General features: G+C 42.7%; 2 protein-coding genes and 1 pseudogene across 2 annotated transcripts; 1 reads left to right on the top strand and 2 right to left on the bottom strand.

Annotated features, from left to right (window-relative positions):
* Positions 1-12,068: 12,068 nt before the first annotated feature.
* LOC120043483 lies at positions 12,069-34,839 on the bottom strand (annotated as a pseudogene).
* A 14,589-nt stretch (positions 34,840-49,428) lies between these two features.
* Positions 49,429-56,793, bottom strand: LOC120043490. Its single transcript, XM_038988084.1, has 4 exons — positions 56,592-56,793; positions 55,252-55,978; positions 54,021-54,170; positions 49,429-50,551 (listed from the first exon to the last, which is right to left on the bottom strand). Exons 2-4 carry the CDS (start codon positions 55,906-55,908, stop codon positions 49,520-49,522), a joined length of 1,839 nt encoding a protein of 612 aa, XP_038844012.1. The 5' UTR covers positions 55,909-55,978; positions 56,592-56,793; the 3' UTR covers positions 49,429-49,519.
* On the top strand, positions 56,771-63,669 carry LOC120043491 (RNA-binding protein with serine-rich domain 1-like). Its single transcript, XM_038988085.1, has 7 exons — positions 56,771-56,881; positions 57,467-57,613; positions 57,871-58,038; positions 58,355-58,460; positions 61,907-62,060; positions 62,651-62,792; positions 63,119-63,669. Coding segments are annotated over exons 1-7 (819 nt in total). The 5' UTR covers positions 56,771-56,879; the 3' UTR covers positions 63,219-63,669.
* The last annotated feature ends 6,488 nt before the right edge of the window (positions 63,670-70,157 follow it).

The following is a 70,157-nucleotide window of genomic DNA, read 5'->3' as shown; positions in this document are numbered from 1 at the left end:
GTAGAGAGTATAGAGATATTGTTATCCATGTCGGCACCAACGATGTTAGGATGAAACAGTCAGAGGTCACCAAGCGCAACATAGCTTCAGAGTGTAAATCAGCTAGAAAGATGTGTCGGCATCGAGTAATTGTCTCTGGCCCCCTCCCAGTTAGGGGGAGTGATGAGCTCTACAGCAGAGTCTCACAAATCAATCGCTGGTTGAAAACTGTTTTCTGCTCCTCCCAAAAGATAGAATTTGTAGATAATTGGCACTCTTTCTGGGACTCACCCACAAACAGGACCAAGCCTGGCCTGCTGAGGAGTGACAGTCTCCATCCTAGCTGGAGGGGTGCTCTCATCTTATCTACGAACATAGACAGGGCTCTAACTCCCCTAGCTCCACAATGAGATAGCCAGCCTGCAAACTTAGTGGAGTCTGCCATTAGCACAGTCAGTGTAGTCAGCTCAGCTATCCCAATGGTGACAGTGTCTGTGCCTCGATCTAGTTTGGGCAAAACTAAACATGTCGGTGTTCTCCTTAGCAATCTCACTGGAATGAAGACCTCCTCCATTCCTGTCATCATTGAAAGAGATTGTGATATCTCACATCTCAAAATAGAGATACTTAATGTTAGATACCTCACTTCCAAGGCAGTTATAGTCAATGAACTAATCACTGATCATAATCTTGATGTGATTGGCCTGACTGAAACATGGCTAAAGCCTGATGAATTTCCTGTGTTAATTGAGGCCTCACCTCCTGGTTACACTAGTGACCATATCCCCCACGCATCCCGCAAAGGCGGAGGTGTTGCTAACATTTACGATAGCTAGTTTCAATTTACAAAAAAAAGACTGCGTTTTCGTCTTTTGAGCTTCTAGTCATGAAATCTATGCAGCCTACTCAATCACTTTTTATAGCTACTGTTTACAGGCCTCCTGGGCCATATACAGAGTTCCCTGAATTCCTATCGGACCTTGTAGTCATGGCAGATAATATTCACATTTTTGGTGACTTTAATATTCACATGGAAAAGTCCACAGACCCACTCCAAAAGGCTTTCGGAGCCATCATCGACTCAGTGGGTTTTGTCCAACATGTCTCCCGACCTACTCACTGCCACAGTCATAATCTGGACTTAGATTTGTCCCGTAAGAAAAAAATGTTGTGGATCTTAATGTTTTTCCTCATAATCCTGGACTATCTGACCACCATTTTATTACGTTTGCAATCGCAACAATTAATCTGCTCAGAACCCAACCAAAGATCATCAAAAGCCGTGCTATAAATTCTCGGACAACCCAAAGATTCCTAGATGCCCTTCCAGACTCCCTCCACCTTCCCAATGACGTCAGAGTACAAAAATCAGTTAACCACCTAACTGACCAACTCAATTTAACCTTGCGTAATACCCTAGATGCAGTCAAACCCCTAAAAACATTTGTCATAAGAAACTAGCTCCCTGGTATACAGAAAATACCTGAGCTCTGAAGCAAGCTTCCAGAAAATTGGAACGGAAATGGCGGTTCCCCAAACTGGAAGTCTTCCGACTAGCTTGGAAAGACAGCACCGTGCAGTATCGAAGAGCCCTCACTGCTGCTCGATCATCCTATTTTTCCAACTTAATTGAGGAAAATAAGAACAATCCCAAATTTATTTTTGACACTGTCGCAAAGCTAACTTAAAAGCAGCATTCCCCAAGAGAGGATGGCTTTCACTTCAGCAGTGATAAATTCATGAACTTCTTGACGAAAAGATCATGATCATTAGAAAGCAAATTACGGACTAATCTTTAAATCTGTGTATTCCTCCAAAGCTCAGTTGTCCTGAGTCTGCACAACTCTGCCAGGACCAAGGATCAAGAGAGACACTCAACTTTTTAAATACTATATCTCTTGACACAATGAAAATAATGTTGGCCTCTAAACCTTCAAGCTGCATACTGGACCCTATTCCAACTAAACTACTGAAAGAGCTGCTTTCTGTACTTGGCCCTGCTATGTTGAACATAATAAACGTCTCTCTATCCACCGGATGTGTACCAAACTCACGAAATGTGGCAGTAATAAAGCCTCTCTTGAAAAAGCCAAAACGAATCAAATCAAAGGTTGTCACGTGCACCGAATACAACAGGTGTAGACTGTACAGTGAAATGCTTACTTACAGGCTCAAACCAAAAGTGAAAAAAAGGTGTTAGGTGAACAATAGGTAAGTAAGAAATAAAACAGTAAAAAGACAGGCTATATACAGTAGCGGGGCTATAAAAGTAGCGAGGCTACATACAGACACCGGTTAGTCAGGCTGATTGAGGTAGTATGTACATGTAGATATGGTTAAAGTGACTATGCATATATTATAAACAGAGAGTAGCAGTAGCGTAAAAGAGGGGTTGGCGGGTGGTGGGACACAATGCAGATAGCCCGGTTAGCCAATGTGCGGGAGCACTGGTTGGTCGGGCCAATTAAGGTAGTATGTACATGAATGTATAGATAAAGTGACTATGCATATATGATAAACAGAGAGTAGCAACAGTGTAAAAGAGGGGTGGGGGGGGGCACACAATGCAAATAGTCCTGGTAGCCATTTGATTACCTGTTCAGGAGTCTTATGGCTTGGGGGTAAAAACTGTTGAGAAGCCTTTTTGTCCTAGACTTGGCACTCCGGTACCGCTTGCCATGCGGTAGTAGAGAGAACAGTCTATGACTGGGGTGGCTTGGGTCTTTGACAATTTTTAGGGCCTTCCTCTGACACCACCTGGTGTAGAGGTCCTGGATGGCAGGCAGCTTAGCCCCAGTGATGTACTGGGCTGTACGCACTACCCTCTGTAGTGCCTTGCGGTCAAAGGCCGAGCAATTGCCGTACCAGGCAGTGATGCAGCCAGTCAGGATGCTCTCGATGTTGCAGCTGTAGAACCTTTTGAGGATCTCAGGACCCATGCCAAATCTTTTTAGTTTCCTGAGGGGGAATAGGCTTTGTTGTGCCCTCTTCACGACTGTCTTGGTGTGTGTGGACCATTCTAGTTTGTTGGTGATGTGGACACCGAGGAACTTGAAGCTCTCAACCTGCTCCACTACAGCCCCGTCGATGAGAATGGGGGCGTGCTCGGTCCTCCTTTTCCTGTAGTCCACAATCATCTCCTTAGTCTTGGTTACGTTGAGGGATAGGTTGTTATTCTGGCACCACATGGCCAGGTCTCTGACCTCCTCCCTATAGGCTGTCTCGTCGTTGTCGGTGATCAGGCCTACCACTGTTGCGTCATCTGCAAACTTAATGGTGTTGGAGTCGTGCCTGGCCATGCAGTCGTGGGTGAACAGGGAGTCTGTAAACCTTCCCAGGGTCAGACTTTATCCCCTTCTTATACAAAGGTATAAATTTAGCTTGCTTCATGTCCCTGGGAAAAGTGCCTGGTTCAAGAGTGAGATTAATGATATGCGTAATACAAGGGCCAATTTGCTCAGCAGAATCTATTAGAAACCTTGCAGGAATATTATCCAGGCCTGTGACTTTGGAGCATTAAAACTCTGCCAGCATACTGACTATTTTGGCTGTTGCTACCTTTGCAAAAGAAAAAGAGTTTGGCTGAACCCCTACTCTACATAATACTTATTGAGTTGGTTGCTTCCATACAAACCAGAACTGGTGGGCAGCTTGCTAACCAGCTTGCTGGCAACAGAAGTAAAAAAAAAAAGAGAGTTGAATTCATTGGCAACCTCTGCTTTTTCATATACCATCTCCCCTTTGATGTTCAGTCCAATACTGTTTAGTTTGTTTTTGGTAGTACTACTACAGCCTAGTTCCTTAAATGATTTCCAAAGCTTTTTAGGGTCATTTTTGTTTTCAAATATTTTCTCAGCAAAGTAGCCCCTCTTAGCTTCATCCATCCTCCTCTGTGCTTAATTTCTGTGACGTTTATATTGGACAAAATCATTGTCACGGCCGTTTAAAGGAGTGGACCAAGGTGCAGCGCGATTGGAATACATCCCATAATTCAATGAAGAACACTTAACACACTAACAAAATAACAAACTAAACGTGACGCCAACATAGTGCTCACAGGCAACTAAACATGGACAACTACCCACCAAACCAACATGGAAAATGGCAACCTAAATAGGCTCCCCAATCAGAGACAACAATAAACAGCTCTGAACCCACTCAGGCCACCATAAACCTACAACCTCTAGACAATACAAAATCCCCATAGATAACAAAAACCCCTAGACAATACAAAAACTAAACAAACCACCCCTTGTCACACCCTGCCCTAACCAAATAATAAAGAAAGCAAATATAACTAAAGTCAGGGTGTGACAGTACCCCCCCCCCCAAAGGCGCGGACTCCCGGCCGCAAACCTAAACCTATATGGGAGGGTCTGGGTGGGCATCTCCCCGCGGTGGCGGCTCTGGTGAGGGACGCAGACCCCGCTCCACCTCTGGCTTGGCCCACTTTGGTGGTGCCTCTAGAGCGGGGACCCGTGCCATGGATCATCACTGGAGGCTTCGTGCCATGGATCATCACTGGAGGCTTCGTGCCATGGATCACCACTGGAGGCTTCGTGCCATGGATCACCACTGGAGGCTTCGTGCCATGGATCACCACTGGAGGCTTCGTGCCATGGATCACCACTGGAATAGAGAGACACACAGGAGGCCTGGCTCTGGGAGCAGGCACCGGACTCAACAGGTTGGGGAGACATGCAGGAGGCCTTGTCCTTGGCCGAGGCACCAGATACACTGGTACGTGGAGGCGTACCGGCGGTCTCGAGCGCAGAGCTGGCCCCACCCGTTCTGGCTGGATGCCAGCTTCGACCCGGCAAATGCAGGACGCTGGCACCGAGCACACCGGCCTGTGAATGCCCCGCCTCGACACCATGAGCATCACCCCATAGCACGGGGCCTGACCAGTCCCATGCTCGCCACGGTAAGCACGGGGAGTTGGCTCAGGTCTCCAACCTGACTCTGCCACACTCCCCGTGTGCCCCCCAAAAAATATATTTTGGGGCTGCCTCGAGCTTCCTTGCCAGCCGTGTTCCCTCGTACCGCTGGTTCCCCTTCCCTGCTGTCTCCGCTCTCCTGGCTGCCTCCACCTGTTCCCATGGGAGGCGATCCCTGTATACATTTCTTGTACAGCGCCCTCTGTAATTATTGGGACAATGAAGCATTTTTTCTTCTTATGGCTCTATACTCCAGGACTATCTGTTATCATGGTAGCATCCACAATTAATGTAGAAGTGTTGAGAAACATATTCTATTCTTATTTACAATAAAAGTGACTCCAAAATGACAATACATTTACTAAGCAGTAACTCCCCTTGATGTACTCTGAACATTTCATGACTCTAGGACCAAGAAAATGGTACTTGCACAGGAAACAGGAAGTAGGAAGTTGTACTCTGATTCAGTTGGCTCCATAGACTTTATATCCTGCTCACATGCTACAAAGCCTGTTTTAGCATGGGCATTGCCATTGAGGATTTTCACTATTTTAAAGTAGTCATTTTAATTAAAAAGTGTATTGATAGTCAGTAAGAAACTGTAATGTTGAATACAGCCATCTGGAGTAAGTTGTCTGAACAGGCATAAAGCCTAGGTTGGTGATTTACTGCTACCTGCAGTTATGGAATGTTTGCTCAGTAGTATAATTAGTTGGCTGATCCCTCCTGCTGACCTGGATGGAATTCTGCGATCCCTCCTAACCCATAGCAAGTCCCACCCACTTGATTACTGCAAAATGGTTAATGTCCTCAATGTCATTGCCCATGCTAAAACAGGCTTTGTGACAAGCCATTATGCCAAAGAAGAGCCCTCTTTCCAATGGTTGACTCTCATGTATTTTCCAAATGGAGCTTGATGTTTTGGTTAGAAGCAGCTGTCTAACTAGTGTTTTATTTCCTAGTGGTATTGATTGCACCAAGACTGTCATTCTCTATTGAGAAAGTAGAGTAAAAACAGAGTGGACTGAATTGATGCGCAGCCTGTAAGGAGTGAAGTCTCATTGGCCCTAACCGCCATGCCTGTAAATACAGTCAGTGTATTCAAACCTGCTGCCATAGATAATGGCCAAGATTATGTTGGAGATGGAGTAATTCAGAGGCTGAGTGGTGTCAAATGCTGTACCTGTGATTAAAATAGGAAAAGAAAAATAAGCATGAGGCCTACTGCCTGGATTCCATAAGCCATGTGATTCAAACTAGAAAAGTGGATTCTTGACCAGGCCCGGTTAAAAAATGTGCCATTTTAGCAATTACAGCCCAATGATACCTGGTGATCTCATTGATAATGTTCTTATTCAAGATAGATTGGGTGACAACATACTTACTGTTTGTAGGCCAATGAAATCATAGGTCTACGGCCGAAAGGGTTCAGTCATAGGAGCAGCACACACACCCTGCATCCCACTGCTGGCTTGCTTCTGAAGCTAAGCAGGGTTGGTCTCTGGATGGGAGACCAGATGCTGCTGGAAGTGGTGTTAGAGGGCCAGTAGGGGGCACCCATTCCTCTGGTCTAACAAAATATGTCACAGGCCAGTGATTGGGGACGTTGCCCTGTGTAGAGTGCCGTCTTTCGGATGGGACGTTAAACATGTCCTGACTCTCTGTGGTCGCTAAAGATCCCATGGCACCAGTGCAGGCTGCTGACATGAAAAATACTTTCGTGGCTGTTTAATTACCACCACAAACGAATGCTGGCACTAAGACCGCACTCAGTCAGCTGTGTAAGGAAATAAGCAAACAGGAAACCACTCACCTAGAGGTGGCGCTCCTAGTGGCCGGAGACTTTAATGCAGGGAAACTTACAGTTCTACCAAATCTCTATCAACATGATAAATGTGCAACCAGAGGGAAAAAAAATTCTAGATCACCTGTACTCCACACAGACGCGGACAATGCTATCCCTCGCCCTCCATTTGGTTGATCCGACCACAACTCTATCCTCCTGATTCCTGCTTACAAGCAAAAATTAAATCAGGAAGCACCAGTGACTCGGTCAATAAAAAAGTGGTCAGATGAAGCAGATGCTAAACTACAGGACTGTTTTGCTATCACAGACTGGAACATGTTCCGGGATTCTTCCGATGACATTGAGGAGTACACCACATCAGTCACTGGCTTTATCAATAAGTGCATTGAGGACGTCGTCCCCACAGTGACTACGTACATACCCCAACCAGAAGCCATGGCAGGTGTCTTCACTGACATTTTCAACATGTCCCTGATTGAGTCTGTGATACCAATATGTTTCAAGCAGACCACCATAGTCCCTGTGCCCAAGAACACAAAAGTAACCTGCTTAAATGACTACAGACCCGTAGCACTCACGTCCGTAGCCATGAGGTGCTTTGAAAGGCTGGTAATGGCTCACATCAACACCATTATCCAAGAAGCCCAAGACGCACTCCAATTTGCATACCGCCCAAACAGATCCACAGATGATGCGAACTCTATTGCACTCCACACTGCTCTTTCCCACCTGGACAAAAGGAACCCTTATGTGAGAAAGCTATTCATTGACTACAGCTCAGCATTCAACACCATAGTACCCTCAAAGCTCATCACTAAGCTAAGGAACCTTGGACTCACTCTGCAACTGGATCCTGGACTTCCTGACGGGCCGCCCCCAGGTGGTGACGGTAGGTAGCAACACATATGATCCTCAACACTGGAGCCCCTCAGGGGTGCGTGCTCAGTCCCCTCCTGTACTCTCTGTTCACCCACGACTGCGTGGCCTGGCACGACTCCAACACCATCATTAAGTTTGCAGACGACACAACAGTGGTAGGCCTGATCACCGACAATGACTAGACAGCCTATAGGGAGGAGGTCAGAGACCTGGCCGGGTGGTGCCAGAATAACAACCTATCCCTCAACGTAACCAAGACTAAGGAGATGATTGTGGACTACAGGAAAAGGAGCACCGAGGATGCCCCCATTCTCATCGACGGGGCTGTAATGGAGCATGTTGAGAGCTTCAAGTTCCTTGGTGTCCACATCAACAAACTAGAATGGTCCACACACACCAAGACAGTCGTGAAGAGGGCACGACAAAGCCTATTCCCCCCCAAGAAACGAAAAAGATTTGGCATGGGTCCTGAGATCCTCAAAAGGTTCTACAGCTGCAACATCGAGAGCATCCTGACTGGTTGTATCACTGCCTGGTACGGCAATTGCTCAGCCTCCGACCACAAGGCACTTCAGAGGGTAATGCGTACGGCCCAGTACATCACTGGGGCTAAGCTGCCTGCCATCCAGGACCTCTACACCAGGCGGTGTCAGAAGAAGGCCCTAAAAATTGTCAAAGACCCCAGCCACCCCAGTCATAGGACTGTTCTCTCTACTACCGCATGGCAAGCGTACCGAGTGCCAAGTCTAGGACCAAAAGGCTTCTCAACAGTTTTTACCCCCAAGCCATAAGACTCCTGAACAGGTAATCAAATGGCTACCAGGACTATTTGCATTGTGTGCCCCCCCCCCCCCCCCTCTTTTACGCTGCTACTCTCTGTTTATCTTATATGCATAGTCACTTTAAGTATACGTTCATGTACATACTACCTAAATTGGCCCGACCAACCAGTGCTCCCACACATTGGCTAACCGGGCTATCTGCATTGTGTCCCACCACCCTCCGACCTCTCTTTTTAAGCTACTGCTACTCTCTGTTCATCATATACGCATAGTCACTTTAACCATACCTACATGTACATACTACCTCAATCAGCCTGACTAACTGGTGTGTGTATATAGCCTTGGTACTGCTTTTTTCAAATGTCTTTTTACTGTTGTTTTATTTCTTTACTTACCTACACACACACACACACACACACATCCCATTTTTTTCTCGATCTATTGGTTAGAGCCTGTAAGTAAGCATTTCACTAAGGTCTACACCTGTTGTATACAGCACAAGTGACAAATAAACTTTGATTTGATTTGAAATTGAGGAGGATGGGAGACCCACGGTGTAGGCACGTAAGGCATGGAGACCACAAAGTGTTTAAAAAATCTCAATGACTAATTATTTTTAACCTAAAGCATTTAATAAAGACATTTATAGTACAATATTACGGGGAATGAGAGGGCTACACACAGTGTTGGAAAGGGATCACAGCAGTGATTGAATGAGGGTATGTGTCATGAGTTGAGGTGTTCAGACGCTTGACCAGTACAGGACAGGATTTCACTGGGAAGACAAAAACAATAACACAAGACACTACACAGTTAGACAAAAGAGCTAAGAATGAGGTAGTCCAAGCAAGGAGTAAAACCTTTGATGTGTAATAATGTGATTGTGGTATGTGATTGACTCTACATACAGTAATGAGAGAAAATTGATAGGGGTACTCACTGTGCTTGGAAGGGAAACATTCAATGTGGCAGTGGATGAGCGGGCACATGAGACGTTGTGGCTTCAGTTCATGTCAGGAGAAAGTTGACAATGGTAGTGGAGTGGTCATCATCTCTTAAATCAGGGAACATGAGGGGACTTGGCTGTAAATACAAATAGCAGATGCGTTCCATTACAGCTGCGCCATCGTAGTTTGGACGAGTTTCTCTATGAAGTTAAACTCAGACATCTCAACATTCATAAAGTCAAACACAGACTGCGCATCTCGCCCACTTGACACATCAAAGTAGCCCAACAAACGTTCCTGAATAAAGACGTGATCATCCACATACCTGATTGTGACTGACAACTGCAAGCAGACTGGTGGCCAGTGGCGTAGCTTCGGCTGGTGCGGTCGCACCAGGGCCCACAACCATACATGGGCCCAGTGATGGGCCCGGATCTGAATAAACTCCCCACCACGCCCAAGTATTAATTGTTGACGCAGGTCATCTAATTAATTTGCTAAATAACTCATATTATTCAATAAGCTTCAATACCATGTTAAGATAATGAATGCATTCTGGGATTCATTGTGCAAATACTCTCCCAAGCGTTGTTGTTTCTGTCATCGTTTTAAGCAACAGTTGAGCTAGCTAAAAAGAGACAACAGCCCTCCAAAAAATTGAGAGAAAAGTCGCAAATAGAAAATTACGGATTTAAAAAATCAGCAATGTATCAACAGAAAAGTGGAGCCCAAGAGAGGAAGGTCAAAAATGAGAAAGCAAAGGAGGTATCAAAATGTATTAAATTAGATAGATTTTACAAATGCAGTTCAAGTGCAGCCAGTGTTGGCTTTGGGGATGACCAGTGAAATATACCTACTGGAGCGCGTGCTACGGGTGGGTGTTGCTATGGTGACCAGAAATCAGTGACCAGAGATCTTTACCTAGCAAAGACTTGTAGATGACCTGGAGCCAGTGGGTTTGGCTACGAATATGTAGCGAGGACCAGCCAACGAGAGCATACAGGTTGCAGTGGTGGGTAGTATATGGGGCTTTGGTGACAAAACGGATGGCACTGTGATAGCAAACTGGATGTAGTGTTGGAGGCTACTTTGTAAATGACATCGCCAAAGTCAAGGATCGGTAGGATAGTCAGTTTTACGAGGGTATGTTGAGCAGCATGAGTGAAGGAGACTTTGTTTGCGAAAAAGGAAGCCAATTCCAGATTTTATTTTGGATTGGAGATGCTTAATGTGAGTCTGGAAGGAGAGTTTACAGTCCAGCCAGACACCTAGGTCTTTATAGTTGCCCACATATTCTAAGTCAGAACCGTCCAGAGTAGTTATGCTAGTCGGCGGGCGGCGGGCGGGTGCAGTCAGCGGTCGGTTGAAGAGCATGCATTTTGTTTTACTAGCATTTAAGAGCAGTTGGAGGCCACGGAAGGAGTGTTGTATGGCATTGAAGCTCATTGGAGGTTTGTTAACAGTGTCCAAAGGGCCAGATGTATACAGAATGGTGTTGTCTGTGTAGAGGTGGATCAAAGAATCACCCGCAGCAAATAAATAGTATAATTGATGTTATAAACTAGGTCACTCGAGCCTGAATGCCGATTGTCTGACAGCCGTGGTATATCAGACCGTATACCATGGGTATGACAAAATTTGTATTTTTACTGCTCTAATTACGTTGGTAACCAGTTTATAATAGCAATAAGGCACCTTGGGGATTTGGTGGTATATGGCCAATTTACCACGGTTAAGGTCATGCCTAAGAACAGCCCTTAGCCATGGTATACCACACCCCCTCGTGCCTTATTGCTTAAATATATTACTTTTAAAGTATGGTTACATTTAATTTGCTCTGTTAATGCAGTGTCTATTCATTGTCCAAACGTACGGCCGCAAGCACAAATGCCTTACTATACGTCATTCCCAAACATTTCATGAATTTATGATAACCTGAAAATGACCATATCTAAGTCCTCACTTGTCTGAAGATATAAACGAAAAGGTGTCACTCTTCCTGGGGGTGTATATGAACAGATGTTAATACCATTTCATGTTGCTAAAATACTGTCAGTTCCACTTTAAGCCTTTATTAAAAGTTTTGGTGAAATCTACAAGTTGAACGTTTTACATTGCTGCACAGTGATTGGTTCCCACTGAGCACAGACAGTAATTCTATTCTATTCCAAACCCCGACTCCAAGTTGACAAAATGGACCAAACTTTGACGAACTGGTGCCGATGTCAAGCACACTCATCAACGGGTTTATTGATTAGCAATACATATGGAGCTCTCTGACACGCTACTAATCAAATAGTCAAAGGCTAATCAGAAGCCTACATCTTAGCTTGTTTATCTTGGAGTGTATCCAAGCTTAGCAGTCAATCATCTAGCTGTTATCAATAACTGACACGGTTAGTGTTATGTACCTTTGGTTCGCCCGTTGAATAGGACAAGAAAGCTTAAAGGTGCAATAAGTTAGATTTTCGTGCCCAAATGTTCCAATATATTATATGTAAATAGTCACTAGTAGCTAATGTGGCTCAAGCTAACCACTAGCTAAGGTCAATGGACAAGGAGTAGCTTAAAACTTAGCCACCAGCTAGCGAACAGTTTGTAAACAACTTCACTTTAAGTGAGACCTTTTGGCTGCTTTCACACAGGCAGCCCAATTCTGGTCCTTTGTCCAATTGTAGGCAAAAGAGCTGATCTGGTTGGTCAAAAGACTAAACAGTGGAAAAGATCCGAATTGGGTTTCCTGTGTAAATGCTGTCTTTTGGTTTCAAGTCTCCTTCCATAACTGGAACCGCTCATGGAGTGAAAGTAGGCAGCTGAACATCCTCTCTTGCTGGAGCTAGCTAGTTAGTGGTAGTTATTTGTTCTAGCTAGCAGATATGGCTAAGTATGCTTGCTAGTCATATAAAAACATTCCCACAAGGGTATATATTAGTGTCAACTAATGATAACATTAGCTAGAAAACTGATTGACTTTGCTAAGCTTGGCAACAGCTGTCCAGTCCCAGACAAGGCAGGACAGCAAGCAAAAACAACAAGCATTCTGTACATACATAATAGCAGTGCTTTGTATCAATCAATTACATTGTCGGAATGTAGAGCAATCAAATTCAACCAAAACCATTGAGGGACTGGTTTCATCTCAGACCTGGCTCACAGCACAGCCGGTGAGGTAAGCTGTTTCAGCATGTTTGTCTAAAGTGGAGCATTTGTTCATGTATAATAAGTCATGTATAATATACATTAGGCCCAGACTCATCTCAGACCCGGCTCACAGCACACAGCTGGTGAGGTGAAGGGTTGAGGGTGAACCCCACGGCCGGTGTGAGGTCCAGATCATCCTCTGTTACTCCAGGAGGAGGAGAGAAATGAAAGCGCTGCAGGAGGGAGGTGAAGAAGAGAAAGAGCTCCATCCTGGCCAGACTCTCCCCCAGACACACCCTACGACCTGGAAGAAGATAAAATGAGGGAGACAACATATGACAATTAGGTCTACATAGATTTCCTATAGTTGACATAAATTGTACACACATTTCCATACCATAAACTCTCCCTTGGTCAAAGCAATTCCCCAAACTCTTAATTTTAGAGTACCATAGAAGGATTCACTTACCCAGTCAGTATGGATACAGAAACAGTGGAACTCACCTGCAGAGAAGGGCATGAAGGCATCCCTCTTGGCGAATCGACCTTCCTCATCCAGAAAGTGGGCGGGTTAAAGGTGTGTGGGCTCTCCCATTCGCTTCCGTCTTGTAGGACAGACGTCAGTAGAGGAAACACAAGCGTCCCCTTCTTGATGAAATATCCTGGAAGGTGACATCTCGGCTGGTGGTGTGAGGGATGGCAATGGGTAAAATGCTGGCCAGTCTCTGGGTCTCATGGATCACTGCATCAGTGTAGGGCAGGTTCATCCTGTCCTCTGCTAAGGGCTGCCGACTTCCTATGATGCTGCTGATCTCCTCCTGGACCCGGTCTGAGACAGAAAGGAGGGAGGACCAAAGTTACTGACCTCAGAGAAAATGTCATCTTAATAATCTTTACCCTGGACATTTTATACTTTTTACAAAATTGCTTGATAACTTAAACGCGGCTCCATGTGAACGATACCTTTATTAACCTACGTACCAAAACAGTCACCTTTTCTGCACAGTTCAATGTTTTCACACTTGATGCATAACACCTTTTTGTAAAACAGTAGTCCCACTTGTACACAAGACACTTTTGCAAAACAGTAGACAACAGCTACACAAGACAAAGTAAATTGTATAAATCATGTCCAACAACACTGTTAGTTTCTCAATTGCTTGAACACTTTCCTCAAAACAGGGATAACGCAGCCCACGCAAACAGTATTATTTGTCATAGAATGACAAGGTCATCTCACCATTCATCACATAATGGCTCAACAAATACTAACTATCTGTAACGTTGAGTCAGGAAGCAGATGGTGAGTTTAATAATAACGACAATCGCAAGTACAAAACAAGAGACGCATCAGGACATGAAAACAGAACCAATTCTGCCTGATGACTAAGGTTGGTGAGGGCTATTAGAAGGGAGAGTAATCAGGGTGGTGATGAAGTCCAGGTGAGCTTAACGATGGGAGCAGCTGTGCGCAATGATGGTTGCCAGGTGTGCGCAATGTGGGTGGCCAGGACCGGTGGATAGTAGACCGGCATTGTCAAGTGCTGGAGCGAGAGAGCAGGAGTAGGTGTGATACTATGACCATCAATAAAATATATTTTTCTATTAAATTGAGTAAATGGTAAGAGATTGTAATCAACTATTTCATAGACAGCTGTATTATTGTTCTCTGAATTAGCATCTAATACTAAAGCAGGAAGAATTTCACTAAACCTAAATTGATACTGTTTAGAATTGCAAAAGTGTCCGGTGCTGTATATTGTATCGATGTAAATGTTTACAATGCATTGAAGATAAATCAAAGAGAAGAGATGTTGAAAGTGCAATTGTGACTTTAGTACTGTAAAACAAGTCACAGTACAAAGAGAGTTTACATGTTAAAAAGATATGGGAGTACTTGTTATTGACTGTGATATTAATTTAGTTTTGTTTGACATTATGTACACAATAGGTTTGTTTCCTGTGTAGAGAGTTGTGTCTAGTGTTTTGCCAAACACTGCTTATCATTTGCATTTAATGTGAAAACAATGAGAAATGACATACTGTTGTGCATAAAAGGGGATTGTTTTGGCCACGTGGATCCCAGTTTTTGCAGGTAGTCTTGTTATTTTGATGGATGTATTTGCATTTTTAGTTTATCTTTAATTTTGATGGCGTCGACAGAGATGGCAGCATTGCAACTAGCTGTTAGGAAACTGCAGTATTTTGTTTGTTTATGTACTATTTCTTTACGGAATTAGCTCTATAATTGTTTTGTGCCATTACATACAGCCGGGAAGAACTATTGGATATTAGAGCGGCGGTAACTTACAAGAACTACCAGCATCACGACCAGGATTACGACCTGGAGCAAATCCTTTGTTTGCTCTCCTCAGAGCAGTTCAATTTATTCCAGAGTCTGACCCAAAACAACGCCGGTGGAGGAGAGGTACTCGGGGCGGTCTTCTGGTCCGACTTAGGAAGCGTGCACACCACCCACCGCTACAGAGTATTTTACTCGTTAATGTCCAATCGCTGGATAATAAAGTTGACAAGCTCAAGGCGAGAGTTGCTTTTCAGAGAGGACACCAGGGATTGTAATATACTCTGCTTCACGGAAAGATGGCTCTCAAGATATTCTGTCTGACTCCAGAAAGCCAGTTGGGTTCTCAAAGCATCGTGCCGACAGGAATAAACATCACTCCGGGAAGCAGAAGGGTGGAGGTATATGTTTTATGACTAACGACTTATGGTGTAACTGTGATAACATACAGGAACTCAAGTCCTTCTGTTCACCCAACCTAGAATATCTCACAATTAAATGCCGACCGTACTATCTCCCGAGTGAATTTACATCAATAATAGCCACAGCTGTCTATATCCCCCACTAAAGCCAATACCACGATGGCCCTTAAAGAACTTCAATGGACTTTATGCAAACTGGAAACCACATATCCTGGGGCAGCATTTTTTGTAGCTGTGGATTTTAACAAAGCAAACTTGAAGAAAAGGCTCCCAAAATTCTTTCAACTCTATGTACTCGCACGGCTAAAACTCTCAACCACTGTTACACTACCTTCCGTAATGCATATAAGTCCCTTCCCCGCCCTCCATTCGACAAATCGGACAATGATTCCATCTTGCTCCTCTCTTCCTACAGGCAGAAACTCTAACAGGAAGCACCCGTGGTAAGGAATATTCAACGCTGGTCTGACCAATCGGAATCCACGCTTCAAGATTGTTTTGATCACGCGGACTGGGATATGTTCAGAGTAGTTTTAGAAAATAATAATCTCATTCACCGTATCGGTAAATGTGTCTATCAGGAAGTGCATAGGAGAGGTTGTACCCACTGATTATTAAAACCAACCCCAACCAGAAACCGTGGATAGATGGGAGCATTCGCTCAAAACTGAAAGCACGAACCACCGCATTTAACCAGGGCAAGACTGGGAAAATGGAAGAATACAAACAGTGTAGTTATTCCCTCCGCAAAGCAATCAAGCAGGCTAAACGTCGGTATTGGGACAAAGTTGAGTCTCAGTTCAACAGCTCAGACACGAGACGTATGTGGCAGGGTCTACAGACAATCACGGATTATAAAAGGAAAACCAGCCACATGGACACCGACGTCTTGCATCCGGACAGGCTGAACACCTTCGCTCGCTTTGAGGATAATACAGTGCCACTGATACGGCCCACTACCAGGACTGTGGGCTCTCCTTCTCTGTTGCCGATGTGAGTAAGACATTTAAGTGTGTTAACCCTCACAAAGCTGCCGTCCCAGATGGTATCCCTAGCCGCGTCCTCAGAGCATGCACAGACCAGCTGGCTGGTGTGTACACAGATATATTCAATCAATCCCTATCCCAGTCTGTTGTCCCCACATGCTTCAAGATGGCCACCATCTCTTTCTTAGGTACAGGGACAAAGGTAATTGAACTAAATGACTATTGCAGCATAGCACTCACCTCTGTCATCATGAAGTGCCTTGAGAGACTAGTCAAGGATCATATCACCTCCACCCTACCGGCCACCCTAGACCCACTTCAATTTGCTTACCGCCCCAATAAATCCACAGACGATGCAATCGCCACCACACTGCACACTGCCCTAACCCACCTGGACTAGAGGCATACCTATGTAAAAAATGCTGTTCATTGACTATAGCTCAGCATTCAACACCCTAGTACCCTCCAAGCTCATCATCAAGCTCGAGGCCCTGGGTCTGAACCCTGCCCTGTGCAACTGGGTCCTGGACTTCCTGATGGGTCACCCCCAGGTGGTGAAGGTAGGAAACAACACCTCTTCGCTGATCCTCAACACTGGGGCCCCACAAGGCTGTGTGCTCAGCCCTCTCCTGTACTCCCTGTTCACCCATGACTGCGTGGCCAAGCACGCCTCCAACTCAATCAAGTTTGCAGATGACACAACAGTGGTAGGCTTGATTATCAACAACGATGAGACAGCCTACAGGGAGGAGGTCAGGGCTCTGGGAGTGTGGTGCCAGGAAAATAACCTCTCACTCAACATCAACAAATCTAAGGAGATGATCGTGGACTTCAAGGAACAGCAGAGGGTGCAACCCCCTATCCACATCGATGGGACCTCAGTGGAGAAGGTGGAAAGTTAAGTTCCTCGGCATACACAGACAGTGTGGTGAAGGCGGTTCAACAGCGCCTTTTCAACCTCAGGGATGCTGAAGACATTTGACTTAACACCTAAAGCCCTCAAACTTTTACAGATGTACAATTGAGAGCATCCTGTCGGGCTGTATCACCGCCTAGAACGGCAACTGCACCGGCCACAACTGCTCCAGAGAGGTGGTGCTGTCTGCCCAACGCATTACCGGGGGCAAACTTCCCACCCTCCTGGACACCCACAGCACCTGATGTCACAGGAATGCCAAAAAGATCATCAAGGACATCAACCACCCGAGCCACTGCCTGTTCACCCCGCTATCATCCAAAAGGCGAGGTTAGTACAGGTGCATCAAAGCTGGGACCGAGAGACTGGAAAAACAGCTTCTATTTCAAGGCCATCAGACTGCTAAACAGCCATCACTAGCACATCAGAGACGGCTGCCTATAGACATAGATTTGAAATAACTAGCCACTTTAATTATGTTTCCGTATCTTGCATTACTCATCTCATATGCATAAACTGCACTCTACACTATTCTACTGTATCTTAGCCACTTTGTGTTTACATATTGCATCACCCATCTCATATGTATATACTGTATAGTATTCTATACTACGCCACTGACTGTTAAACAGCCATATCCAGCACATCAGAGGCTGCTGCCTATAGACATATATTAGAAATCACTGGCCACTTGAAGGAAATTAAACACTAGCCACTTTAATGTTTCCGTATCTTGCATTACTCATCTTATATGCATAAGCTGTACTCTACACTGTTCTACGGCATCTTATCCACTTTATTTGTGTTTACATATTGCATCACCCATCTCATATGTATATACTGTATTCTTTACTATGCCAATGTATCTTAGTCCAATGCCGCTCTGACATGTATGTATATATTCTTAATCCATTCCTTACTTAGATGTGTGTGTATTTGGGTACACAGTTGAAGTTGGAAGTTTACATACACCGTAGCCAAATACATTTAAAACATAGTTTTTCACAATTCCTGACATTTAATCCTAGTAAAAATCCTGTTTTAGGTAAGTTAGGATCACCACTTTATTTTAAGAATGTGAAATGTCAGAATAATAGTAGAGAGAATTATTTATTTCAGCATTAATTTCTTTCATCACATTCCCAGTGGGTAATTAGTTTACATACACTCAATTAGCATTTGGTAGCATTGCCTGTAAATTGTTTAATTTGTGTCAAATGTTTCGGGTAGCCTTCCGCAAGCTTCCCAAAATAAGTTGGGTGAATTTTGGCCCATTCCTCCTGACAGAGCTGATGTAACTGAGTCAGGTTTGTAGGACTCCTTGCTTGCAAATACTTTTTCAGTTCTGCCCAAAGATTTTCTATAGGGTTGAGGTCATGGCTTTGTGATGGCCACTCCAATACTTTGACTTTGTTGTCCTTAAGCCATTTTGCCACAACTTTGGAAGTGTGCTTGGGGTCATTGTCCATTTGGAAGACCCATTTGCGACCAAGCTTTAACTTCCTGATTGATGTCTTGAGATGTTTCTTCAATATATCCACGTTTTCCTGCCTCATGATGCCATCTATTTTGTGAAGTACATCAGACCCTCCTGCAACAAAGTACCCCCACAACATGATGCTGCCACCCCCGTGCTTCACGGTTGGGATGGTGTTCTTCTTGCAAGCCTCCCCCCTTTTCCTCCAAACATAATGATGATCATTATGGCCAAACAGTTCTATTTTTGTTTCATCAGACCACAGGACATTTATCCAAAAAGTACGATCTTTGTCCCCATGTACAGTTGCAAACCGTAGTCTGGCTTATTTATGGCGGTTTTGGAGCAGTGGCTTCTTTCTTGCTGAGCGGCCTTTCAGGTTATGTCGATATAGGACTTGTTTTACTGAGGATATAGATACTTTGGTACCTGTTTCCTCCAGCATCTTCACAAGGTCCTTTGCTGTTGTTCTGGGATTGATTTGCACTTTTCACACCAAAAGTACGTTCAACTCTAGGAGACAGAACGCGTCTCCTCCCTGAGCGGTATGACGGCTGAGTGGTCCCATGGTGTTTAAACTTGCATACAGATGAACGTGGTACCTTCGGGCATTTGGAAATTGCTCTCAAGGATGAACCAGACTTGTGGTCTACAAAAACAATTCTGATGTCTTGGCTGATTTCTTTTGATTTTCCCATGATGACAAGCAAAGAGGCACTGCGTTTGAAGGTAGGCCTTGAAATACATCCACAAATGCACATTCTATTTTACTCAAATTATTTCAATTAGTCTACCAGAAGCTTCTAAAGCCATGACATAATTTTCTGGAATTTTCCAAGCTGTTTAAAGGCACGGTCAACTTAGTGTATGTAAACTTCTGACCCACTGGAATTGTGATACAGTGAAATATAAGTGAAATTATCTGTCTGTAAACAATTGTTGGACAAATTACTTGTGTCATGCACAAAGTAGATGTCCTAACCGACTTGCCAAAACTATAGTTTGTTAACAAGACATTTGTGGAGTCGTTGAAAAACGAGTTTTAATGACTCCAACCTAAGTGTATGTAAACTTCTGATTTCAAATGTATGTTGTGAAACTGTTAGATATCACTTGTTAGATATTACTGCACTGTCGGAGCTAGAAGAACAAGCATTTCGCTACACCCGCAATAACATCTGCTAAACACGTGTATGTGACCAATAAAATTTGATTTGATTTGAATTAATATATTGGCTGTTTGGAGAAGGCAACTAAACTGAACAAAAATCCAAATGCTCACCTTCGATAGCCACTTATATCCTGGAGAAGTGTGCTCTTCACGGGTGAATCCCAGTTTCAACTGTACCGGTCAGATGGCAGACAGTGTGGGCGTCGTGTGGGTGAGCAGTTTGCTGATGTCAACATTGTGAACAGAGAACCCCACCGCCACCATGGGGCAATGGTATGGACAGGTATAAGCTACGGACAACGAACACAATTGCATTTTCTTGATGGCAATTTGAATGCACAGAGATACCATGACGAGATCCTGAAAACATTGTCGTGCCATTCATCTGCCGCCATCGCCTCATGTTTAAGCATGACAATGCACGGCCCCATGTCGCAAGGATCTGTACACAATTCCTGGAAGCTGAAAATGTCCCACTTCTTCCATGACCTGCATACTCACCAGACATGTCACACTTTGAGCATGTTTGGGATGCTCTGGATCGATGTGTATGACAGCGTGTTCCAGTTCCCGCCAATATCCAGCAACTTCGCACAGCCATTGAAGAGAAGTGGGACAACATTCCACAGGCCACAATCAACAGCCTGATCAACTCTATGCGAAGGAGAAGTGTCGCACTGCATGAGGGAAATGGTGGTCTTACCAGATACTGACTGGTTTTCTGATCCACACCCCTACCTTTTTTTTAAAGGTCTCTCTGACCAACAGATGCATATCTGTATTCCCAGTCATGTGGAACCCATAGATTAGGCCCTAATGAATTTAATTCAATTGACTTATTTCCTTATATGAACTGTACCTCAGTAAAATCTTTGAAGTTGTTGCGTTTATATTTTTGGTCAGTGTATATTTTAAAAATGCATTTAGTGTAATGAAAAATGGCACTGAGTTCCGTGTCTTGAAAATCTAAAATGATGTTCCAAAAAATGCTTATACGCAAATACGGAAAAGCTGCACACAAAAAATATACACCTGTCCAAGCTGTAGGGTGGGGAAGTCAAGTTGGAGGGTGGGGAAAGTGCATTATCTGTTCGACATTGAAGGATGTCGAACAGATGTAATTCGAGTGTAATTTTCTGAGAATCTTTCTGAAGACTTTTTGCAGACAATTTATGGACTCGTTTTTTTATTTATCTTTCTGTTCTAATAATAAATATTATAATTGTGTATTCTACTCCAATCATGCATCTTTCCAGGTATTTGCGCCACTGCTCTCCATCCCAAGTTAAGAACCTGTTGTCCTCAGTGGCTACAGTATCCTTTATTGCCACATAAATACCACACCATAGTACAATTCCATTATATATATATATATATATATATATATATATATATATATATATATATATATATATATCACTTGGCTGCCTTACACATGTAGGTTATCCCAATGAGAAAATCTGGTTGAAATGTTGTCATTTCTACACATTTAGTTACATTCATGTAGATTACAGCTTCATTCACAGTGTTAAAGCATTTGAAACAAACTATAAACTGGTCTGTGGTTCAAGTGGGCAATTTGGAAATGTTAACAGCAAGTAACACCTTGATTGTCTTGCATTACTACAATCACTTGCAATGTCTGTACAAAGGCGTGTGTCTGTGTGCACATTGATACTTACCCTGTATAAGGGGGTACTTGGCCATTAGCATCAAAGCCCAGCGTAGGGTGTTCCCTGTGGTGTCTGTACCAGCAGAAAACAGGTTGCCCACAGAGGATATCAGGTTTTTGTCATGGTAGTGAGAGTTCTTGTTGCCCGATTCCTTATACAGACAGAAAAAGCATTTTAAAAAAGGGGAGAAAATATTTGTTTTCCCCTCAAAAGTCATGGTCTAGCAGTCTTTGCATTCTTTTTCAAAGGTCAAAAATTTGCTTTCAAAAATGTGTTTTTACATGTAACTTCTACACACATGGTGTAGCAGTCTTGGCTGCAGCCCCCAGAAAACATACACTTAGTGTACAAAACAAATGATGTTTCCATGGATTAGATCAGGGAACATCAACTAGTTTCACCCGCGGGCCAATTTTTTTCTCTCAAACCTTTCTTACATTTGTAGACGATCACACGTGTCTCTCTATGCATGGGAATACTTGGGAACAGATTTCCAAAATTAAAAATCAGTTGGAACAGATTTCCTGGTGGTTTTAGTATTTCGTAAAAAAAAAAAAAAATAAATAAATAAAAAAAGAAACCAAAGAAAACCACCCGTGTGCCAAATTCGGTCTGCGGGCTGCCAGTTGGGGAAGCCTCACAGACTGACCAGATAAATCCAGTTGAAAGCTATGATCCCTTATTGATGTCACTTGTTAGATCCACTTCAAAATCAGTGTAGAAGGGGAGGAGACAGGTTAAATTAAACATTTTAAGCCTTGAGACATGGATTGTGTTTGAGTGCCATTCAGAGGGTGAATGGGCAAAACAAAATACATAATTGCCTTTGAATGGGGTATGGTAGTAGGTGCCAGGCGCACCAGTTTGAGTGTCAAGAACTGCAACGCTGCTGGGTTTTTCCACGCTCAACATTTTCCCATGTGTATCAAGAATGGTCCACAACCCAAAGGACATCCAGGCAACTTGACACAACTGTGGTCTAGTCTAGTCAGTCTAGTCAACATGGGCCAGCGTCCCTGTTGAATACTTGACACGTTGTAGAGTCCATACCCCCAACGAATAGAGGCTGTTCTGATGGCAAAAAGGGGTGCAACTCAGTATTAGGAAGATGTTCCGAGTGTTTTGTACACTCAGTGTATACCGCTGCAGCCTGGGCCCAATGCCATTTCAGCACAATATCTCCTATATTTTCTCCATTCTCTATCACATGGGCCATTTACGCATTTCTCAATACCCACTAAATCCCTAGATGTTTTCATTCAAAGAATTTAATAAATATATTTTTGGGGGGGTAGATCAGCTTTAATATTGCAGATGGAAGCTACAATCTATCAATGTAAATGTCAGCATCATTTCCAATCCCCCATATTGTTTTTGTAAATATGTACAGTGCATTCGGAAAGTATTCAGATCCCTTGACTTTTTCCACATTTTGTTCATTATTTTGTACATTAATTTTTTTCCTCAATCTACACACAATACCCCATAATGACAAAGCAAAAACAGGTTTAGACATTTTTACACATTTATAATGAAATAGAAAACGGAAATATCACATTTACAGGGCTGAGATTCATTCGTACTACACCGGCTCCGATGCGCGTCTTATTTGGCAGGACTTGCAAACTATTACAGACTACAAAGGGAAGCACAGCCGCGAGCTGCCCAGTGACACGAGCCTACCAGACGAGCTAAATAACTTCTATGCTCGCTTCGAGGAAAGCAACACTGAGGCATGCATGAGAGCATCAGCTGTTCAGGACAACTGTGTGATCACGCTCTCCGTAGCTGACGTGAGTAAGACCTTTAAACAGGTCAACATTCACAAGGCTGCGGAGCCAGACGGATTACCAGGACGTGTGCTCCGGGCATGTGCTTACCAACTGGCAGATGTCTTCACTGACATTTTCAACATGTCCCTGATTGAGTCTGTAATACCAACATGTTTCAAGCAGACCACCATAGTCCCTGTGCCCAAGAACACTAAGGCAACCTGCCTAAATGACCATAGACACGTAGCCGTTCAAAAGGAACACCTACGTGAGAATGCTATTCATTGACTACAGCTCAGCGTTCAACACCAATGTATCCTCAAAGATCATCACTAAGCTAAGGATCCTGGGACTGAACACCTCCCTCTGCAACTGGATCCTGGACTTACTGATGGGCCGCCCCCAGGTGGTGAGGGTAGGTAGCAACACATCTGCCACGCTGATCCTCAACACTGGAGCCCCTCAGGGGTGCGTGCTCAGTCCCCTCCTGTACGCTCTGTTCACCCACGACTGCGTGGCCTGGCACGACTCCAATACCATCATTAAGTTTGCAGACGACACAACAGTGGTAGGCCTGATCAAAGACGAGACAGCCCATAGGGAGGAGGTCAGAGACTTGGCCGGGTGGTGTCAGAATAACAACCTATCCTTCAATGTAACCAAGACTAAGGAGATTATTGTGGACTACAGGAAAGGAGGACTGAGCATGCCCCCATTCTCATCAACGGGGCTGTAGTGGAGGAGGTTGAGAGCTTCAAGTCTCTTGGTCTCCACATCACCAACAAACTAGAATGGTCCACACACACCAAGACAGTCGTGAAGAGGGCACGACAAAGCCTATTCCCCCTCAGGAAACGAAAAAGATTTGGCATGGGTCCTCAGATCCTCAAAAGGTTCTACAGCTGCAACATCGAGATCATCCTGACTGGTTGCATCACTGCCTGGTACGGGAATTGCTCGGCCTCGGACCGCAAGGTACTTCAGAGGGTAATGAGTACTGCCCAGTACATCACTGGGGCTAAGCTGCCTGCCATCCAGGACCTCTACACCAGGTGGTGTCAGAGGAAGGCCCTAAAAATTGTCAAAGACCCCAGCCACCCCAGTCATAGACTGTTCTCTCTACTACCGCATGGCAAGCTGTACCGGAGTGCCAAGTCTAGGAACAAAAGGCTTCTCAACAGTTTTTACCCTCAAGCTATAAGACTCCTGAACAGGTAATCAAATGGCTACCCGGACTATTTGCATTGTGTGCCCACCCCTCTTTTACGCTGCTGCTACTCTCTGTATATCATATATGCATAGTCACTTTAACCATACCTACATGTACATGCTACCTCAATCAGCCTGACTAACCGGTGCCCCCTCACATTGGCTACCCGGGCTATCTGCATTGTGTCCCGCCACCCATCACCCGCGAACCCCTCTTTTACGCTACTGCTACTCTCTGTTTATCATATATGCATCGTCACTTTAACCATACCTACATGTACATACTACCTCAATCAGCCCAACTAACCGGTGCCTGTATATAGCCTCGCAACTGTTGTTTTTCACTGTCTTTTTTACTGTTGTTATATTTCTGTTGTTTTTTTATTTCTTTACCTATCTATTGTTCACCTAATACCTTTTTTACTTAGAAATTGCACTGTTGGTTGGAGCCTGTAAGTAAACATTTCACTGTAAGGTCTACACCTGTTGTATTCGGCGCACGTGACAAATAAACTTTGATTTGATTTACAGTGGCTTGCGAAAGTATTGACCCCCTTGGTATTTTCCCTATTTTGTTGCCTTAAAACCTGGGATTAAATTCGATTCGATTCGGATTGTCAAAGCGATGAGGGAATCGAGATCCGTAGGTAACTCCTGAGCAGCAAGCTCGTCCTTGACCTCCTCCGAGACGCCGTGCAGGAACATATCGAACAGCGCTTCCTGGTTCCAAGCACTCTCCGCTGCCAACGTGCGGAAATCCACCGCATAATCTGCCACACTGTGGGAGCCATGCCGAAGCTGAATTAACTTAAGGGCAGCCTCTCTCCCGGGAAACGGGGAATCAAAAACCGTCTTCACTTCTCCCACGAACCCCTCCAGACTAGCGCATATGGCCAGCTGTTGTTCCCATACAGCAGTAGCCCAGGTGAGAGCCCTCCCGGACAACAGCGTGATGAGGTAGGCTAACTTGGAGCGGTCCGAGGGGAAGGAAGAGGACTGAAGCTGGAAAATGAGGGCACACTGCGCTAGAGACCCCCGACAGGTGCTTGGCTCTTCATTAAAAGCGTTCCGGAGGTGGTCCCGAGAAGGTGGAGTGGCAGAATGAGACGGCGCTACTCCCAGCTGAGTTACTGAGGGGCTGTGGGGTTACCGCCGTAGTAGGCTGCCTCCCAGACAACCCGTGGAATTTCCCCAGCAACATGTCCAACGCCCTGTCATGGCGTTCAGACAGCATTTGGACTCCCTCCATAAGGCCACGAAGCAATTCCTCATGCCTATCGATGGTGGCTCCTTGGGAGGAGATGGCGTTGCGCAGCTGGCCCGGGGCTGCTGGGTCAGTCATGGCCAGTTCGTACAATCACGTTTGAAGGTAAGACCCAGGTGCAAACAATGTTGAAGTAACAAAAGTTTATTAATTCGAACACGAGCAGGAAAAGGTACAGGACGACAGGCAGGATCAGAGTCAGGTCAGGCAGAGGTTGGTAGTCCAGAGTAGCGGGGCAAAGGTACAGGATAGCAGACAGGGTCGGGGCCGGCAGAAAGGTCAAAACCGGGAAAACTAGAAAACAGGCACTGTAGACAGGACAGGAGCAAGGGGGAAAATGCTGGTAGGTATGAATGAATAAAACAAACTGGCAATAGACAAACAGAGAACACAGGTATAAATACACAGGGGATACTAGGGAAGATGGGTGACACCTGGAGGGGGGGTAGAAACAAGCACAAAGACAGGTGAAAGATCAGGGTGTGACAGAAGCTGGTTGAGAAAATGCCAAGAGTGTGCAAAGCCGTCATCAAGGCAAAAGGTCGCTATTTGAAGAATCTCAAATATAAAATATATTTTGATTTGTTTAACACTTTTGGTTACATGATTCCATATGTGTTATTTCATAGTGTTGATGTCTTCACTATTATTTTTACAATGTAGAAAATAGTAAAAATGAAGAAAACCCTTGAATGAGTGGGTGTTCTAAAACTTTTTACCAGTAGTGTATATGAGAGAGAGAGCAAGGAACTTTTTGAAATACATTTTCCTTTATTATTTCCCCTAACCCTACCATCCCTCCCCTAATTGAAGTAAACTAATGGACAACAACACTTAGGCTTCTACTTCCAGCTTAGACAGTACATAATATATACATTTTTATGGACACAATGTATTTTAAAATAGTCATATTTTGTTTGTTTTTAATCCTATCCTTCAGCTACCCTCAACCCCACCCATCTATCTCTGAAGACCATTCAGTTTGATTTCTATTTGCCATATATTTCTAACTGCTGTTTCACAAAAGTTCTGAACCTGTATACATTTTACCAACACAGTATATTTTACATGAGTTCTCTTGTTTTTAATTGAGATGATTGTAGTGAGATTTCATACCTCCAGGGTCTGCTTTCGGACAAGGAACGAGTCCACAAAGCCTCTACACATCTGAGGGTTGAGAGTTTCCTTCAGCCCCCTCACCAGCTCCCTCATCTCCTTCTTGTTGTTCTCAATATTCTTCAACAAAAGCTTCCTGCTTTTCAGCCAAGGGCCCAGCCAGGGGAACATGTTGTACAACTATCTCCCAATAAAAAAAGTTAAGCATGAATTACCCTCTATTATTCCAGTAGCATAGAACATATTTGAACAATTATTACATTTTCCTGGTTTAGTCAAGTGTGACCCGTTTGCCATTATTCTCTGAGTGAGAAACAAATTAAACATAATGTACCTGTATTGAAACGGAGCCAGCAATTCGGAGGTTGACACTGGCTCGTTTTACAGTTGCTTTGAACTTGGGGTCAGAGTATTCAAACCTGCTGCCGTACACAATGTTGGAGATTATGTTGGAGACAGCATAACTCAATGGCTGGGTTGTGTCAAATGCTTTACCTGTTACAAAAGGTCATCAGAAATTGAATTAGCAAACGTAAGGGGAAAAAATTATGCAACCTGTTTTTTGGTTTTCAAATCAGAACTACAAATTCTTACCCTTGTGATTTTCAAACACTTCAATCAGGTAGTGAATTTCCTCTAAGATTTTGTCTTCAATCACTTTCTTGCCCATCCCAAAGTCTCTAAGGTTCGCCAAGGCAAAGCGCCTCATCTCTTTCCATGATTCGCCATTGCCAAACAGAATACCTACCAGTATTGAAAAGTAATATTGTGCAGGTGTCAGGAATTAATCATGTAAGGAGAAAATAACAATTTGGTCAAATATTTGGGCTGTTGTTACAGCACCAAATATACTTGCTTGGCAGAATATTGTCGAATGCAACAGTTAACCGGATTACAAGTTTCACATATCCCACATTACCATGTCCATTGGTGAAGTCATAGAACACAGGAAGCATGCCCCTGTCCCCAAACTCCTCTGCATGGTTGACCAGCGCCTGCTTGACCGTCTTGTATCCTGCCAGGATCACCACTTTTGTGGGTCCAAAGTGAACCGTGAAAACAGACCCATATTTCTTGGACAGCTGTAGAACATAAAATAAGACTAAATGCATGGTTTATTAAAGGTCCCGGACAGTGAAAATCATGTTCTTGGTCAAATTAAATGTATTTGGATGTAACTAGTTCATAGTAGGTTGACCTGTAGCTGGTACATTGACAAAGTTGGTCATAAAGTTACTGGTCCCTCCCCCCCATGTCAAACACTTGGATTCATTAGGCAGGCATTACTTCTGGCTTTATGCCATGTCACGTAGCCGGAGATGTTATACACCAATGGTAGAGTCTTATAATCTTAAGTAATTTAAATATGTAACACCTTAAAACCATCATCACATGTACGCATCATACGGCTTTGTTTACAAACAGTAACATAACTTAAGCGGAACTTGGCAGAACTAAACTGGTAACTAACCCCTTTTCACCTGCGTTGTGGCTTTTAGCTAGCAAGCTACTTACCAGAATTCCACATGTCAGTGTTCATTTAACTACACTGATTTCCAAATGATGAAGACATCCAACAGCATTGGCTGCACCGAAAGTTACAATCATGTCACAGGAGTGCAGTGCACGTTTCAAGCGAAGTTGCTTTATCAATTGGGGAGAACATTCAATGGTCTTGTCAGGATGCTACTCCTGAAGACAGATGCTGTACCATCATTGACAGTGGATCTTTCAAGTGCTGTCCATAATGTAGTCTGATGCGGTTGCTGTAACTCTTGACTTGTGAACTGTATATTTTCTGTAACACACCTGATAGGGATGGAAGAACAAAAACCATATAGACTAAGCCCCCTGCATTGAGACTGAGAACTGCCAACATACAGCTGACATGAAGGAATGTTGTCCACAAAAGGAGCATAGTCAGGAGTGCAACTTGGGTTTAAGTAGTGAGGGGGACACAACATTTAAAAACAATGTCATTGAAAAGGGACAATGTGCACATAGGTTAGGCCACTATGGCGACCATAGGTTAGGCCACTATGGTGACCATAGGTTAGGTTACTATGGTGACCATAGGTTAGGTTACTATGGTGACCATAGGTTAGGCCACTATGGTGACCATAGGTTAGGCCACTATGGTGACCATAGGTTAGGCTACTATGGTGACCATAGGTTAGGTTACTATGGTGACCATAGGTTAGGTTACTATGGTGACCATAGGTAGGTTACTATGGTGAGCGAGTGTTGCGCCTTTTCATTTTCAATAAGTATCATTAGCCATTTGTCTCTGCCTGCAAATTGTTCTCCTGAAAGGGTAGGCTGTAACCTATGGGACTATGCAAAACGTAGCAAGTGTAGCTGTCATTGTTGCTGCTTCCAGTTCAGTAGCCAATACTGCGAGATCAGATGCGCATGTAGTATCAATTATATAGAGTAGGCTACAGCCGGTTATTGTCACACAAGTAAATGTAGGTCTCATGGTAATGGACCGTTAATTTACATAAACACATTTAGCATCTCCTGGCTTCCACACAGCCTATAAGCCACTAATACAGACCTTTGGAACATCTACATTTTAAAAAGTCTAATAAATCCATGTAATATAGCCTACACCTTCACAATAAATCCATTATTTATTTTAGACAGGTCTAAAGAAGCATGATATGAAGAAGATGTAGTCTAATTCAGAAGAACAGAATAGCATACTCTGAGTCGTCCTTATGTTAGGCCCTGTTATGGCTATGCCATATGGCTGTGGGCTGCGCTAGTTCATTTAGCAGACAATATTAGCTTAGAATTCAATGGCATTATTTTATAATATGTTATAGTATGAAGAATATAACTGAACAAAGCTGAATATAAATATTTTCTCCAAACAATTTGAGGTAGTGCACACATGGATATTCTGTGTTGAGCGGTTAACAAAGAAATAGGTACTCCTATATGCTTAATTTAGATGTTCTTTAGTTGTTCTACAAAACGTTGGGCTATATGTTTAGATTTTTAATACACTAAGGCTGCATGATGAGACTGATGATTTGAAGAAAGGTGCTTGAAAGGCATGAGCTCTGCTTTGTGCACACTTCATTAGGTTCTCATTCACAATTTGACAAGCACTTGATAATACCTTGAATTTCACAGCAGCATCCCCTTTGTGGCCGTAATGCACCCTAAAAAATCCATGGCTTTGTTGAGCCCTTCTGAGTGCTGCATGCTCTCCATCACATGATCGGGTCTTTCTCACAGGCTAGATGTTGGAAGAACTGTCCACATTTACTTTTCGTCAGCCAACAAGATGAGTAGGCCTAAGGAATGGCAAAAGTACTAGCCTATGTCAATCTACTATCCCCATAGCACAAAAGTCAACCTATTATGTGTGAGAAATAAATATTCTGGACAGTTGTGGGATGGAATAGATCCCAAATTAATACAACCACTAACAAAAACATTTTTTTTACGCAATGTGGCTGACGCAACAGATCAGAACGTTTAGCTTAAAATGTTAAACCATTAGGCTATTTCTTCACATTATAAGCACAGCAATGCTGTTCCTCCTTCACTCACGCTGCCAAACATAAAACTGACTATTCTACTGATCCTCGACTTCGGCGATGTCATTTACAAAATAGCCTCCAACACTCTACTCAGCAAAATGGATGCAGTCTATCACAGTGCCATCCGTTGTCACCAAAGCCCCATATTCCACCCACCACTGCGACCTGCACATGAGAGCCTGTCCTCAACTGGCCTACTTGGTTAAATAAAAAAATATTTAAAAAATGCGCTCATGGCAGCAGGCTATAAGTGGGAATGTTCCATTAGTGGGAAAACACCTTATCAAAAGTGACCGCAAATACAATTACGCATGCAATGCTTTTATACATTTGAATTTATTTGGAGAAAATGATCTTCCCCAAACTTACGCTGCTTATGTATGCCAGTTAGGCTCTACACCCGTTGTAAAGTGGATTAATGTGCTTCAAATTTAAGAAGTTATTTGGCAACTTTAATTGTGATACAAAACTTATCAAAACATATAGGCCTATGGGCTCAGCTACATGAGGTGTGCAACTATGATTCGAAAAAGTCGCACAAAAGGCTGTTTCTTATGCTGGGCATCATTCACAAGTTATAATACATAACGCACAAGTGATAGGCTAATATTGTCGCCTATCAGACTATTCTTGATTTAATATTGTCTTTAGATATACTAAATAATATGTGAGAAATTTGTTTTGATTTAGAATGGACCATTATCATACACCTGTCTCCAAACAAGGGGCAGCAGAATAAATACATTTCATCTATGCACTTAGAGCGGATGGAGAGCGCTTTTCCCATGACTCATTTTCATGCCAGCCAGGTAGTCTGTACTCCTGTTGTAAAGTTAAGCAATGTGCTTAATATTAGGGTGGGGGGTACACGGGCGGGAGGATGTGACTAAAGGGGGGAATGGGTCGTGGCCATCTTTATTTTTATATCTTTACATCTTTATATTTATATATATTTTTTTTAATCTGTAACCCTCTGAAAAATAAATACACTCAATAAAAAAAAAATATCACAAAAAAGAACATTACAGGCTACATAGATTAGCTCCTGGATCTCCTCATCAACGAGGTCACCCTTGATCCAGCGTATGTGGGGAAGTAGTGCGAGCTGTCCATCCCAGGAACCCCTATCTGCCCAGTGTGAGAGGCCTGACAAGTAGGAGGCCATAGCTGGATTTGTCTCCCTGCTCTTATGCATGCGGAGTGCCTGGATACAGCCGTTAGCCGTGGTATATTGGCCATATACCACAAACCCCCAGGGTGCCTTATTGCTATTATAAACTGGTTACCAACTTAATTAGAACAGTAAAAAGTAATTGTCATACCCGTGGTACATGGTCTGATATTCCACAGCTTTCAGCCAAATCAGCAGTCAATGCTCGAACCAGGTTAAGAATTGGAAATAAATCCCCTTTGCGCATGTGCATAACTATGGATAAATCTGACAGGAGAGTTTGAGTGATGAAAATTGGCCAGAGGATCTTGAAATCTCTAAGCAAGAAATACTTGGATTAACATGAAAAAAGAATGTTAGGCTGTTTTCTGGCCATTGTGCTGTTACTATGTGCCAAATGTTAAGACTACAAACCGTTCAACGGCCCATTTGCGAGATTGACTTGTCATTTCAGTAGGCATAGGCTACAGACTAAAATCTGGGTTTATGGTTGTAATTCAATTTTGCCATGGTTTGCTTAGATAAAGGCAGGTAGCCTATGATGGGCCTACATCTCATTTCCGATAGTCTACAGTAGCCTAGACAAGATACAGTGTCAAGTGTGCTCCCTCTCTGGCCTCTAGGTCATCAGGCAGCTCATTATCCCTCACACCTGTCACCATCGTCACACGCCTACGGGCAATTTTTCTATGAATTGGTTTTCCATGACCAGATAGGCGTCACAAGTGGCACACATTGATTTGTAATGACTCCAGTGATATCATCATTTCCACATATTTATTGTATCAAAATGGTAGCCTATAATGGCATATACATGAATAGGCTACTTGATGGCCAACAGAGGCAAATGTATCATTCTCCATATTTAATGTCAGTTTCATTGAGGATTTCCATTAAAAAGAACCACGCGAGGGAGTTCCAAAACTTCCATTTAATTTCCACTTGGGCAGCCGAGACCCAAGAACTGAGCATGCATAAAGCACTTCACTTGATATTGTTTTCTCTAAGCAGTCAACATTAGAATGCAGTTTAAACCCCCTCCGAGTCATTTCCCAGCGCTTCCTCTCCATTATTTATTGATGTATCCAGGCTGTATCACAACCATCTGTGATTGGGAGTCCCATAGGGCAGCGCACAATTGGTCCAATGTCGTCCGGGTTTGTCCAGTGCAGGCCGTCATTGTAAATAAGAATGTGTTCTTAAATACTGGTAGGTATTCAACTGACTTGCCTAGTTAAAAACGTATTAACACGTTTTATGGAAAAAGGGTTGGAAATACAGTGGGGCAAAAAAGTATTTAGTCAGCCACCAATTGTGCAAGTTCTCCCACTTAAAAAGTTGAGAGGCCTGTAATTTTCATCATAGGTACACTTCAACTATGACAGACAAAATGAGAAAAAAAAAATCCAGAAAATCACATTCAGTCAGTCTCCAGATCTCAACCCCATAGAAAATCTTTGGAGGGAGTTGAAAGTCCGTGTTGCCCAGCAACAGCCCCAAAACATCACTGCTCTAGAGGAGATCTGCATGGAGTAATGGGCCAAAATACCAGCAACAGTGTGTGAAAACCTTGTGAAGACTTACAGAAAACGTTTGACCTCTGTCATTGCCAACAAAGGGTATATAACAAAGTATTGAGATAAACTTTTGTTATTGACCAAATACTTATTTTCCACCATAATTTGCAAATAAATTCATAAAAAATCCTACAATGTGATTTTCTGGATTTTTTTTCTCATTTTGTCTGTCATAGTCGAAGTGTACCTATGATGAAAATTACAGGCCTCTCATCTTTTTAAGTGGGAGAACTTGCACAATTGGTGGCTGACTAAATACTTTTTTGCCCCACTGTAGGTGTCTCCATAATGACTATTTAAATAGCCTACCTACAACTGGTAAAAAGTTGTCACAATCTGCACTGCTCTCTTATCTCTCGCTCGGACAATAACTGCAGTGCTCTCAACACCCCTCTGGCCTTCCCTATGGGGGCGGGAGGGGGGGTGATAAGTGACAGAATTAAGTGTGGCTGTGTGGTGACACAGACAAAATATTTGTTTTTACAAGCGGCAGATGGGATTTTCCAGAGTGCCTGCCCCAGATACTTTCATTAGAGACAATGTTTGTTTTTTCGCATTGTTGGTAATTTTGTACATAATGTTCCTGCTACCGTCTCTTTATGACCGAAAGGAGCTTCAGTATATCAGAACAGCAATTACTCACCTCGAACTGGACACAGATTTTAGTGAAGAGAGCATGACAACATCTTTTCCCTCTCAGGATACTGAAAATATTTGACATGGGTACCCAGCTCCACAAAAGGTTCTACAGCTGAACAGCAGATTGTCCCTTTAACTAAGCTCTCAAAGTATCTAGAAGTTATTCAAAATAAATCAACCAAACACAGACTATGGAGATCAGTGTGTTACTTTAGAAAATGCAGGTGTTATGAAAAGCCCTGTGAAGTAAACAATGCATGAAATGTAAATATAAAAACTTGAACTAAAGGTTGTTGGAAGCAGTTCTGTAACAAATAAAGTATAATTCTATGTTGACATCTTCTGGAGTGATATCCTTGCAATATAAGTTGGATTGATGTATGTGTGAGCTATTTTGGTGAGTTGTTTGGTCTGTGACAAGAAAACTATTAAGATTGTGTTTTTACCCCTCACAAAAACTATCCCTTTAAGCATTTATGACCGATACGATTTTCAAGCCAAATGCCTCTATGTGAGTGAATGCACGTTGGTCATTTCACCTGTATTATTTGATAACACTTGGCAATTAAAAAAACTGAAATGGAACATTAACGGAGGAACATTCTCTGAAAACATTCATAAACTCAGAGCGAGTGTGGTAAGTAGGGCCACATCAAAATAAAAAACTTTTAGAGGGCTCCTGTGTTGACAAAAACTATTGCTAACTGGTTGAAACACTATGTGGCTTTGACAATACATGCCTATTGAAACTAACTGGAAGTTTTAAACCTGCTAAAGTAAACATTTTGAAAATATTTACCCAGATAAAACAATGACACAGACAATATCAACAACCATAACATAGTTTAATCTCAGGACTTGCTCTCACCTTACAGAGGGTGCGGTAGGGCCTCTTGAGATCCAGCTGGAGCATGTTACCAAGCAGGGGCAGAGGCCTGGGTCCTGGAGGCGCCTTCCCCTGTTCCTCAGAGTTGGAACCAGAGAAGAGGCGGTAAAGAGCCAGCAGAAACAGCAGAGCCCCCAGCAGTGTCACCGTACTCGATGTCTGGAGAAGAACTTCTATAAGAGACATCTTCAAACAGCTCTTATCCCTACACAGGGCTAAAAATAGTGACTACTTCCAGCTCATTGATCTGCCTGACAATGGAGGCTCACCTTTTATAGAGCATGGAACAGCCTCAGGGGAGGGGCTAAACATTCTGGGAAAAAATGTGCTCTTATCTATGCGAAGGTTACTACCTACCGGTCATCATCCTATGAGGATGTATCATATTAGACCTTGATCACCACTAGATACAATTGAAGGCAAGTGTAAAAATAAACATTTACAGACCGTTGAGGTTTGACTGTGTTAAAGACTATCTTTTGAATGTCATTTAGCAACTATTACATACATATTTCCAATCTTTTTTCTCAAATGCACACATTTTGGGGACTTTCACATTTGACACTTTAGTTGGGTGTAGAAATATAAATGACGTGGAAACAACGTTGATTCAACCAGTGTGTGTGCCCAGCGGATTGATAGATCACTGTGCCGAGGTAGTCTTGGCCAAAAGTTTTGAGAATGACACAAATATTAATTTTCACAAAGTCTGCTGCCTCAGTTTGTATGATGGCAATTTGCATATACTCCAGAACGTTATGAAGAGTGATCAGATTAATTGCAATTAATTGCAAAGTTCCTCTTTGCCATGCACATGAACTGAATCCCCAAATAACATTTCCACTGCATTTCAGCCCTGCCACAAAAGGACCAGCTGACATCATGTCAGTGATTCTCTCGTTAATACAGGTGTGAGTGTTGACAAGGACAAGGCTGGAGATAACTCTGTCATGCTGATTGAGTTCAAATAACAGACTGAAAGCTTCAAAAGGATGGTGATGCTTGGAATCATTGTTCTTCCTCTGTCAACCATGGTTACCTGCAAGGAAACATGTGCCATCATCATTGCTTTGCACAAAAAGGGCTTCACAGGGAAGGATATTGCTGCCATTAAGATTGCACCTAAATCAACCATTTATCGGATCATCAAGAACTTCAAGGAGAGCGGTTCAATTGTTGTGAAGAAGGCTTACGGGCACCCAAGAAAGTCCAGCAAGCGCCAGGACCGTCTCCTAAAGTTGATTCAGCTGCGGGATCGGGGCACCACCAGTACAGAGCTTGCTCAGGAATGGCAGCAGGCAGATGTGAGTGCATCTGCATGCACAGTGAGGCAAAGACTTTTGGAGGATGGCTTGGTGTCAAGAAGGGCAGCAAAGAAGCCACTTCTCTCCAGGAAAAACATCAGGGACAGACTGATATTCTGCAAAAGGTACAGGGATTGGACTGCTGAGGACTGGGGTAAAGTCATTTTCTCTGAGGAATCCCCTTTCCAACTGTTTGGTGCATCCGGAAAAAGCTTGTCCGGAGAAGACAAGGTGAGCGCTACCATCAGTCCTGAGTCATGCCAACAGTAAAGCATCCTGAGACCATTCATGTGTGGGGTTGCTTCTCAGCCAAGGGAGTGGGCTCACTCACAATTTTGCCTAAGAACACAGCCATGAATAAAGAATGGTACCAACACATCCTCCGAGAGCAACTTCTCCCAACCATCCAGGAACAGTTTGGTGACGAACAATGCCTTTTCCAGCATGATGGAGCACCTTGCCATAAGGCAAAAGTTATAACTAAGTGGCTCGGGGAACAAAACATCGATATTTTGGGTCCATGGCCAGGAAACTCCCCAGACCTTAATCCCATTGAGAACTTGTGGTCAATCCTCAAGAGACGTGTGGACAAACAGAAACCCACAAATTCTGACAAACTCCAAGCATTGATTATGCAAGAATTGGCTGCCATCAGTCAGGATGTGGCCCAGGAGTGAATTGACAGCATGCCAGGGCAGATTGCAGAGGTCTTGAAAAAGAAGGGTCAACACTGCAAATATTGTCTCTTTGCATCAACTTCATTTAATTGTCAATAAAAGCCTTTGCCACTTATGAAATGCTTGCAATTATACTTCAGTATTCCATAGTAACATCTGACAAAAATATCTAAAGACACTGAAGCAGCAAACTTTGTGGAAATTAATATTTGTGTCATTCTCAAAACTTTTGGCCACGACTGTATGGCAAGAACTGTGGGGGTTTATATCAATCTTTACCCTGTATATGGGGGTACTTGGCCATTAGCAGCAGACCCCAGCGCAGGGTTGTCCCGGTGGTGTCAGTACCAGCACCAAACAGGTTACCAACACTAAATACCAGGTTGTCGTCATGGTAGAAAGAATCCATATTGCCAGATTCCTAACAGAACCAAACCCTCAGATGACATATGAATTATGTACAACAGTTACTTAAGGAGCTGTTGTAAGTTATTCACAGATAATCAACACATTCTATTAAAGCAGCTAGAGGAAGTGTTTTAGTGTTTGAGTCTGAGTTTACATGAAATTCTGCTGATAAGGAGAACTGTAATTCTATCCTCCCTCAGCTGGCATTCAGTCATATGTATACTGGGCACACACTGGATGAATCTACGTTGTTTCTACTTAATTGCAATGAAATTAGATTGAACCAATGACGAATACACGTTGAATTGACATCTGTGCACATTGGTATGTTAGTGGTGGACAACTGAAATGAATTGTGTTCTGCTGCAGTATCCAAGTGCACCACATGGTGGCATAATAAGAAATATAAACTGGGTTCAAATCAAGTCAAATTTTATTGGTCACATACACATGGTTAGCAGATGTCAATGCGAGTGTAGCAAAATGCTTGTGCTTCTAGTTCCGACAATGCAGTAATAACCAACGAGTAATCTAACCTAACAATTTCACAACAACTACCTTATTATACACACAAGTGTAAAGGAATGAATAAGATTATGTACATAAAAATATATGGATGAGCGATGGCCAAACGGCATAGGCCAGATGCAGTAGATTGTATAGAGTACAGTATATACATATGAGATGAGTAATGTAGGGTATGTAAACATTATAAAGTGCCATTGTTTAATGCTAGTGATACATTTATTACATCCAATTTTAAATTATTAAAGTGGCTAGAGATTTGAGTCAGTATGTTGGCAGCAGCCACTCAATGTTAGTGATGGCTGTTTTACAGTCTGATGGCCTTGAGATAGAAGCTGTTTTTCAGTCTCTCGGTCCCAGCTTTGATGCACCTGTACTGACCTCGCCTTCTGGATGATAGCGGGGTGAACAGGCAGTGGCTCGGGTGGTTGTTGTCCTTGATGATCTTTTTGGCCTTCCTGTGACATCGGGTGGTGTAGGTGTCCTGGAGGGCAGGTAGTTTTCCCCCGGTGATGCGTTGTGCAGACCTCAATGTTCATCTCAATTGTGCATCTGTAAAAGTTTGAGTGTTTTTGGTGACAAGCCGAATTTCTTCAGCCTCCTGAGGTGGAAGAGGCGCTGCTGCGCCTTCTTCACCACGCTGTCTGTGTGGGTGGACCATTTCAGTTTGTCCGTGAAGTGTACGCTGAGGAACTTAGAACTTTCCACCTTCTCCACTACTGTCCTGTCAATGTGGATAGGGGGCTGCTCCCTCTGCTGTTTCCTGAAGTCCACGATCATCTCCTTTGTTTTGTTGGCATTGCATGTGAGGTTATTTTCCTGACACCACACTCCGAGGGCCCTCACCTCCTCCCTGTAGGCTGTCTCGTCGTTGTTGGTAATCAAGCCTACCACTGTCTGCAAACTTGATGATTGAGTTGGAGGCGTGCATGGTCACTCAGTCATGGGTGAACAGGGAGTACAGGAGAGGGCTGAGAACGCAACCTTGTGGGGCCCCAGTGTTGAGGATCAGCGGGGTGGAGATGTTGTTTCCTACCCTCACCACCTAGGGGCGGCCCGTCAGGAAGTCCAGGACCCAGTTGCACAGGGCGGGGTTGAGACCCAGGGTCTCAAGCTTAATGATGAGCTTGGAGGGTACTATGGTGTTAAATGCTGAGCTGTAGTCAATGAACCGCATTCTCACATAGATATTCCTCTTGTCCAGATGAGTTAGGGCAGTGTGCAGTGTGATTGCGATTGCATCGTCTGTGGACCTATTGGTGCGGTAAGCAAATTGGAGTGGGTCTAGGGTGTCAGGTAGGGTGGAGGTGATATGGTCCTTGACTAGTCTCTCAAAGCACTTCACTGGCTGCAGTAAAGGAGAGCCCACAGGTTTTGGTAGCGGGCTGTGTCGGTGGCACTGTATTGTCCTCAAAGCGAGAAAATAAGTTCTTTAGTTTGTCTGGGAGCAAGACATCGTGGTCTGCGACGGGGCTGGTTTTCTTTTCTTTTTTTGGATCCTGGATGCTGATTGGCCGGTATGATGCAAAATTACTAGTTTACCGTTCTAATTATGTTGGTTAACAGTTTATAGTACCAACAAGGCACCTCTGGGTTTGTGGTATATTGCCAATATACCACAGCTAAGGGCTGTATCCAGGCACTGCGCCTAAGAACAGCCCTTAGCTGTGGTAAATTGGACATATACCACACCCCCTCGGACCTTATCGATTAATACGATTCTGTAGTTACACTGAGCAATATTAATGCAACAAGTTATTAAATATGCATGAGATGCAGATTCTGGTCAGTGTATTCAAACCTGCTGTCATAGACAATGGGCGAGATTAAGTTGGAGACAGCATAAATCACAGGCTGTGTGGTGTCAACTGCCTTACCTGTAATAGACAAAACATCTAATCAATTACTAAATAAGCTTTCCAGAACCGAAACGATCACTGAACAAGCCTAACTAATTAATCTATTTACTAATAATATGGTTAAAAATAACCAGGCAATTAGGGATACACATCACTTAAATATATTATGTTAATTCTACTACTACAGTGTAGAAATACTGGTATTGCTCTTACCCTCAGGTTTCTCCTACACTTCAATCAGGTAGTGAATTTCCTCTAAGATTTTCTCCTTGCTAAGTTTCTTGCCCATCCCAAAGTCTCTAAGGTTTGTCAAGGCAAAGAGCCTGTCAGATTCTCCCTAGGAGATGTGGGTTTGGAGTCAGGCGCAGGAGAGTAAGAATTCCAGAAGGGCGTTTTATTACAAGTCCATCAACAGAACAGGCACAGGACCACAACAGCAGCCACTAAGAAATAGGAACGTAGTCCAGTCAAACACGGAGGAACACACTCCTCTGACTAAACTAACGTGCAGGAAAACAGTCCCGTGAAAACACCTGTGACACCCAAACCAACGACAGGTACACAAACAATCCCGCACAAAACCTAGCGGGTAGGGCGAGATTAAATACCCCACTGATTAGCCTAAACTAGACACAGGTGAACACAAGACAGACAAAACCAAACGAAAAAGAAAAGGGATCGGTGGCAGCTAGTAGACCCGGCGACGACGACCGCCGAGCGCCGCCCGAACAGGGAGAGGAGCCACCTTCGGTGGAAGTCGTGACAGAGTCTCTTCTCTTTCTATGAGTCTCCATTGGCAAACATAATCCCTGTAAAGAAGGTTGTTTGTTTCCATGATAATTCAAAGTGAGAAAAAACAAAAAAACATATAATTTGCCATTTCATAATTGACTCATTCATAATAATTATCATATACCAAGAAAATGAATAATCTGCCAAATGATCTATGCATCCTTTCTGGGCATGACCATCTGTAAATGCTAATTAATCATAGACATTTATATTATTTGCAGAGGATTAGTATAAGAACCTTTGATGGATTTGCTTTCAATGAGAATAACATATCTATAACTCACATTTCTATGTGAATTTGGTCAGGTCGCCCAAAAACGTACCTATTGCAGCTTTAAAGTAACTCTCCAGTGAAAATCCCACTTTTAAAAGTTAATATTCTGTTAACTTATACCCACATAATGTTGTTGACTCCTCCTTGTGGCCTAACATAAAAATGCCAAAAAGTAGTTGACTCGCATTAATATTTTGGTATACGCCCACACAATTTTGTTGTGGTACGCCCACAACATTCCAACACAGAAAAGCTTATTTTTAACATGCTTAATTACATTTGTTTTGAAATGGAAAATATGTCACTCATATTGTAACTAATTATCAGTCATATTTCATAGATATCTGGAAACACTGGACAATTACTTTTAGATGATTTGGACATAAAACGCAAAACAAGCTAATATATGGGGACATTGACTTGTATTGGATTAGCTGTCTACAAGTGGCCAGGTAAACAAAACTAAAGCATGGATTTCTGTCTTAGCTTGTCCATAGACTGCATACAGGGTAAGGAAACCCAATAGGTGATTTTGTAATTTTGGTGAACTATCTCTTTAAGAATGTGACAAAGCCAGAATAAGTCAAATATCATTACCATGTCCTTGGTTTAGTTCATTGAGCACAGGAGTGATGTCTTTGTCCCCAAAGTCCTCTGCCTGATTGACCAGCGCCTGCTTAACCATCTTGTATCCTACCAAAACAATCATTTTCTTGGGTCCAAAGTGAATCGTAAAGATGGAGCCATATTTCTTGGAGAGCTGGACAGATAAAGCATACATAAAGTACACAGTTATGCCTCGTAGTCATATACTGTATGAATAAGCACAAAATAGGACAACACATATGGCTTGTTAAACAGGGGTTTACAGTTGAGGTCAGACCTGGGTTCAAATACTATTCACTGTATTTTAAAGACTTTAAAAAACATTTCAAAATATGTATTTAGACAAATCTTCTTACACTATGTATTTGAACCCAGGTCTGTTTTGTTACCAAGATCCCTGAATGAATATTCCTAGGGTGCATCTCAATATTCTAAAGTGGCCTCATCGCTTACGTTGCAACGCTTTGGTCACTGTCACAAAGTATTTTGGCCATAGCCTGGTCCCAGCAAAAAACAGATCCTTGACCAGGCTACTTGGACAGGACATATCTATTGAAATACATTACAGAACAGAACATTAAACAACATTCACCAGCTTAAAGCATGTACAATGTGCGGAAGTCCGTTCTGTCAGTTTGGGAAGTCCGTTCTATCAGTTTGCTTAATGTACTTTTCAAACCTGGTGAAATGGCAAGAAAACTATATAAGTGAGATAAAACAGATAACATCTCACAGATCAAATCAACAACCTCAACTTAGTTTTCTCTGAAAGCAACGGAGGACGTCATCTTACCTCGCAGAGAGAGTGCAGTATGGCATCTTGAGGTCCAGCTGGAGCATGTTACCAAGCAGGGGCAGAGCCCTGGGTCCTGGAGGCTCATTCCCCTGTTCCTCAGAGCTGGAACCAGAGTAGAGGAGGTAGAGGACCAGCAGAAACAGCAGAGTACCCAGCAGTGTCACCGTGCTGGGAGCCTGGAGTAGAAGTCCTACCATAAGAGCCATGGATCTCCACAAGCAGTGCTGTAAGATCAGACAGTGATGTGGTATTGGGAAAAGTGAGTGCCCAACACAACGACTGGCTTATATACAGTTGAAGTCGGAAGTCTACATAATTTTAGGTTATAGTCATTAAAACTTGTTTTTCAACCCCTCCACAACTGTTTTGTTAACAAACTATAGTTTTGGCAAGTTACATCTGAGCTCCTAGAGTGTGCGGCTCTCCTTTATTTTAAAGTTTTCCACTCCGCTAGCCAGCACCTCGCCTAATAGGTGTGCGTTTCTTTTTCTTCTAAGTCGGTTAGGACATCTACTTTGTGTATGACACAAGTAATTTTTCCAACAATTGTTTACAGACAGATTATTTCACTTAAAACTCACTGTATCACAATTCCAGTTTACATACACTAAGGTGTATGTGCCTTTAAACAGCTTGGAACGTTCCAGAAAATTATGTCATGGCTTTAGAAGCTTCTGATAGGCTAATTGACATCATTTGAGTCAATTGGAGGTGTACCTGCGGATGTATTTCAAGGCCTACCTTCAAACTCCAGTGCCTCTTTGCTTGACATCCTGGGAAAATCAAAAGAAATCAGGTAATACATCAGAAAAAAAATTGCAGACCTCCACAAGCCTGGTTCCTCCACAAGTCAGCGATTTCCAAACGCCTGAAGGTACCACGTTCATCTGTACAAACAATAGTACGCAAGTATAAACACCATGGGACCACGCAGCCGTCATACCGCTCAGGAAGAAGACGCGTTCTGTCTCCTAGAGATGAACGTACTTCGGTGTGAAAAGTGCAAATCAATCCCAAAACAACAGCAAAGGACCTTGTGAAGATGGTGGAGGAAACAGGTACAAAAGTATCTATATCCATAGTAAAATGAGTCCTATATAAACATAACCTGAAAGGACGCTCAGCAAGGCAGAAGCCACTGCCCCAAAACCGCCATAAAAAGCCAGACTGTGGTTTGCAACTGCACATGGGGACAAAGATCATACTTTTTAGAGACATGTCCACTGGTCTAATGAAACAAAAATAGAACTGTTTGGCCATAATGACCATCTTTATGTTTGGAGGAAAAAGGGAGAAGAGGCTTGCAAGCCGAAGAACACCATCCCAAACGTGAAACACAGGGGTGGCAGAATCATGTTGTGGGGGTGCGTTGCTGCAGGAGTGACTGTCTGCACTTCACAAAATAGATGGCTTCATGAGGCAGGAAAATCATGTGAATATATTGAAGCAACATCAAGACATCAGTCAGGAAGTTAAAGCTTGGTCGCAATTGGGTCTTCCAAATGGACAATGACCTCAAGCATACTTTCAAAGTTGTGGCAAAATTGCTTAAGGACAACTAAGTCAAGGTATTGGAGTGGCTATCAAAAAGCCATGACCTTAATCCTATAGAACATTTGTGGGCAGAACTGAAAAAGTGTGTGTGAGCAAGGAGGCCTTACAACCCTGACTCCGTTACACCAGCTCTGTCAGGAGGAATGGGCCAAAATTCACCCAACTTATTGTGGGAAGCTACCCGAAACGTTTGATCCATGTTAAACAATTTAATGGCAATGCCTCCAAATACTAATTGAGTGTATGTAAACTTCTGACCCACTGGGAATGTGATGAAAGAAATAAAAGCTGAAAGAAATAATTCTCTACTATTATTCTGACATTTCACGTTCTTAAAATAAAGTGGTGATCCTAACTGAGCTAAGACAGGGAATTTTTACTAGGATTAAATGTCAGGAATTGTGAAACTGAGTTTCAATGCATTTGGCTTATGTATGTAAACTTCCGACTTATATATATATGTATACACACACACACATATATATACATATACATACTGCTCAAAAAAATAAAGGGAACACTTAAACAACACAATGTAACTCCAAGTCAATCACACTTCTGTGAAATCAAACTGTCCACTTAGGAAGCAACACTGATCGACAATAAATTTCACATGCTGTTGTGCAAATGGAATAGACAACAGGTGGAAATTATAGGCAATTAGCAAGACACCCCCAATAAAGGAGTGGTTCTGCAGGTGGTGACCACAGACCACTTCTCAGTTCCTATGCTTCCTGGCTGATGTTTTGGTCACTTTTGAATGCTGGCGGTGCTTTCACTCTAGTGGTAGCATGAGACGGAGTCTACAACCCACACAAGTGGCTCAGGTAGTGCAGCTCATCCAGGATGGCACATCAATGCAAGCTGTGGCAAGAAGGTTTGCTGTGTCTGTCAGCGTAGTGTCCAGAGCATGGAGGCGCTACCAGGAGACAGGCCAGTACATCAGGAGACGTGGAGGAGGCCGTAGGAGGGCAACAACCCAGCAGCAGGACCGCTACCTCCGCCTTTTTGCAAGAAGGAGCAGGAGGAGCACTGCCAGAGCCCTGCAAAATGACCTCCAGCAGGCCACAAATGTGCATGTGTCTGCTCAAACGGTCAGAAACAGACTCCATGAGGGTGGTGAGGGCCCGACGTCCACAGGTGGGGGTTGTGCTTACAGCCCAACACCGTGCAGGACGTTTGGCATTTGCCAGAGAACACCAAGATGAAAGCAGGTTCACACTGAGCACATGTGACAGACGTGACAGTCTGGAGATGCCGTGGAGAACGTTCTGCTGCCTGCAACATCCTCCAGCATGACCGGTTTGGCGGTGGGTCAGTCATGGTGTGGGGTGGCATTTCTTTGGGGGGCCGCACAGCCCTCCATGGGCTCGCCAGAGGTAGCCTGACTGCCATTAGGTACCGAGATGTGATCCACAGACCCCTTGTGAGACCATATGCTGGTGCGGTTGGCCCTGGGTTCCTCCTAATGCAAGACAATGCTAGACCTCATGTGGCTGGAGTGTGTCAGCAGTTCCTGCAAGAGGAAGGCATTGATGCTACTGGCCCTCCCGTTCCCCAGACCTGAATCCAATTGAGCACATCTGGGACATCATGTCTTGCTCCATCCACCAACGCCACGTTGCACCACAGACTGTCCAGGAGTTGGCGGATGCTTTAGTCCAGTTCTGGGAGGAGATCCCTCAGGAGACCATCCGCCACCTCATCAGGAGCATGCCCAGGCGTTGTAGGGAGGTCATACAGGCATGTGGAGGCCACACACACTACTGAGCCTCATTTTGACTTGTTTTAAGGACATTACATCAAAGTTGGATCAGCCTGTAGTGTGGTTTTCCACTTTAATTTTGAGTGTGACTCCAAATCCAGACCTCCATGGGTTGATAAATTTGATTTCCATTGATAATTTGTGTGATTTTGTTGTCAGCACATTCAACTATGTAAAGAAAAAAGTATTTAATAAGAATAGTTCATTCATTCAGATCTAGGATGTGTTATTTTAGTGTTCCCTTTTATTTTTTTGAGCAGTGTATAATACATTTGGGTAAATTTGGGCACAAAAATCCAATATAGCACCTTAAAGCTTTCTTGTCCTATTCAAACGGGCCAACCAAATGTATATAACACTAACCGTGTCAGTTATTGATAACCGCTAACGTTAGATGATTGACTCTGCTAAGCTTGGATACACCTCAAAGATAAATAAGACGTAGGCTTCCGATTAGCCTTTGACTATTTGGTTAGTAATGTCAGACGGCTCCATATGTATTGCTAATCAATAATACACTTCATGATTCTGCTTGACATCGGCAGTAATGCTGCAAATTTTTGTTAAATCTCAAAATCCTGGAGTCACTGTCATTCACCAAAATAAATTATATTGAACCAACGTGCAATAGATGTTGAATTGCTGTCTGTGCTCAGTGGGAAGCCATCACTATGTAGAACGTTCAACTAGAAGATTTCATAAACTGTTAAAGGCTTAAAGTGGAATTGACAGCATTTAGCAACATTAAATATTTGTAACATCTGTTCATATACACCCACAGGAAGAATGAAACTTTTTTAATATTCTGACAAGCGAGTACTTAGATATAAATGTATACAATGTTTGGGAATGACGTATAGTAAGGCATTTGTGAAAATGATATAGCAATAGTGGGAAAGCGGCCATGCATTTGGACAATGAATAGACATTGCATTAAATAAAACCGAATAAAAACGTCTGTCTTGTCTAGGACCGGATTCTACACAGACCCGTGCGCCATAGCCAATCAGAGTAGGCCTATATGCAAATAAGCCAGTTGCCACAAGGCCAGTGTTGCCAACTTAGCGACTTTGTCGCTATATTTAGAACCCTCTAGCGACAAATATTCAAAAAAGCGACTAGCAAGAAATCTAGCAACTTTTTCCGGTGTTATTGGAGACTCTGACGTGAAAGCACGATTCATGCTGACCAGACCGGACACGTCGCATGCGCGAGCGTCACAAAATAAATTTAGAAATCCATGTTATTCAATTATTGCAATTATTGCTAAATAAATTTATGCACGATAGCGCACGCACGCAGCCAGTTTGGGCAAGGTGTTACTCTTCTCAATGAGCAGCGGGTGCTGCCCCCACCCAAGGCACTCACATGCGGCCCAGTTGTCGCGCAGCAGTCCCTCCCAGCTGCAGTCAGAGCAGGAGATACTTATGAATCACGCATGTGGGAAGCCGCCGCTGGCTGATCCCGCCCTGGCTTACATTTGTATTTTATTTTTACAATTAACCTGAATCAGGGCCAGACTAGTTACCATAATTTTCTCACATTGCCATTGACAGTTTATTCTATTGTCTCTTTTTGGTCCATTTAGATTGTATACAAAAAAATGTTATGGTTAAAAATGTTCATGTGGTACTGTGACTTGTTGTAGGCTCCTAAGTGGACCATAAGGTTAAAAACCAAACCAAATTAAATTTAAGAAATAAAAACAAAAAAATTAAATTAAAACTAAGTAACTGCCAGAGTGTCTTTTTTGGGTCACTTTTGCCGGTCCCAAGCCCAGATAAAGGAGGAGGATTGGAATTGTGAAAGTTAATTTGTAGAAGAAAGTTAGAAGAAAGTTAATTTGTAGTTCTAAACATATTTAGGGTGTTTTTTACTCACTTTCTGTCTCTCCCACGACATTATTCCTCTCTCCTACAGCGTCCATCACAATTACGTGCACAAGGCTAATTATGCAAATTAGGCGATGGCGTCATTTAGCGACTTTTTGGACAGCCAATAGCTACTTTCCTTACTGAGGAGTTGGCAACACTGCAAGGGCCTGCAATCATTCCCGTTTAACTTAGCTATGTGTTTACAGGCAGTAGCAACAGCACGACTTCAGATCATTTGAACACATTCGCCAAAAGCCACCTAATGCAACTGAATGGATTTCTGGAAAAATGTAAATACCAAAGGTGTCCTCTTACATTAGGGAACTAAACAATCATTTTGATCAAACAGCCATGAAACTGTATTTTCGCTCTCCCTCAATTACCTATGCACATCAACAAGATCAACAACTAATGCTAGCCACAGCGAGATGAGCTAAAATCTACTGAGGGAACATTAGATAAACCCTCTCAAACTCTTTCAGCTAGTTGGCCGTCAAAATTGCCCTGATAAAAGTTGGGGAATAGTAGCCTGCTCGTCCTTCTGCAGCTTGCCTGTCAATGCAAGCATGTCCCTACCCTCGTTTTGACAACGGCATGGGAACTGGCCTGACCACCCTTTTGATCGATGTCAAATACATTTGATTGACAACTAAGAGATATGCTAACTGTGGATAACAGTCGTTCAAGTTCAGCATAGCTAGCTAACCAAATGACAGCTGCAGCATCTCTAGCTGTAGCCAACGAAAAACAACATGAGGGGGAAAAGTCGGTCACTCACCCACTCCTCCAATGAAATCACGGACAAGACATAGCCTATTTGTTTTTCGTTTTGTACGTGCAACTGCGCCCCAAACTGGCCACTGCTTTCTTAGGAGAAATATGGCCCTTTATAATGTCCACTTATGTACATAGGATGCTGTTGCATTTTAACATATTAAAACCAGAGATAAATAATATTACTCCAGCCGTTGTACTATGATTGCAGAGATGTGCACAATATGCTGCAACCAATATCAAAAAGTATTAACTCCAAATAACAACTTAGCTTTGGATTGTTGTAACATTTAAACTTAAAACATGTTTTAACTTTTTTACACTGCATGGATGACCGGTGCAGTTGATTGCAGCACTCAAAATACTGCATATTGTAGTTGAGTAGCCAACCTAGGTTACTGCTCAAATGTTGCTGTAATAGGCCTGCCTACATGTTAATCTTTCGTGTTGTGTTTTGTTGATGGTTTAGTTTTTTTGTTAATCATTGTCAAGCTTTAAAAACCGAAGTCAGACTGCAACATTTTAGAAGCCTAGCTAGGACTGTGGCATGTCTGTACACCCCCCTGGACTACCAAGAAATGTACTGGTGAATTATATTAATTATGCATTGAACTACATTCATATATTCTGCAAACAATGCCTTAGGTCATGGATTTTTTAGTAAAATATAACCTATTTTAAAAAAGTCTTGTAAAGTTGGTTTTGAAGCATGAACTGGGAATGTTATATTTTTGACTGATATGACCGTTTGTTTCATATCTGCAAAGTAGTTAAAAGGCTGTCAGTTCCACTGTAACACTGCCATAAATATTACAACCAAAATAACTTCCTAATTTGTTGGATATTATGTAGCACTTTATTCAAGTACATTTAGTTCTGTACACAGACAGGACATTCTGCACTTTAAGGCTGATCTAGCAGAAGGCAGCAGAGACCTTGCATTGGTGAAGACTTTAATGCTCTTTAAAGACTGATGGCAACATAATCAAAATCCATTATTAAAATGATAGGACATGCTTCTATATTGCTCTTTGTGATTTGATAAGTGTTTCATGTAAAAATGGTAGATAGTCTCGAGGACAAATGTTCCTTTCAGAATGGACAATGAAGTGGTATTCATTTCTATGGGGATATCATGGTTCTAAAATAATGACACATGCTTCAAAAACATAAGAAATCCCTTAAAAACCCAAGACATAACATGTACTGAAACATTTGGCTAAAGGAGAGGTAGTGGATAATTAAATGTACAAATGTGAACAGAGCAGAAGCAACTTTGGATTTAAACTATGGAACAGAACCCTATGGGGTTGGTTTCCCAGACACCAATTTAAGCATAGTTCTGGACTAAAGCTCCTTTTCCAGAATTTCCATTATACATTGAACATGCTTTTAAGTCTCGGACTAGGCTTAATCTGTGTCCAGAAAACTGTCCCTATAAGTCTGGATATGAGTGAACTAAAGCCTTACATGCTGACCACACCAATCGCGTTTATATCCCAGGACAAATTAGCTAGCAATAGCAAGCTAGCTAACTAAACTGACATAAATGTTTAATGCTTTTCGACCTATCCCCAAATGAATATAGTTGGTTCAGAGTTCGTTTTGATATTTCAACCTGCGTGTCCTGATTGCGTCTGGTGTGGGTGGACAAAATCAACATGCGCACGATGGCGCACGCACACGCACGGTCTGGTCAGCATGTTAGAGTGCCTCTACTTTAATGATGTTGAGCTGGGTTTCCTGTGGGGAGACTGTGATGTCTGAGTCCAGGTCAACAGAGGCCTGGGTGGGGGCCATACAGTCCTGGAGAGCTCCCTCTGTGCTGGTGCTGGGATAGTCTGTACTGTCTGTTCCTCTATAGGACTGTGTGTGTGACTGCGTGTATGTGGTGGCGTAAGACTGTGTGCATGAGGGCATGTGTGTTTGAGTGTGTGGCTGCTGTGTGTAGGCTGACGAGTAAGGCTGTGTGTGCGCCAGCGTGTATGTCGGGGTGTGTGTGAGCGTGAGGCTATCGGTGGTACTACTGATGCTGCCTGTCTGGAAGCCGTTGATGCCATGGGGGCTCTGTCCGGACAGTTTGAAGGTCTCTATGGTCTCTAGACTGGAGCTGTCCATCCCGTTGTAGCTGGGCTGGGCCTGGCTACACTGAGCATACCCTCCTTGGCTGAAGGGGAACGTGTCCTGGCTGTAGGAGGCAGAGCCTGAGGCAGGTAAGACCGGGGGTGGGGGAGTTTTGGGATGCTGTCGCTGCTGGTGGAGGCTGGTACAGGGTGCCTCCAGTCTGGAGGCCAGGGTCTGCAGGGTGCTGAGAATCTGCCTCTGGACCTGGGTCTGCTGGACCTGCTCCCTCTCCAGTCGGTACTGCTGCTCCACCAGCATGCGCACCGCCAGGCTCAGGCTGTGGATCTCAGAGCCCAGGGTCTGGACCTGCTCCTGGAGACCCCCACCACTCCCTCCCCCGCATCTCCCTCCAGCCTCCTGGTGAGCTGCCTGCTGAGGGCTGGGGTTCCTGTCTCTCCTGAGAAGGCCCTGGTTCATGCCCTGGCTCCCAGGGCTTTGGAGGCGGATGACAGGGCTACTACCCTGGGAGGTGGGTGGCGGTGGTGGGGGGTTGGGGAGCCGGATGCCCACACGGGGAGGAGCAGGGTGTGGGGAGCGGACAGCTTGGCCACCGACTCTCTGCTGGAACATGTGTCTGGGAACACTGGCTCCTTGCTGGCCATCCAAATTCCTCTGCAGAGTACAAGTCCATTGTAACATGGGTCAGTTGTAACAGGCTAAATATATCAAATTAAAACCTACTTAGAAAGCTGTTCCATGTGCCAATGATTGGTTAGTCTTTACATGACTATGAAGTTTAATTTAAAAACAAATTTATCCATCAATTATCTTTGGTTTCATTGACAGTTTTGAGGCCATGTTTTAAAATATATTTTTGCTGCCTCTCTATTTTTATTATTGACCTTTGGAACATTCTCTATGTATCGACACATATCTTATCGTGGTCCCGTGTGGCTCAGTTGGTAGAGCATGGCGCTTGCAACGCCAGGGTTGTGGGTTCAATTCCCACAGGGGGACCAGGGTTCAATTCCCACGGGGGGACCAGGATGAATATGTATGAACTTTCCAATTTGTAAGTCGCTCTGGATAAGAGCGTCTGCTAAATGACTTAAATGTAAATGTTATCAGTAAGATAAGGCCTTTTGATTGGTATAGTTGATGACAATAATTGTTGTATTTTTTCACAAGAATCCCAAGATTGGGGTTAGTTGTTGTAACTCATTGTTACAACTTACCCCTTTACCTAAAATGATATAGCATTTAGACACATGAACATATTTATATATATATATCAAATTTCACTTCTTTACATCAACGTTGGCAATGCAACTATGATAAAACCTTTGAAAAAAATGTAAAAGCCACATTTTTTCTTTTTGAACGCTAATACTAAATATAGTTTTTCAGCTATTCAGTTTCTGGTCAATATGACAAGCCTAAAAGATAACTCAATTTTGTGTATTTTCATCCATCTGTTTTAAATCATACCATTGTTGAATTACCCCTAATGTTTTACCATTAAAGACAGTGTTACAATTGTCCCTGCTATTGGGGTAACTTTCATACCTTGGGTCTAAGCCCGAATTGTGAAAAGTATACGTGTAACTGTAGCCTACCTTTAGTTAGCAGACAAAATGTAAGTTGTTCATGTGAAATTCTGAAATCTTTAAATCAAACAGTGTTCAATAAAGATGTTTAAAACAACTTCAAAATGTGTTACTACTGTCCCTGACCTCCCCTACTCATATACTGTAACAAAACACTTTAACTGTCATACTCTTTCCAAGAAATGAACAGAATTCCAACAAAAGGATGACCAAACACTCAGCGCATGCCACGTGTTGGGAGGAACTGCATTGCCTGAGGTAAACCGATCGAAACGAGTGTTTGCTCAACCTTTTGTTTGATTGAAAAGATGTACCACTGTTAAACTTTTGTAATGCTGTTCATTTCAATAGACAACTTAACGATAAATATTTGATTGTGACGACCCTCCCACTCTGTCTGCCAAATTCTTTCTCCTTGCTCTTGTTTTCCTTAATAGGATGCCAGTGGGCGGAGCCGGGAGGGTCGTCAGCTAAATGGGACACACCTGGGCTCGGGTGTGTCCCAGGATAAATACACCTCTTCCCCATTCATTGAGGAGACTCCCTCCATGCAGACACACTGTTAAGAGTTTGGTTATGGCAGTTTTATTTGGCACCTTTCAACAACCCTCATTATCACATTTATGCAATCACTCACTTACACACAATTGTTAATTGTATTTAGTTTACGTCAGTTAATAAATATATTTTGTTATTCCTTATCTCCATGTTGTCTCCCTTTTCTGTTAACTTCGAGCTGGTTCGTGACAAGTGGGGGCTCGTCTGGGATCTGAAGGTTGGTTCCTAGACATTTTGGCGTATAGCACTTTGCTGCATTATGGACTGACACTCGTGTCGTTGGGCTTACTAGTATGTGTGTTGTTTGGGAGAAAATGTGGCGTTAATGTTTGAGAACTCCGTAGGGGCTTTGTTTGCATCTTTTGTAACAGCTTTTGAGGTGTAATGTTTGGTGCCCAGTGTTGGTTGCCTTTTTTTGTTTGGTAAACTTGCTACTGCAGTGGATAGTTTGCTGTGCGCTGCGTTGGAGAGAGGACATTGGTTAGTTTCCAGGCCCCTACCCAGGCTGGAGACTCTTGCCCTACTTGCTGTTGGGACAGCGGTCTGAGGTGAGCACAATCGGCTGTGTACCTCAGTGGAAGATTTGGGAAGGGTAGTGAAACTTGCTACCAGGAGTTAGAGCTTTTCTTTTCCCCCTGTTAAGCTTAGTGACGTGTTTCACTTTGGAATATGTTGGGCATGGTTATTTTGTTTGTCTGTGGACTGAGCAGGTGTCTCGGGGGCACATCTGTGGCTTGGGGGAGTCTGCCAGCGTGCTGGGTGTCTTTTTTTTGTATTTTTTCCCCTTGCCAGCGGGCTACAGTGTGTAATTACCCACTCAAATCCGCATGAAGACTAGGGTTGAGTTATTGTATGTTTTGGGGAAGCTCCATATATCATCTCTCTTCTGTGGTGCCCAGTGTGGTTCATTTCTCTTGTGGTCTGGTGTTCTCAGCAGAGGGGAAGAGATTTTATTTATTTTTTTGTATTTGTGACTATGGCATCTTCCGTAGACACGGTCATTCACTTTCCATCAGAGGAACTGTTAGAATTATGTACTAAAGAACAGCTGTTGAAGATTACTTAACACTACAAAATTGAAATTAGTGAAATGTCAAATTGTTAGGTTGATATTGAAGGCCTCTGGAGTTGTGTTCTTGCAGTTACCACTGGGGCAGCTTCTGCTGAGTACTCGCTGTCTCCCCGTAACGTTACGGCTGCACCGTCTGTTAGCCCTAGTATTCTTTTTGAACAGCAGAAAGAACTGCTTCTGTTACAGCTAAAGGATGATTGGGTGAAGTATGAAAAGGAATTGCAATTTAAACAGGATTTGGAGCGTGCAAAAATAAAGCTGCAACCAAAGCGGCTTGAGTTGGTTAGGGAAGGAAAGCTCTCAGGAGAGTATGCGCTGGGAAGTTGACCCAGATTTACAGAGGGTTTGTTCCTCTTTTGGTCGTGCCCCGGACACATTTGATATTGTTGGGAACTTACAGTTCATTTCATTGTTTGAACGTGTTGCTGATGCTAGGAGTTGGCCTGATTCTGACCGTCCTTGTTGGTCCCCGGTTTTATGGGGATGAAGACCACCCTCCCACTCGGTCTGCCAAATTCTTTCTCTTTGCTCTTGTTTTCCTTAATAGGATGTCCGTGGGAGCCGGGAGGGTTGTCAGCGAAATGGGACACACCTGGGCTCGGGTGTGTCCCGGGATAAATATACCTCTTCCCCATTCATTGAGACTCCCTCCATGAAGACACACTTAGTTTGGTTGTGGCTGTTTTATTTGGCACCTTTCAACAACCCTCATTATCACATTTATGCAATCAATCACTCACTTACAATTAACAATTGTGTGTATTTAGTTTACGTCAGTTAATAAATATCTCCATGTTGTCTCCCTTTTTGTTACGAACTTTGAGCCGGTTTGTGACATTGATGAATCGACACCATTTAAAATAATTGTGTATATGACGGTGAGTTTCCTTCGCCTTGTACTCACCACTTGAGTAAGCCTCTGAGCGACTGGGTCATATGACTGTGGTTGATCTGCTGCCACAGGTCTCTGGACATCAGAACCAAGAGCATTAGACTGTTCTCTTCTCAGCAGAGCTGCTACCTGCTGGTAGGACTGATAAGAAGAGTCTCTTATCTGGGGGAAATAAAGATCCAATCAAAGCCTAGAAATGACATGATCACCACAGTAATAACACCTCTCATATGATCATTTGTTTCAAACCAGGGTTGTTCAGGAAGTGGAAACATTTTGAAATTGAGTGTACTGTGTGGGGGTACTACCTGAACATGTACAACAAGAAATGCAATTTATTTCACTGAAACATTTCAAAAGGATTGTAAATTTAGAGCTTGGGTACCCGTCTGTTTCTGCTACAATTCTACTCCTTGCCAATCCTTGACATGCAAAATAAGAAAAGGAGTGTAATGTTAGCAAAACAGGTTCTGGATTTATGTAAATTACACTGTTCTGAAAGATTTACCCAACATGTAGACTCCAGCATACTACAGGCCTTTTATGTATGGTCTTCCCCAGGCTTTCAAACAGAACGTGAGAAGCCTGAGCGGTATACTACAAAGCAGGATTAATGACTTAGCCAGCAACTTGCCTAAATATTTTGAAATAACGTTACATTTAGAAAGAGAAGCTTGAAATGGGCATCGTCTAATTGACAACCAAAAACATCTAAATTTAGATTTCTTAATGAACCAGGAAGTCAGTTCTGGTTTATCAAAGTTAGCTGGCTAACTCAATTGATCATGCTTTGGAATATTAGGGCTTCTGAGGCTATCCCCAGGCTAATTGTGCAGAGCGCATAAATGCCGAGGTTCGTTGATGAACTCAATGTGCTGTACTCAGTACAGGATCATAGGCCTAATTATATCCATTTGTACACTGCAAAATGACCTGAAGTAATCCCAAACCGATATTGTATTTGACAATACCAGAATAATGACATACCTCCATTACATTGAGACACTATCACATCTCTATTTATTGGTCTGAATATTTGGGATCAAATTTTCTTTATATATTTTTCTGAAATCTTTATTTTTTTAATATAAAAAAAAACAGTAGGCCAAATACAATTGCTTGCAGCCTCAATTTGGCCCACCGGCCGCCAGTTACCAACCCTTTCTGTATATATCTACTCAAACTTGATGTCTCTGCACCCTTTTTGGTCTTAGTGAATCACACGACTATGAGACGTGCCTACCTTTGCTCTATGAGACAAAGCCTTATCCAGAAGCCTTTTGCGTGCTGCCAGTATGGGGTTAGTAGCTGGAGAGGGCGTGGCTCTCTTACGCATGTAGGCCCCTGTCACAGTCACAGCCGCTGCTCCTGCGGGTGGAAGACCCCTCTGTTGAGAGTTCTGAGCCAATGATGTGACACTGACAATCTGGATGTCCTTATCCTCATCCTCCTTCTTGTTCCCTTCCTCCTGTTTCTCTGTCCTGTTGCTCTGTCCTCTGCTGGCGCCTTCACCTCCTGTCCCAGACGGCCCCTGACCCCTGACTTCAGGAGGAGTGGACCCAGGACACTGTTTGGCGAACTCTGATGCCGCAACATAGCCTGCGTGGCGTGACGCCTCCCGCAGTAGATTCCGTATTTGCTGGTCATTCCAGCCCTCCCGGCTTCCACCATCTCCCCTCCCTGGCCCAACCCCAGGTGTGGTCTGTGGGTCTGGGGCTGCAGCACTTTCACCACCCCTCTGGACCTTCTTCCTCTGGAACTCCTTGAGGTACAGGTAGATGGCCTGGGCAGACACCCGGATGTTCTCCAGCTCCAGCACCGCCTTGATCTTGCGGAAGCTCAAGCCCGCCTGCCGCAGCTCCACCACCTTGCGCTTGGCAGCATCGTCCAGACGGCCCATGGTTGGTCACTCACTCCAGGCTGCTCCACTGGAAGAGCCCTTCTCCAATCGGGACTTAGGCTACTTCTATCTGTTGAGAGACAGAGAATTCACTACTAACTGTAGTAAATAGGGCACTTGGAATTAGACTTTCAAACATAAATACATTAGGCTAGTGTAGTTAAACTGATCAGAAATCACACAGATGGCACCAATTCTATCACATAATCTTCTTCACCTGAAACCTCACATTGATAGCTAGACTGACATTAAAAGCAATTTAACTTGTGAAGGACAGGACTCCAGGCAAAATTGACTGATTATTTTTGGCAAAATACATAAATTATTAGCTAGATTTAATAAGCTAAAAAAATAATAATACATAAGCCAATAGAACACGGCTGGCAGTGTATCCTAGCCTCTGCCACAGACTTCCACCTGAACTAAGCTTGGAAGCCGTAGCGTAGTCTACCTTCATTACTCCACCTATACCAGCAGTCTAGCATCAACGTTGGGACACTGTGTAGTGTCCACTGTCTAGCTAGTAAATATTTGAGCTAGATAGCATCAAACCTGTCCCACAATGTGAACACATAGCCTAACGGTCCTAACCTAACGTTGAAAAAAGGAAAGGATTTTATCTACATAGCTAACTAACGTGAGCTAGTTCTAGCTAAGAATTTTTGATCGTGGTGCCAACTCACCTCAATACGATACTGCACGTTTTCAGCTAATTTGAAAATAACCCATATCGTTTCCTTTAGTGTGCTAGCTAAATCGTTAGGGGAAAACATACATTTTTATCAAGTAACTATTAGCTAACCTTACTGGTAGAACCAGTGGTCGAGGGTTGATAGCTAGCTAAAGATTTTCATATGAATGTTGACAAAAGAGAAAAAGTGGAAAACGTCATTTAGGCGACTACGTCATCATTACGCGTCAGATTTAGCACAGAGGAACGAGTGGTTGAGCCTGCATCCGACTCGAACGAAATGTACGTATTCTGGGTTTATATAACTATTTCTATTCCATATTACGATCTTCTCAATGTTGACCATTTTGGCATTACATTAGATACATTTTAACGCTTGAGCTACATCAACAGAGCAGGGCACAACGTTGCTAATTAGCTATCGTTTCTGGCCTTGCTTGTTCTATGAATGGAGCAAGGCAATGGCGGTCGCATAAACGCAACATATAAACAGTTAGATAGCATTTGAAGATGAAGAACTTAATACTAATGCTGTTCGGAGCGATCTTACTAGTACTGTGTCTACACTTTCTCGCACACTGCACGAGCTAGTTTATGTCCATACTAACTAGTTCTCTTAATTAGCCCTACATTCTGATTATTTAGCTAACGCTAACGTTAGCTAAATCACAATTGTATTTAACCAACATTGGAGAGCAAGCTAGATAGTTTATTGGTGATGAATGAATAAGACTGTTATACTGCAACTGCCCCTGGCTTATTTTACAATGCAACTTATTAGCAAATTAGCAGCATTTGTCATGTATTCATTATCTTTTTAATTGCATCTAACTAACTTAATTGACATCTTTTTTTCCACTTACTTAGGGCACCGTCACCCACAAAGCGTAAGGAGGAGGAAAAGTCAAAGGACAGGGGAAAAGAGAAGACTGCCACTAAGGAAGGGGGGGACAAGGAGAGAGGCAGGGAGAAGGGCCACAAACGACGCAGTGCATCCACTGGGAGCAGCAGCAGGTGAGATGCCTCCCCTTGCTCTTTCAGACTATGTACAGTCTTTAACTACCTCAAACAGTGCTTTAGGACACACTAGCTAGGGCTTTTCACACTGCTAAGCCAAGCTGGAATGCCCTATGTTCCAAAGTGGGCCAAGAGGTTAATTGGACACGAATGTCAGATGGTACCTCCCTGTTTTGCTCAGTTTCCTTCGATTGTGTGCCTAATGAACACAACCCTTGTTGCTGGCCTGTTTGTATGTATATCTTACTACCCAGCTCCAGCAGCAGCTCTGGCTCCAGCTCTGGTTCCTCCAGCGGCTCTAGTTCCTCTGGCACCAGCCGCTCTGGGTCTTCCCGGTCCAGCTCCTCCAGCTCATCTAGTTCCTCTGGGTCGCCCGATCCCGGCCGCCGCCGCCACGACAACCGTCGCCGCTCCCGCTCCGCGTGAGTACTAGCTGATACGTTGTGATTGTGGTGCTAAACAGTGTCTGCTCATCAGGACAATCCCTGGGTTCACATAGTATTTGAAATCGTCCAAATATTTTATCTTAGTCTAGGACAATGGAACCAGTGGCACACACTGAACATAGTTGAAATATGTAAAATACTATTTGAACCCTAGGTCTGGTTGAGAATGCCGTTTTATCATGATCAAAATGGTTCAGTTGTGGGAAAAACTACAAGTTTGTCCCGCTTTAAACAGTGTCTTTTCACTTAGTAAACTCTCATGGTTTTGTAATGACTGTCCATTGTGCTATAGGTCCAAAACACAGAAGAAGGGAGATGACAAGGAGCGAAGGAGAAGGAGCCCAAGCCCCAAGCCCACCAAAGTTCACTTAGGAAGACTGACCAGAAATGTGACCAAGGTGAGGGACTACACGACACGGCTCATCCTAGCTGTGTTTCTGGGCTTACTACAGTTGGTGTGCAAGTGTAAATAAACCCAAATTCAACAACGGGAATTCTGTATGTAAAATGTATAGATATTTTTGAAGTCACACTTTACTTGAAGGTGGTATAATACACAAGGAATTCATAACACCTTTCTGAGTGTTGCAGTCAAACATTAATAACAACCTTCATAACACCTTTCTGAGTGTTGCAGTCAAACATTAATAACAACCTTCATAACACCTTTCTGAGTGTTGCAGTCAATCATTAATAACAACCTTCATAACACCTTTCTGAGTGTTGCAGTCAAACATTAATAACAACCTTCATAACACCTTTCTGAGTGTTGCAGTCAATCATTAATAACAACCTTCATAACACCTTTCTGAGTGTTGCAGTCAATCATTAATAACAACCTTCATAACACCTTTCTGAGTGTTGCAGTCAATCATTAATAACAACCTTCATAACACCTTTCTGAGTGTTGCAGTCAATCATTAATAACAACCTTCATAACACCTTTCTGAGTGTTGCAGTCAATCATTAATAACAACCTTCATAACACCTTTCTGAGTGTTGCAGTCAATCATTAATAACAACCTTCATAACACCTTTCTGAGTGTTGCAGTCAATCATTAATAACAACCTTCATAACACCTTTCTGAGTGTTGCAGTCAATCATTAATAACAACCTTCATAACACCTTTCTGAGTGTTGCAGTCAATCATTAATAACAACCTTCATAACACCTTTCTGAGTGTTGCAGTCAAACATTAATAACAACCTTCATAACACCTTTCTGAGTGTTGCAGTCAATCATTAATAACAACCTTCATAACACCTTTCTGAGTGTTGCAGTCAAACATTAATAACAACCTTCATAACACCTTTCTGAGTGTTGCAGTCAATCATTAATAACAACCTTCATAACACCTTTCTGAGTGTTGCAGTCAAACATTAATAACAACCTTCATAACACCTTTCTGAGTGTTGCAGTCAATCATTAATAACAACCTTCATAACACCTTTCTGAGTGTTGCAGTCAATCATTAATAACAACCTTCATAACACCTTTCTGAGTGTTGCAGTCAATCATTAATAACAACCTTCATAACACCTTTCTGAGTGTTGCAGTCAAACATTAATAACAACCTTCATAACACCTTTATCATTCACAAGGAGTTTTCAAAATAAAATATCAAATAGATATTCATTTATCCGTTGTTCAATGGAAATGTGTGTTTTTAGTGCCACTGTACCAAACCCTCTGACACACTATTGACATAACAGGCTGGGAGCAGCACAGTGTTAGCGGTCAGTAGCAGTTGTGTATCCTCTCATGATCTCACAATTTTGCAGGGTGCTTGGAATTGTCAATATTATTGTATTGAATTATGAACTCTTTGAAGATATCCGGGAGAAGGCAGTTCTGAAGTTAACAGAGTAACTGGCCTCGAGCGAATTCTGAAGCACCAATCGTATGTTAGGCTTACAGCAGGTTCTTTTACAGAATAAGCCAGGAACATTAGGGGGTTAGGTACTGTGGCTGTAAAAATACATATTATTGTTGTACAGTGGATAAATAAAGATATATGCACACACACATTACCGGTCAAAAAGTTTAGAACACCTACTATTGCATGTGTTTTTCTTTATTTTTACTGTTTTCTACATTGTAGAATAATAGTGAAGACATAAACTATGAAATAACACATATGGAATCATGTAGTAACCAAAACAGTGTTAAACAAATCAAAATATTTTTTATATTTAAGATTCTTCAAATACTCACCCTTTACCTTGATGACAGCTTTGTATACTCTTGGCATTCTCTCAACCAGCTTCACCTGGAATGCTTTTCCAACAGTCTTGAAAGAGTTCCCACATATGCTGAGCACTTGTTGGCTACTTTTCCTTCACTCTGCGGTCAGACTCATCCCAAACCAGTAAAAAAAATTGAGGTTGTGTGATTGTGGAGGCTAGGTCATCTGATGCAGCACTCCATCACTCTCCTTCTTGGTAAAATAGCCCTTACACAGCCTGGAGGTGTGTTGGGTCATTATCCTGTTGAAAAACGAATGACGAAGTCCAAACCAGATGGGATGGCATGGCATATCGCTGCAGAATGCTGTGGTAGCCATGCTGGTTAAGTGTGCCTTGAATTATAAATACATCACTGACAGTGTCACCAGCAAAGCACCATCACACTACCTCCTCCATGCTTCACGGTGGGAAATACACATGCAGAGATCATCCGTTCACCCACACCGTATCTCACAAAGACACGGCGGTTGGAACCAAAATTCTCAAATTTGGACTCCAGACCAAAAGACAAATTTCCATCAGTTTAATGTCCATTGCTCGTGTTTCTTGGCCCAAGCAAGTATCTTCTTCTTATTGGTGACCTTTATTAGTGGTTTCTTTGCAGCAATTCGACCATGAAGGCCTGATTCACACTCCCTCCTCTGAACAGTTGATGTTGAGATGTGTCTGTTACTTGAACTTTGTGAAGCATTTATTTGGGCTGCAACCTGAAGTGCAGTTAACTCTAATGAACTTATCCTCTGCAGCAGAGGTAACTCTGGGTCTTCCTTTCCTGTGGCGGTTCTCATGAGAGCCAGTTTCATCATAGAGCTTGATGTTTTTTACGACTGCACTTGGAGAAATTTTCAAAGTTCTTGAAATGTTCCGTATTGACTGACCTTTATGTCTTAAAGTAATGATGGACAGTTGTTTCTGTTTGCCTATTTGAGCTGTTCTTGACATAATATGGACTTGGTCTTTAACCAAATAGGGCTGTCTTCTGTATATCCCCCTACCTTGTCACAACACAACTGATTGGCTCAAACACATTAAGAAGGAAAGAAATTCTGCAAATTAACTTAACAAGGCACACCTGTTAAGTGAAGTGCATTCCAGGTGACTACTTCATGAAGCTGGTTGAGAGAATGCCACGGGTGTGCAAAGCTGTCATCAAGGCAAAGGGTGGCTATTTGAAGAATCTCAAATATATATATTTTTTTACTTTTTTTGCTTACTACATGATTCCATAGGTTATTTCATAGTTTTGATGTCTTCACTATTATTCTACAATGTCGAAAATAGTAAAAATAAATAAGAAGCCATGAATGAGTAGGTGTTCTAAAACTGTATATATTGATATTTTGGGATATTGAAATATATTTCACAGCGGTTTAGATGGTAAAATGATTCTCTACACTATAGCCTACATTGCTTGTTTTGTCACATAAACTGAAATGAGTTGACCATTTTAGTATTTTAGCAGCTATGTATAGCGGAGTGATTTCTACATGTTGCGCCGTAAAGTAAAAATGTACTTACTCTCTTTGAATGAGTTGTATGTCGAGACCATGCCATCAGAGATAAATGTTGGAAGTCATTTTGATCTTCTGTTGAACAGGACCACATCCAGGAGATCTTTGCCACCTACGGCAAGATCAAGATGATTGACATGCCAGTGGAGAGGCTCCACCCAAACCTGTCCCGGGGCTACGCCTATGTGGAGTTCGAGACTCCAGAGGAGGCCCAGAAGGCCCTGAAACACATGGATGGTGGTACGAGGGCATCTTGGGCATGTTCACTAGGCCACAGCGTAGTAGAATGTTTTGCAAATGAAAATGAGCAATTCTTATTGGACAAGTTCAGATAGTTCCTCTTGGTTTCTGGTCATTTCGTGCCTACTGAACACAACCTTGTAGACTGTAACAATAACAGACCTGGTACATACTTTTTTGAGCTACAAGTAATACATTCGCATTGTAGCCAATTAAACCTGTCTGTTACACTGGTTGCCCGAACAGCACGTGACTGGAGATTAGCTGTGAGAGGCTTTTTAATTTTCTCCCAGTCGATGTGTGACTCACAAAGGATAAACGCTTAGTGGTTTGTGCTTCGTCCGTGATAACAGCTTCCAGTGGAGCAGCTAAAAACATACAATGATTGTGTTCTTTCATGCGAACGCTACGTCCCTAATGTATCATTTCTGGAAGACAGTGCAGAGCCTTTGTTGGACTATTGGCTAACCCCTTGTACTGCTTTGTGTCCGTCTGAAATCTCAATGTTTTGTAGTTTAGATACATTTTAACAGATGTTTCTAGCATGACGTTGAGGTTTGTGCGTATTTCTGTCTTTCCTCTGTTCCAAGGTCAGATTGATGGTCAGGAGATCACCACCTCTGCTGTGCTGGCTCCAAGGATACGCCCTCCCCCTCGCAGACAGTCACCCCCACGCAGAATGCCCCCACCTCCCCCCATGTGGCGCCGCACCCCACCTCGCATGAGGAGAAGGTTAGTGTTGGCCCTGGTCTGATGGCCCGAGCCCTGGTGGTTTGATAGCCCTGCTCTGATAGCTCTAGCCCATGTTATGGTGACCTGGACGTCCTGGATTTATAGTACAATACTGGTAACAAATACTTGCTTCAATGACCAATTTCAACAGTAATTTGAATCCTCCAATCTGACCTACTGTCCTGAGAACATTCCTGTAGTGTTTAATTCTCTACTCCTAGCGCCTCTAGCTTCTTGTGGTGTAATATGTTGACCTCTTGGTAGTTTTTTCAAATGATGCAATATAAAGGTACTTTACTGACACGTGATGCTTTGTTTACCTGCAGGTCTCGGTCACCAAGGAGACGGTCCCCCGTGCGCCGACGCTCCAGGTCCCCGGGGCGCAGACGTCATCGTTCCCGCTCCAGTTCCAACTCCTCACGGTAGAGGAACAACGCTACCCCCCCCGCCCGCTCACCCCAACAACCCAGGGTGAATGTATTTTCCATGATTACTTGCATCCTGTCCCCTCTTCTCTTCTTGAAAATGCACTGGAGGACAAAATCAGAATGTTCCTTCTCCTCCATTGTGCTTTGAGGTGGCGAGAAGAGAGGATGAAAGGAATCAAGGAAATACAATTGAGCTTGTACCTCAAAAGAATTTGTCTGAAGTGAACAGTCTAGTTTTTTTGTTTGTCTCATTACGTTTTTCCAATTTTCATTTTAAGGTTCCCACACAGTCGTTCAGATTACTTGTTGATCGTCATATCCTTTGTTATCCATTCAGAGCTCAGGCTTTGTTTTAGTACTAATGATTTGCTCAAGATGTGTAGCCTGTCTTTTCACCACTGTGTACTGATTTTGTACATGCTTTGAAAATAAAAAGGAAGAAACTTCAACCTCAAACTGTTTGTCAATTTCTATATAAGTCTATATGCCAGTCTATGTTTATTGACTAGCTAGAGACACATTTCTATATTTCGCCATATAAGAAACACATGCACACATTTAAAACCGTACGCTACTTTTCCCTTTATTGATAAAATGTCTAGCACAACTAGCTGTGTTTCTTTTGAACACTTTACACATTTTTGAATTCCACCTCTGTAAACGTCCTTTCCCTGATGACACTAGTGGAGGAGCAGTGTGATTTCATACAAGCGCACTTGTTTCTACAGTTCCTTGCCTCCGATCCTCAATTGCCTTTGACCTTTTTCAAAAGGAGGCGAGTAGAGGACATGAGGAAGGGAGAATATCTCATTGAGATTCTCCCATGATTAGTGTAGTAAGGTTTAAACTTCTCCAGGAGAGGGCATTGTCTTCATATACAACTGGTTTATTTTAGCACACCTGTGTGTTCAGTCGAGCACAGAACGCTTTGCACCATTCTTCAACAGTCTTACTGGTATGTTTGCTCTTGTTCAGTGGGTGTGACGGGATATGACCTGATTGATATGGGTGTGACCATTGGAATCTCAAAACGTATGCAGCACGTCATACTAAATCGCCCTCTGGGCTATATAATCACATCATTCTTCAACTGATTGTTCAGAACCGTCCGTTTCTGTTGAAATAAGTTATTGTAATTGGGGGAAAAGCCATTGATTCAACAGATAACCATGTGTCTGATTAGTGTAGTTCACGTTGACGACAAAAGTTTGTATTGTAGTTATGATGGTGATGGAGCTCATGCTCTTCTCTTTTATTCTGTGTGATGACAACACCCCCCAAAGACCACACAGTGGGCCACACTGTAGTGCTACACGGTGACAAACGTTTCCCCACCAAATTGTTAGGGCCTACATAAAGCTGTCCCAACAGCAGAGCTTTCTTTTCAGCACCATGGAGTGAATCCTTACCACCACTACACCTGGCTATCAGCGGAGCCTTGTCTGGCAGCGAAACAGTTCATTCAGCCTCGTGTACTGTCTTTTAAAAACCATAGCTGATATGGCTGACTTGCTTAAACAAATGTGTTTACTACTGACTCCTTGTGGATTTGTGTAAGTTGATATAAACTGCATTGTGCTTCAATAATAATGAGTTTTGACTTTTGAACCACACACATTAAATTTATGTTCAGTAAATTCAGAATGTTATTCTTATATCATTAACACTTAGCTCTAAGTATAAGCAAGTGCAAGCAAACGAGCTGTGACGAGGCAGGCCTATTGGTTCAGCACTTTAGAAATGAACACTGACAGAAATTCAAGATAGATGTTAGTTCAGATAAATTCAGCAACATGTTGAGGCTTTAACTTTACTCTTGTTTAATTCACCACACAGTGAGAGGGAGAGACTCGGTTAGCCTACCGTTTGAGGTATTTTATTAGGCCTATCTTGTCTGAAAAGGAAGGAAAATACAATCATGAGGATCCACTTTTATATACAATATACCGACGCACAGACAGCGCATTGCGCATACAAAACAACCCTCGCAATATCAACTGGAATTACATGGGTCTATTACTGACATTTTTGTTGAAAACAAATATTTGAAAGGGAGGAGACTGTCATTGGTAAACATGGTTACAGACCCAACAACATTATATAGTATTTCCTCCTCGTCAAGAAAAGCACATGAGCTAATTATAATACACAAAGTAAGCAAAACAATTAAATAATTCCAACATTGTCTAAAATGATGAAGAAGATACTAATGAGATAGACCTATATAAGCAATAGGCCAATAACAATTGAGATGTAGAAACTATGGCATAAGGGAACGATGAGCGCATAAGAGGCAGTCTGTAATTTTGATTAATACAATGAGTGAGCTAAGATGGACGTAGTCAATATAACTTTTTGTTCAGCACTTTTGAAATGTACAGCGACAGATTTCAGAACATGGTCCGTTCTTCCAGTATTCTCCCTGTACACCAAGTCAGAACCGTATGATAAATAAAGGGGGCATATAGGGGCATATAAGCAGACAATGAAAGCTCTTACAATATTAGATGATGACATTTCTCTAAAACAGGGTATAGGCTACCTGTGCACCACTAAGTCAGAACAGTAGGCTAAGTTCTGAGGGTGAAAGGGACCAAATTATTAGGGTGAGGCACATGGGCTACTAACAGCTTGCTGCACTTACTTACTATTTTCCTATTTGGTCTTAAAAAGAGATTACAGTACATTACAGGATATTGATAGATTCATATGATGAGTCAATAAAGATTAATTCCCTCATATGGACCTCTAGGCTAGAGTACATTTACATATCAAACACAGCCTTTTATCATTAATTTATTTAATTAGGCAAGTTAGTTAAGAACAAATTCTTATTTACAATAACAGTCTAGGAACAGTGGGTTAACTGCCTTGTTCAGGGGCATAACAACAGACTTTAACTTGTCAGCTCAGCTATTTGATCTGGCAACCTTTCAGTTACTGGCCCAACGCTCTAACCACTCGGCTACCTGCTGCCCAATGTGATCATCCCTGTGTTATTATTATTTTACTACTTATGTTTTACAATTCCAGTTGTAATTTGTAGCATTGTATTGTAAAAGGTAACCTTATAAACAAATTCTGACTATTAATCAGGTTGTTTATTTTTTATATATATTTTCCTTTTTTTATTGAATATTTAAAACATACAATATACTTGCAGTGAAGCCGGTCAACAATTACATCACGTTGGTTATCTAACAGCCTCCCATCCAGAGCGACACACAGAAGCAACCAGGGTCAATGCCCTGCTCAAGGACACATCGACAGATCTCCCATCAGCCTTCCAAGAACCCCCCCACAATTCTCCAAGAACTGCCCCTCAACCATCCAAGACCCCCCCTCCAAAATAATTCCATTCCCCACCCCCAAGACCTTCCCCCAACGCACCAACAACCAACAATATGGACAAAAGAGAAAAAAGACAAAGATAAAGGACAACAAACATCATAACAGCAAGGCCAACCTTATATGTTTGACTGCATGTATGGCAATATTTTCATGTGTGTGTGTCCGTGTATGTGTGCATTTGAATGAGTGTGTGTATATTGCATGTGTACAAACACCTGCATGGCATCAGCCTCAGGCAAACCTGCATAACAACACTGCCCCTCAGTGTCATTCAAACTTTTTGTTATGTTTTATTTTGACCTTATTTTTTTGTGCTTTTATTTTGTCAGGTATTGTGCTGACAGTTTTTCTTACTGACAAGGCTGCTATTACAGGGTTTAGCAACAGGATGTGAAGCTGCTCTGAGGTTTCGTTTCTGCAACAGACTGGAGAGAACATGGGTGTTGCCAATCGTTATCGTTGTGCTGCAGAGTGCTGACCACAGCAGACGAAAACAAAAATGGTTTGTAACCACCCTATGGTTGAGGCATGTCAGAAAATCAAGATATAACACAAACAATTATTCTGTCAAGATTAACTATATTACATTAACTGATGGCATATTGGATGCAACGGTATAACATTTACAACATCAATGTGATAAGCCCAACTGTTTCAATCTTCTCACTTGTTTGTGTTAATATAATATATCCTCTTATAACCATATCAACTCTACCTGATGTTAATAATGTCTCTTTATTGTTCAATAACTATTAGGTGTTTTTTTACCTTTATTTTTCTAGGCAAGTCAGTTAAGAACAAATTCTTATTTACAATGACAGCCTACCCCAGACAATGCTGGTCCAATTGTGTGCCACCCTTTGGGACTCCCAATCATGGCCAGATGTGATACAGCCTGGATTTGAACCAGGAACTGACTGTAGTGATACCTCATTCACTGAGATGCAGTGCCTTAGAACGCTGCGCCACTCGGGAGCCCAAATGGCTTCAGACAAAAAAAACTTGATGACATGGACACTTTTTTTGTTGGGCCATACCAGTAACATTTCTCATCTGTAAGTATGAGGAAGTTGTTATTCCGTGTTGTACTGTATGTTTGGACTCATTTACAGAATCAAGAACAGGCAGTTCAAATGAAACCAAATACTGTATGAAAGATACTGTAAAAAAATACTGTATGAAAACATGAATACAGTCATAGTCAAATACGCTGAAAATGTGTAATCCACAACTTCCCCTGAGTTTCTGTCTGACTGGTCTTGGTAATTTTCTGTACTTCTCTGGGAAAGGTACTGGTGCTCCACTGACGCCCCAACTGATACATAATATTATACCGATTACTGACTAAACAGCCTTCTCACTCTTACAAAAGGTAAAGGGTATATTTGTCCTTGATGTGCACTGTGTCATTACTGATGTATAGACATCATGTGCTTTTGTTATTGCTTTATTTTTACTTTACTTTGAGCAATATTTGCAATATTAAAATGCAATCACCCTGTTAAAAAATAGAAACCTATAAACTGGACCAGAAACACAAGAGGTGTTCTTGATTGTGTTAGATTAGTCTCTCAAAACATGTTTGATAAACTTAACTAACCAGCCAGACTACCCATGATACAAGTCAGTATTCGATGTCCATCTATAGCTGAGGACGCCGGGAGATGATGTGGAAACAATAGGATGGTTATTATATCAATATTTGCGCATAAAGGTGTTTGTTTCCACCGTCATTTCTCACATAATTCATTTTTACCAACACAAAAAGATCCCAGTCCCACCATGTCAAACAAACAAATATTCTGTTATCATTTGTAGATAAGATCTTGCTACCATGGAAAGGAAAATACCTGTATATTAAGTCATATCCCATTTTATCTATTTGCATTTACCTGGAGCTAACTCTACAAATAGCACTGCTTGGAGATTTGAAAAGTCATAGTCAGTCAATCAATAATATAATTGTGTATTTATTTAACAAGGCAAGTCAGTTAAGAAAAAATTCTTATTGACAATGACGGCCTGTCCCCAGCCAAACCCGGAAAACTCTGGGCCAATTTTGTGCTGCCCTATGGAACTCCCAATCATGGATAGATGTGATACTGCCTGGATTCAAACCAGGGTCTCTAGTGATGCCTCTTGCACTGAGAGGAAATTTGTGGAGTGGTTGAAAAACTAGTTTTAATTCAACTTAAGTGTATGTAAACTTCCGACTTCAACTGTATATATATATATATAATATATATAGATTTTATTTTTATTACTTTTTACCCCTTTTTCGTGTTATCCAATTGGTAGTTACAGTCTTGTCCCATCGTTGCAACTCCCGTACGGACACGGGAGAGGCGAAGGTCAACAGCCATGCGTCCTCTGAAACTCGACCCTGCCAAGACGCACTGCTTCTTGACACACTGCTTGCTTAACCTGGAAGCCAGCCGCACCAATGTGTTGGAGGAAACACTGTACAACTGGCGACCGAAGTCAGCGTGCATGCGCCCGGCCCGCCACAAGAAGTCGCTAGAGTGCGAAGGACATCCGGCCAGCCAAACCCTCCAAATAGCAGTTGGCAGTACTTTCAAGTCAGCCTCTCATGTTTACCAAAATGTCATGCCAAAATTGTAGCAAAATAATTTAAAAACAAGTCATTGAGTTAAAGTCAATTTAGGAGATGATTTGGACATGGCGTAAATTAAACAGGAGGAGATGATTAAGCATGGTGTAAATGGACTTTCATTGGTTTTTGGTCCCAAAATGCTTATAAGCATTTGTTGGAATTGGCTAGTTAATCACAATGAGTGTGGATTGCAGTCACCCCTTGTCCATAGACTGCTTTTAAAATAAGGAAACAAATATATAAATATGTAATTTGCTGAAGTAAGTATTTTAATCATATCTACAATTATCTCAAAATGCACTCCTTTTTAAAAATCAGAGCAAATATACAGTGCAATCGGAAAGTATTCAGACCCCTCGACTTTTTCCATATTTTGTTACGTTACAGCTTTATTCTAAAATGGATTAAATAATTTCCCCCCCTAATCAATCAACACACAATACCCCATAATGACAAACCAAAAACAGGTTTTTAGAAATGTTTGCAAATAAAAAAAATAAGGAACTGAAATATCACATTTACATAAGTATTCAGACCCTTTACTCAGTACTTTGTTGAAGCACCTTTGGCAGTGATTTCAGCCTCAAATCTTCTTGTGTACGGTGCTACAAGCTTGGCACACCTGTATTTGGGGAGTTTCTCCCATTCTTCTCTGCAGATCCTCTCAAGCTCTGTCAGGTTGGATGGGGACCGTCACTGCACAGCTATTTTCATGTCTCTCCAGAGATGTCCGGGCTCTGGCTGGGTCACTCAAGGACATTCAGAGACTTGTCCCAAAGCCACTCATACGTTGTCTTGGCTGTGTGCTTAGGGTCGTTGTTCTGTTGGAAGGTGAACCCATCGCCCCAGTCTGAGGTCCTGAGCGCTCTGGAGAAGGTTTTCATCAAGGATCACTCTATACTTTGCTCCATTCATCTTTCCCTCGATCTGGACTAGTCTCAGAGTCCCTGCCACTGAAAGACATCACCACAG

Source organism: Salvelinus namaycush, unplaced genomic scaffold (genome assembly GCF_016432855.1).
Source record: "Salvelinus namaycush isolate Seneca unplaced genomic scaffold, SaNama_1.0 Scaffold94, whole genome shotgun sequence".
NCBI classification, from domain to species: Eukaryota; Metazoa; Chordata; class Actinopteri; order Salmoniformes; family Salmonidae; genus Salvelinus; species Salvelinus namaycush.
Note: the sequence above shows the minus strand (reverse complement) of the source record. Positions and strands in the feature narration are given on the sequence as shown.

Bases quoted from the DNA above. Each gene is read 5' to 3' on its own strand.
- LOC120043490 (XM_038988084.1), bottom strand. From the start codon at position 55,908: ATGGGCCGTCTGGACGATGCTGCCAAGCGCAAGGTGGTGGAGCTGCGG. The intron at 54,171-55,251 runs GTAGGCACGTCT...TATTTCCCCCAG, and splicing joins CTTTGTCTCATAGAGCAAAG to ATAAGAGACTCTTCTTATCA. The intron at 50,552-54,020 runs GTGAGTACAAGG...TGTACTCTGCAG, and splicing joins CTCAGAGGCTTACTCAAGTG to AGGAATTTGGATGGCCAGCA.
- LOC120043491 (XM_038988085.1), top strand. The intron at 57,614-57,870 runs GTGAGATGCCTC...CTTACTACCCAG, and splicing joins TCCACTGGGAGCAGCAGCAG to CTCCAGCAGCAGCTCTGGCT. The intron at 58,461-61,906 runs GTGAGGGACTAC...TCTGTTGAACAG, and splicing joins TGACCAGAAATGTGACCAAG to GACCACATCCAGGAGATCTT.